Here is a 72,089-nt window from a genome sequence, read left to right as displayed (position 1 = left end):
TCACGTATCGAGCGTCATGTTAGAAAAGGAAGCGGATCCCTTGCGGCCAGCGTTAGAATGACTGGATGGACCGCGAGGAACGGGAGATATGGCGTGTCTAGACGGATAAACAGCTAAGTCTCTACCCTTCTCAAAGGTAGAGACCTCAGGTACCCTGACAGTACCCCCCCTCTCAGATACGCCCACCGGGCGGAAGGAACCGGGACGAGAAGGGAAGCGGGAGTGAAACGCCCTGCGGAGACGAGGAGCATGAACGTCCTCCTGAGGTACCCAACTCCTCTCCTCAGGACCATATCCCTTCCAGTTGACCAGATACTGTAATCTTCCCCGGGAGAATCGGGAATTGATAATGGAGTTGACCTCGTACTCCTCCTGACCGTCCACCTGAACCGAACGAGGTGAGGAAACCGTAGAGGAGAATCTGTTGCAAATCAGTGGTTTCAGCAAAGACACATGAAAGGAGTTGGGAATACGTAAGGCCGATGGCAGGGCTAGGCGATACGCAACCGGGTTGATACGAGACAAAACCCTGTAAGGACCTATGTACCGAGGCGCAAATTTCATAGAGGGAACTTTTAAACGAATGTTCTTAGTACTCAGCCATACTCTATCCCCAGGGACAAAAACTGGAGCCGCCCTTCTGTGTTTATCAGCGTGTTTTTTGAACAACATAGAATTATGCAGGAGAATTTGACGAGTCTGATCCCACAACTTCTTCAGATTGGCGACATGATCATCAACCGACGGTACTCCTTGGGAAGAAGAGACCGAAGGAAAAATGGAGGGATGAAAGCCATAGTTCATGAAGAAGGGGCTGGAACGAGTAGAATCACAAACGAGATTATTGTGTGCGAAGTCTGCCCAAGGAATCAAACCGACCCAATCATCCTGGTGTTCGGAAACAAAGCAGCGCAGATATTGTTCAATCTTTTGATTAGTACGCTCAGCGGCTCCGTTAGACTGAGGGTGATATGCAGAGGAAAAGTTCAATTTGATACCTAATTGAGAACAGAAGGATCTCCAGAATCGTGAGACAAATTGAGAGCCTCTATCAGAAACGATTTCAGAAGGTATCCCATGTAAGCGAAAAACTTCCCTCGCAAAAATCTCCGCCAATTCAGGAGACGTGGGGAGTTTAGGCAACGGCACAAAATGAGCCATCTTAGTGAATCTATCCACCACCGTGAGAATAACAGTCTGTCTCTTGGAAGCAGGTAAATCCACAATAAAGTCCATGGCCAAACAGGACCATGGTTTCTCAGGAATGTCCAAGGGGAGCAACAAACCACAAGGAGATGCGTGAGGCTGTTTAGTCCTGGTACAAGTCTCGCAAGCTCCGACGAACTCCTTAATATCCTTTCGTAAGGAAGGCCACCAGAAGTCCTTGGAGATCAGGGAATAAGTCTTGCGAATGCCAGGATGACCAGCCACCTTGCTTTCGTGGAAACACTGTAAGAGCTCCAGTTGGAGTTCAGGAGGGACAAATTTTCTTCCCTCAGGAGTCTGTCCAGGTGCCAGATGCTGTAAGTTCAAGATCTGGGCAAGCAACGGAGAATGGATTTTGAGACTCGTGTTAGCAATAATATTGCATTGGGGTACTATAGAGGACAGAACCGGTTCAGAAGAAGCCAAAGGTTCATATTGGCGAGATAGAGCATCGGCTTTAGAATTCTTTGAACCAGGCCTATAAGTAAGAACGTAATTGAAATGGGTGAGGAATAACGACCAACGAGCTTGCCTGGAAGACAATCGCTTGGCCTCTCCAATATAGGACAAGTTCTTGTGATCCGTTAAAATAGTAACAGGATGTAATGTCCCTTCCAATAAATGTCTCCATTCTTTTAAAGCCTTGATAACAGCTAGTAGTTCTCTGTCACCAATGTCATATCTGCTCTCAGCACCAGACAATTTTTTAGAAAAAAATCCACATGGATGTAATGGTTTATCCACACCTAACCTTTGGGATAGGATAGCACCTACGCCAGTCTCCGAGGCGTCTACCTCAAGTAGGAAAGGAAGAGTGGTATTAGGGTGAACTAAAATTGGGGCGGAAGCAAAAAGCTCCTTGAGAGTTTTGAAAGCAAGGAGAGCTTCCGTAGACCAATTCTTAGTATCAACCCCCTGTTTGGTCATATTGGTGATGGGCGCAATAATAGAAGAATAACCCTTAATAAAGCGCCTATAATAATTGGAGAACCCAATAAATCTCTGAACGGCCTTGAGACCCTTGGGTAGAGGCCAATCTAGAATGGACTGGAGTTTATCCGGGTCCATCTTAAATCCCTCCCCAGAGATCACATAACCGAGGAAATTTACTTGGGATTGATCGAAACTACATTTCTCCAATTTGCAGTACAGACCATGTTGAAGAAGTTTGTGCAAAACCCTTCTGACCTGTTCGTGGTGAGTCTCAATCTCTCTAGAATGTATGAGTATATCGTCCAGGTATACAATAACACACTCCTGCTGAAATTCCCTAAGAACCTCATTTATCAGATCCTGGAATACAGCCGGTGCATTACATAACCCAAAAGGCATAACTGTATATTCATAGTGACCGTAACGAGTATTGAACGCCGTCATCCACTCGTGTCCCTGCTGGACTCTCACCAAGTTGTATGCCCCTCTGAGATCTAACTTGGTGAAAATGTTAGAACCCTTTAAACGATCAAAGAGTTCGGTAATCAAAGGAATGGGATAAGCATTCCTAATGGTTATCTTGTTCAAACCTCGATAATCAATACAAGGCCTAAGTGAACCATCCTTCTTTTTAACAAAAAAAAATCCAGCCCCGGCAGGGGAGGAGGATCTCCTAATGAATCCCTTGTCTAAATTCTCGTGAATATACTCCTCTAGAACTGAATTCTCTTTAGTAGATAACGGGTATACATGACCCCTGGGAGGCATGGTACCAGGGAGTAGGTTAATCTTGCAATCAAAGGATCTGTGTGGAGGTAAGGTATCGGCTCTCTTTTTATCAAATACTGCCTTTAAATCCAGGTACTGAGGCGGTATTTGTGTCTCTGTAGGATTAGAGGAGTTAGCCGACGTGTTCGCCAGGCAAAGAGGCGAGACCTTCCGCAGACATTTCTCTTGACAATTCTGACCCCATGAAACTATCTCCCCTAACTCCCAATTAATGATAGGGTTATGTCTCTTTAACCAGGAGTACCCCAGGACTATATGAATAGAAGGAGAGGAAATGATCAACAGGGATAGGTCTTCCTCATGCAAGATACCAACAGTTAAATTAATAGGTATGGTCTCACGGAAAATAACAGGCTCAAGTAAAGGTCTACCATCTATGGCCTCAACGGCCAGAGGTGTCTCCCTTAACTGGGATGGGATAGTATGCTTGTTAACAAAAACTTAATCGATAAAGCTCTCAGCGGCTCCAGAATCAATCAAAGCCATGGTTTTTACTACTCCCTTCTCCCAAGTCAAAGAAACGGGTAGCAGAAGCCTGTGATCTTTATAATTGTGAACAGAGGACAAAATAGATACACCCAAGGCCTGTCCTCTAGAGAAACTTAGGTGCGAGCGTTTCCCGAACGATTGGGACAATTTAGGCGTAGATGACCTCTGTCTCCACAGTACATACATAAACCCTCCCTTCTCCTGTACTGTCTCTCCTCCTCTGTGAGGTGAGTATTACCTATCTGCATAGGCTCAGGGAAACGTGAGGTTTCGATCTCAGAATTTCGAAATGCAGGAGCTAGTTTAAAGGAGGGTCTACGAGTCCTATCTCGAGTGTTCTGCCTCTCTCTTAAGCGTTCATCAATGCGAGAGATAAAAGAAATTAAATCCTCCAAATTCTCAGGGAGCTCTCTAGTAGCGACCTCGTCAAGGATTACATCTGATAACCCATTTAAAAATACATCTATATAAGCCTGTTCGTTCCACTTAACTTCTGCCGCCAAGGATCTGAACTCTAGTGCATAATCCACAAGTGTTCGATTCTCCTGTCTAAGGCGCAACAGTAATCTAGCTGCATTGACCTTCCTACCAGGGGGGTCAAAAGTTCTTTTAAAAGCAGCTACAAAGGCATTATAGTTATAGACTAACGGGTTATCATTCTCCCATAAAGGATTAGCCCATCTCAGAGCCTTCTCAATGAGTAACGTAACAATAAATCCAACCTTCGCTCTATCTGTAGGATAGGAGCGGGGTTGTAATTCGAAATGGATGCTGATCTGGTTCAAAAAGCCACGACACTTCTCAGGAGAACCGCCATAACGTACTGGTGGAGTAATACGAGAAGAAGCACCAACAGTAGCTACTTCTAGACCTGAACTTACAGGAGAGATCGAAGGAGTACGTGTCTCCTCTGGTGGGTTACTAGCACGAGACAATAGCGCCTGTAGTGCTAGGGCCATCTGATCCATCCTGTGTTCCATGGCATCAAACCTGGGGTCGGAAGAACCAAGCTGACTGTTTGTACCTGCAGGATCCATTGGCCCTGTCGTAATGTCAGGATCGGGACAGGGATCCAACACGCAGAGTACAAACAGTAGAAAGGTACGTATACCGGGCCTTAGAATGGCCGGACTAACGTACAGAGAATAACAGAGAATGGTCAGAGACAAGCCGAGGTCGAGGGAACGAGAAGACAGGTAAGCGAGAGACAAGCCGGGTCAGAGGGATAACAGAGATAAGCAGAATAGTACAACAAGCCGGGTCAGAACCAAAGAGAATACTAGAAAACAAGAGCACTGAGTGACTAGACAAGCTAGAACCACGACAGGGCAATGAGCTGACGAGAGAAGCAAGCTTAAATACCCTGAGTCCGGAGAGTAGACACGCCTCAGCTGGGTGCTGATTGGATAAAGCCAATAGAGTGACAGGTCGCTCGGGATAGCGTCAAGACGTCACGTATCGAGCGTCATGTTAGAAAAGGAAGCGGATCCCTTGCGGCCAGCGTTAGAATGACTGGATGGACCGCGAGGAACGGGAGATATGGCGTGTCTAGACGGATAAACAGCTAAGTCTCTACCCTTCTCAAAGGTAGAGACCTCAGGTACCCTGACACCTTCAGCCAGTCATCCTGCAGGTAACTAATATAGCACCGCAAATATTGTTCTAAAGTCTGGTTGGTTCGCTCAGTCTGTCCATTACTTTGTGGATGAAAAGCTGACGACAGATTTACATTAATACCTAGAATAGAACAAAAATATTTCCAAAAATGAGATGTAAACTGCACTCCCCTGTCAGAAATTACTTCATCAGGCACTCCATGCAAGCGAAATATTTCCCGAATAACTAGGTCAGCAGTCTGTTTAGCTGAAGGGAGACCACGAGCTGGTATGAAATGACTCATCTTAGTTAACCGGTCCACAACAACAAGAATGGTAGTGTGTTCCTTAGAGGGAGGTAGTTCCACAATAAAGTCCATGGATATAGATCCCCAGGGACGATGAGGAATAGGTAGAGGCTGAAGCATGCCAACAGGGGATGAGCGAGGAGTCTTATGTCTGGCACATACATCACAAGAGGACACATACTTCTTAACATCCTCATAATATTTAGGCCACCAAAAGGATCGGATGAGTAGTTCTTGTGTCTTTCGGATTCCTGGATGACCTGCTGGTTTTGAGTCATGGTAGAGACGTAAAACGTCCAGTCGCACTGATTCAGGAACAAACAGACGCTGTTGAAAAATCCAAAACCCATTAAGCATGGTCATATGAAGATCACGAGGAGGATCACGAAAAACTGGGTCATCAGCGTAGCCCTTTTTAATGCGAGACATTAGATCAGAAGGAAAGGTAACTCCTAAAAATCTACTCTCAGGCAAGATGGTGGCTTTAGTTACTGTAGTATGGAGGGGGTCAGCTATCCTAGACAAGGCATCTGCCTTGCCATTTCTGGAGCCAGGGCGGTATGAAATCAAAAAATTAAACCTTGAGAAAAATAGGGACCAGCGTGCTTGTCTGGCTGACAGTCTCTTAGCTGATTGAATACATTCCAGATTTTTGTGATCTGTGAGGACAGTAATTGGATGGGTGGCTCCCTCCAAGAGATGTCTCCATTCGGCAAAGGCAGCTTTTATAGCCAAAAGTTCTTTATTCCCTGTGTCATAATTTCTTTCTGCTGGTAACATCTGGCGGGAATAGAAGGCACATGGATGTAACAACATCTTAGGTCCAGTCCTTTGAGACAGTATAGCCCCAACAGCTGAATCAGAAGCATCTACCTCTACAGTAAATGGCAATTCTGGCTGAGGATGTACCAGGATAGGGGCAGATGTAAACAGAGTCTTTAATCTGGAAAATGCAGTGTCAGCCTTATTGGACCACTGAAAAGGAGTCCCTTTATGTGTAAGTTCAGTGATCGGTGTAATAACGGCAGAGAAATTCTTAATGAAACGCCTGTAAAAATTGGCAAACCCCACAAATCTCTGAATATCTTTTTCATTCTTGGGGATGGGCCAGTCCAGCACAGCTTTAATTTTACTTGCGTCCATACTTAAACCTTTAGGAGTTATTACATATCCCAGGAATTGAATTTCTGTTTGTTCAAACTCACGTTTTTCCAGTTTAATGTATAGGTGGTGGGTACGAAGCCGCTCAAGAACAATGCAGACCTGTTTTCTGTGATTTTCAAGATTATCAGAAAATATCAGGATATCATCCAAATATGCAACAACAAACTGATCCAGGAGATCCCGTAGTACATCATTGATTAGATGCTGAAAAGTTGCAGGGGCATTACAAAGCCCAAATGGCATTACTAGATATTCGTAATGTCCGTACCTGGTTCTGAAAGCTGTTTTCCATTCATCATTTGGTCTTATGCGAACCAGATTATATGCCCCCCGTAGATCAAGCTTCGTAAATATTTTAGCTGAGCGAAGTCTCTCCAGAAGTTCAGGAATGAGAGGCAAGGAATAGCGGTTTTTAACAGTGATTTTATTAATGTCCCTGTAATCGACACATGGCCGTAGACTGCCATCTTTCTTTTCTACAAAGAATATAGGAGCTCCTGCTGGAGAAGTAGATGGTCGAATAAAGCCTTTGGAAAGATTTTCTTGTATGTATTCACAAAGTGCTTTCAATTCAGGCTCAGAAAGGGAGTATATACGGCCAAATGGGATAGCAGCTCCAGGTAGCAGCTCTATGGGGCAATCATAAGGCCTGTGAGGTGGAAGCTGATCAGCATTCTTCTTATCACAGACATCTGCAAAATCCCAATATTGTAGAGGAAGCTTAGTTAAGTTTGTATCAACCATTTCATTAATTGTTGTGGCAACAGGTGTTGCCTTAGAGGGTTGACAATTCATTAAGCAGTGTTCTGAAGGAAAGGACAAAGTTCTAGTCTTCCAATCAATCTGTGGGTTATGCAGAGCAAGCCAGGGTATACCCAAAATCACTGGAAACTGTGTTGAGGAAATTAGGTGGAAAGATATAGACTCATGGTGATTCACTTCCAGAATCAATTTTAAGGGCACAGTCTCATGTGTAACCGGGCCTGACGTAAGTGGAGAACCGTCTACTGTTTCCATTAACACAGGTGAAGATTTAGGGATAGACTGAATTTTATTTCCTGCTGCAAATTTAATATCCATAAAGTTTCCGCCTGCTCCAGAATCTATCATAGCTGTAGTTGAAATTTTATTAATCACCATATTGCAAAGTGATAGGCACCACCAAATGAGGATGTTGAGTCATCATACCCTCTTCACCCTGAGCCAGAGAAAACAAGGGTTGTGTGACAGAATCCAGTTGGTCTGAAATCTGGGATTGGTGTTGAATCTGTGCACCCTCAGCAGTCATAGCTATTGTTCTTTTAGACTTGCTAGGGCAATTGATGGCATAATGCCCTGCACTACCACAATACAGGCATAAATTGTGAGTGCGTCGCCACTGTTTTTCTTCATTGGATAATGACCCTCTTATTAGATCTACCTGCATAGCCTCAGGTTCAGAGTCTGTAGGTGTTTGTGGGGTCGGAGTAGAAATTCTTGAATAGAAAGTAGGAGTAGCACTTGGTTTAAAAGAGCCCTGTCTTTCCAATCTTCTTTCTGAAAGTCTCCGATCAATACGGATAGCCAACCGCACAAATGCATCAAACTCAACAGGAAGATCAACACAAGCTAGCTCATCTTTTATAGCTTCTGAGAGACCCCTTCTGAAGTGGAACCTCTGGGCTGATTGGTTCCAAGTAGTATGAGCAACCCACTGTCTGAATTCAGCAGCATATTCAGCCACAGAGCGCCTCCCTTGATGTAAATGAAGGAGAGTGGCTTCTGCTGTAGCACAGCGATTGGGGTCATCAAAAACTAGGCACATGGCCTCAAGAAAGTCTTTTAAATTTCCCAAGACTGGACTGTCCTGTTCCAGAAAAGGGGAGCCCCAAGCCAGGGCTTCATCTTTGAATAGGGAGAAAATAAATCCCACCTTCTCTCTTTCAGATGGAAAACGGTTAGGTAACATCATGTAATGCAAACGGCATTGATTTAGGAAACCCCTAAATTTTTTGCGGTCTCCTCCAAATTTTTCTGGTAGAGGCAAGTGGGCATCTTGTGCAGGTGTAACAGTAGTAGCAGCAGCAGCCGCAACATCATGTGCCCTGTAGCTGGTAAGCTCACTATGCATTGATCGAACTTCATTTTGCAGTTCAGCTACCTGATCTTGCAGCACTTGAATGGTCTGTGCCTGGGTCTGCATAGTTCTTGCATTAAAAGCAACCTGCTGGGCCAATGCAGAATCTGATCCGACGGTCTCCATGAATGGGCCAGATTATTCTGTAATGATATTGATGTTACAAAGTTTTGGAGTCCAGTAGCCAGATCAGCAATGTTTTCTGCCAGAGGTAGCCACTCCTTACCCAGGTGGTTGAGCCCCTGAGCCTTGAGTGGCCTTCTGGTCTTAAGCAGAGATGGGAGACTGGAACAGAGAGATGATAATCGTAGTGAGGCAAGCCGAGGTCAGTGGGAAGGAGAAGCAGCAAAGTCAAAACGGTCCAAAATCAGCAACAGGTAGGAGAAACAGGAACAAGCTTGATTAGAGAGTACAGGAACCACAATAATCTGGCAAAGGTACAGAGACAGGAAGTGGCTTTTATAGGCCAAGAACCAGACACATGACCAGACACAGCTGAAGAGACTTGTCACTGATACCAATGCTTGTAGAGTCAAGGTTACCAGATCTCAGGTACATTTGCAAAAGGCAGGCTGGTGTACTGGTAAGGAAGAGGTTTAGCAGCATGTAAACCAGGGTTTGAAACCCAGCAGAGTCAGTTCCTCACACCCAGGGTCTGCACCTGGCGCCCAGAAGGGATCGGATCAGCACAAGCAGTAAACAGCAGCCTGCCAAGCATTTCCCACTGTAGCCGATCCTCCACACCATGCCTTTGATCACATGAACTGCTGTCTGCACATTAACTAATCGTAAAGTAGCAAGCGTTTAAACATGTCATTATTTCACCTCCTAAAGAGTTTATTGTCGAAGTTCCTTACATATCTTAACCGTTCATGTTATTCACTAGTCTCATCTCATGGGGCGACTCACACTTGATTTATAACTAGTGGTGGAGCTGCTGATATAAATACACAGTTGATAACGTGCAAGCTACACCCTAAACATGACAGCCATTTTTTACAACAATGTACTGCTATATACTCATACCCTCAGTGCAACTAGCCATGATATACGCACGTTCAGCCTAGCATGCTCAAATATAACACATTTCTGTAAAAAAAAAAAAAAGAATGCAGCTTCCGAATGAATCTAAAATGGATGCTGTCCAGGAGGTGGGAGGGTCTGCTGCTGATTGGCTGGAATGTGTCTGCTGACTGTGAGGTACAGGGTCAAAGTTTACTCAATGATGACGAATAGGGGGCGGACCGAACATCGCATATGTTCGCCGTCCGTGGCGAACGCGAACAAGCTATGTTCGCCAGGAACTATTCGCCAGCAAACTATTCGCCAGCGAACTATTCGGGACATCTCTAGTCAGGATAGATGCCTCTGGAATGGGATGTACGGGTTGAGATGGTACAGGTTGAGATGGTACGCATACCAGTGTCTCAGGGGCCAAATAAGCATTTCTGGACAAAAGTGTCTGATGGGCCTGGGCAATCTGGTCCATACGGTGATCCTGTTCTTAAAATCGTGCCTCAATCGAGGCCATTTTCTGTCCTCAACCTGCATGGCCCATGGTCCTATCATAATGTCATGATGTAATACCCCAACACGCAGAGTTTAGGATAGCAAGGGACAAGACTAGGATATAACTTATTACCTGGACTTAGAATGGCCAGACTAAACGTCAGACAGAGATAAAGCGTAATCAGAAACGAGACAAGGTCATGGTAACAGAGAGACTACGAAAACGAGAACAAGCCAGAGTCAGGTAGATGGTAATCAGTTACATGGGCAAACAAGACAGGAAAGGGTTAAAGATAAATTCAGAGTCAAGAACAAAGCCATGGTCAATACCAAAATAAACAAAATAGATCAAGGGACGCATTAAAGGTTACTGACACAGAAACCACGATAGGACAAAGTGGATAGGGCTAGGGAAGTTTAAATATCCTTTAACATTTGATTGGCCCACGTCATGCCTACGCCCCCAAAACGTTCGTGTGTGGGGGTGCTGCAATGACGTGGGCCAATGGGAGCCTGAATTAACTTTTGTCTCCCACTGCCTTTAAGAGCGAGCTCGTGACTCGAGCCGTGCTCCTAGTGCCAGGCGGGCCACGTGACCGATCACTGCGGTCAGTGCACGCGGCTAAGTCAGAAGAAGAGATCAAGCCGCATGCAGCTCGTGTGGAGGCAGGAGTGATCCAGCCACGCGTGGCTCAAGCTTAGGAGCCAGGTTGGTCCCAGGATAAGGTAAATACAGCCACAACCACTTATCCCAATCAAACACCTTTCCTAACGTCCTATCCCATTAAAAGCATATTACCGCGTATTTAATAAAACAGATAGACCCCCTACTTCATCCAGGTTACCGATCGATGGTTCGATATTCTGAGCCCTCTCTGATTTACTGTACACGACTATTCGATATTCCCACAAATTTTATATAGCATTTTATGTTTGTTTGAGACCACCTTAAAAATATTGGATATCGCTAAAATCATGATCACTATATACTTTCTCTACAAACCTCTAAAACGAACCAAACTACTCTTCCATCCGCTATACCACTTTATCCCACCTAGAACTAGTGCCCAGTTAAAATACTTGACTCTTACTTACCCACACTCAGTCATGCCACACACATTTCACCACTACTCTCACTGAATCCCTCTGACTACGGCTAAATTCATCTTCTACATCAGAACACTACTCCTAAGATTGGGTTATATTCATGTCTCGGATCTTTCATTTAGAATAGGGGCAGCTTCGGTCTCCTTCAACACTGACACTCCAGTGCATATTATTAAAAGATTGGGCAGATGGAAATCCTCAGTCTACAACCAATATATTCCTCATCCTGAGAAAGAAATGAGGAAAGCTTTTAAAAGTTTGATTTTGTAAATTTGATGCAATAAGTGTGTTTTTCTTTAATACCTTTTCACCCTCTTTGCATGAGCCCGATTTACATATATTACTAATATGTTTCTGGACATATATATTATATTATTCACTCACTCACTCTCTGGGCCGGCCTAAGACATCATGCTGCCTAGGTCCAACGATAAATGACTATGGGGGATAATGTATAATAAACACAGGTTACTGGCTATGGGAAGGATAATGTATAATAAACACAGGTTACTGGCTATTGAAGGATAATGTATAATAAGCACAGGTTACTGGCTATGGGGGGAATAATGTATAATAATGTCATGGCCGTTACCGGTAATTCCTGTCTCTTCCGGGTTGACGGACTGTTGCCACTCCCCCTCTCTGACGCGGTCTCGCTGCGCTACCTAATGCGACCGCGCCAGACAACAGACGCTGGATTAATGAAAAGCGTACCGTGGACTTAAACCGGCTGCAACTCCTCTCTACAATTTTCCTGTGTACCGAACCGGACTCGTACTCGACTGACCTCCTTCTCCTTCCCTCGATCACGGCTAACACTTTGACTCCTCTCGACCTCTCTACAACAGAACCTCCCCGGAGGGGACTCTGGGACCAACTTAAAGCCTCTGGAAGCTAAGTTACCTCGCTTGTATATACGAACTTTTCCTCTGTCTTCTGAGCACTCAAGCTTTAGCCTGCTCGCACGTTCTCCTATCGTTATAGGAGTAATTCCTATTCATTAACCCCTCAGTCTCCAGCTGATATGTTTTCTACCAATTAATCTAAATCAATTCTCTGCAAGTTAATATCAACTACCTTCCTTCATTGAATTATTGCTGCAAATCAATTGTATAAGACAATCTAAGAATCACTCACCAATTCTGAAGTATTTAAAGATACAGCACCTATGTTCCTCCAATCAAAATATTAAAGACACAGTATAAGTGAATTCTCTGGTGAACTGTCATCTCTTTATTTCCTCAATAGATTACATTCACATCTATTCAGTCTGAAATCTGCAGTTGAGCTCCATCTGACTATATGTGAACGTGACAGATTAATCCAGCCTTTGTAATGGATCCAGCAGATTTCGATTCAAAACTCACTATGCCGAATCAAAGAGTTGATACACTTGCTCAAGGCATGCAAGATCTCCAGGTTACAAATGAACGGATTCTTACTTATGTCAGAGACTTACAAACCCACACTCCTCATACCGTTATGCACTCAGCCAGTGACCCTGCTGTCTGTAATCCCGAGAAATTTTCTGGAGATAGATCGAAATACAGGGAGTTCCTTAATTCCTGCAAACTATTGATTGCTCTAAAACCTCGATCTTATCCCACTGAAAGATCTAAGGTTTGTTCAGTTATCTCCTTCCTAAGAGGTGAACCTATGGCCTGGGCCCACTCTTTCTTGGAAAATGATGATCCCATCTTAGACTCATTGGACGAGTTCTTTGAAGCTATGTCTCTCCTTTACGAAGATCCTAATAAACAGTCTACAGCTGATCTAACCATCCGAACTTTCCAGCAAAAACAGAGACCTGTCGAAGATTACATAGCTGAGTTTAAGAGATGGGCAATAGAAACTCAATGGAACGATATAACCCTGCGCAACCAATTTCGAATTGGGTTATCCGAAGGAGTAAAGGATGAACTTTCTAGAACTGAACTTCCTACGACTCTAAACGCTCTTATTCAACTATCAATCAGTATTGACAGAAGGCTTAGGGAAAGAAAGGCCGAAAAAGCTCTCTCAAGTTCATCAATTAGGAAACCAGCTGCTCCTCCAAAACCGGCTGTAAAACCTTCATCACCTAACGAACTTATGGAAATTGGCACTATAAGAAGTCCTCTCTCACTAGAAGAAAAAACTAGAAGACGACTACTTAACCTTTGTATGTACTGTGCCTCCCAAGATCATTTAATCCCGGACTGCCCTCTATTGAAAAGACCACGGAGTGGTAAGCATGCTCATACCACTTCTATACTGAGTGCACTCCCTTCTAAATCAACCACTCAATTTTTCTCCATTTCTCTCATATTACAGTGGGACAAAGAAAGAATAACGACTGATGCCATCATTGACTCTGGGGCTAACGGGGTGTTCATCGATTCATCCTTTGTAACCAAAAATAAAATTCCTTGTGTCCGTAAAAGCACTTCTGTTTCTGTCAGAGTAATTGATGGCTCCCTCATAGCCTCGGTGTCAGGGCTCCGCGGGCAGCGGTGAGGGGAGGCTGCAATCTTCTCGCAGCACTCACCCTCGGTCCGTCGCCGTCCGCGGTCCAGTCTCCCCTTACCGATAAGCGAGCGGCGTCCTCTCCTGTTGACACGCCGCTCGCGTCCTCCTCTCCTCCTCCCAGCGGCAGCATGTCTAACGCTGCACGCTGGGAGCTGGCACTATTATCTAAGCGCCGGGGTCACTCACGTGACCCGGCGTTAAAGCTACAGTGCAACAAACACAGTGGGGGGTATAGATATCCCCCACGTGTGTTTGTTAATACTGATTGGTGGTTAGCCAATCAGGATTCAGGCTAGGATTTAAATACTTACCTTTCCTGTCTATCTGTGCCCTGTTGTGGTCTTTGCTTTATAGTATTGATTCTGAACGTGTGCTTTCTGGTTACGTACTCTCTGGCTTGTTATACTGACTTTGTGACTTTCTCCTACCCTTTGACCTCGGCTTGTTTCTCGTTATTCTGTTTTCTGGTTCCCCTTACTCGGCTTGTCTCCTGACTATTCTGTGTGTGCTTAGCCCGGCCACTCTAAGGACCGGTACTGCACACTTTCTGTGTGTGTGTCTGTGTGTGTGTTAGCGTGTTGGGTTCCCCGGAATCGTGACACTCGGGTCCTATCACAAAAGAAACTATTCCTGTACGAACAACCACCCATAACACTCATATCGAATATCTTATATTCGATGTTATCTCTTCTCCCCTTTATCCGGTCATCCTAGGAATCAATTGGCTAAGGGACCACAACCCTCAAATTACCTGGTCTCCCTTTTCTCTCGCTTTTAACTCCGAGTACTGTAAGGAAACATGCTTACAACATATTCCACTCCTCCAAACTATTGAAGAACCAACTATACCTTCCTGCTATTCTGAGTTCTCTGATGTATTCAGTAAAAAGGAAGCTGAAACACTCCCACCTCATCGTCCCTACGACTGCCCTATCGACCTCATACCTGGTGCCCCCCATACCTTTTGGGCACATCTATCCTCTCTCTGAATCTGAATTAAAATTCCTCAAGGAGTACTTGGATGAAAACCTCCGTAAAGGGTTCATTAGACCCTCCAGCTCACCTGCTGCCTCCAGTATGTTTTTTGTGAGGAATAAGGACCAGACCATCCATCCCATCATAGATTACAGAGCTTTAAATAAGATAACAGTGAAAAATCGCTATCCTCTTCCCCTGATAAACGAGCTGATTGAAAGGTTGAAAACTGCCACTATCTATACTAAACTTGACCTCCGTGGGGCATACAATCTCGTTAGAATCAAAGCTAACGATGAATGGAAAACTGCCTTCAGAACTAGATATGGTCTCTACGAGTATCTTGTGATGCCTTTTGGCCTCTGCAACGCCCCTGCCACCTTTCAACATTTCATAAATGACATCTTCAGGGATCTTCTGGACGTCTGTGTCATCATTTACTGAGATGACATTCTTATATATTCTAATACACCTGAGGAACACAAAAAACACGTGAGATGGGTGTTATCCCGACTTAGAACCCATAAATTATACGCTAAACAAGAAAAATGTCTCTTTAACGTCAATGAAATAACCTTCTTGGGTCACGTTATCACTCCTCATTCGATTGGAATGGATAGCTCAAAAATCAGTTGTATCCTCAACTGGCCCATTCCTTCTAACGTAAAAAAAGAATTACAACAGTTCCTGGGGTTTGCTAACTTCTACAGAAAATTTATTAAAAATTACTCTGATGTAGCTCATTCCCTTAATTCACTTAACAGCAAAAAACATGTTTTCAAATGGAATGAAAAGGCCCAAAAGGCCTTTGATGAGTTAAAAAGAAGATTTACAACTGCTCCTATCCTTCAACTCCCTGATCCCACATGTCTATATGTCCTTGAAACAGATGCTTCCGAAACTGCCATCGGAGCTGTTCTCTCCCAACACAAAACTCCTCAAGATCCTCTTCATCCTGTTGCTTTTTATTCCCGTTCCATGTCTCCGGCTGAAAAGAATTACCCTATAGGAGAAAAATAATTATTAAGCATAAAATCAGCCTTAGAAACCTGGCGACATCTTCTAGAAGGAACACAAACTCCTATAATAATTTATACTGACCATAAAAACCTTGAATATCTTCACTCCAATAAAACTATCTCTGCAAGGCAAGTAAGATGGAACCTCTTCTTCTCCAGGTTTAATTTTCAAATCATTTTTAGACCTGGGGCTAGGAACAAAAAGGCGGATGCCCTTTCCAGAATTCACCAAGAACCTGAATCAGAATCCCCACATGCAGTCATCGGAATTGCCACATCCCTTATAGATGACATAAAAGGCCTTCATCCAGATGCTCTTGAACTTCCTAAATCAACTAAATTATCGTTGAAGGACGGTCTCTATTATTTTCATGATAGAATTTACATTCGTCTTCCATTTAGAAATAAAATACTTGAATTCATTCGTGACTCTCCTCTGGCAGGTCATCCAGGTATAAAAAAGACCCTCGAATTATCCAAAAGATATTATTGGTGGCCGCGCCAGGACATCACCATCGAATCCTACGTGAAAAACTGTTCAACCTGCCAAAGATCCAAACCTGACCATCATCAACCCTTTGGTCAGTTGATGAATCTACCGGTTCCAGAAAGACCTTGGCAATCCATTTCCATGGACTTCCTGGTAGAACTTCCCCCTTCTCAACACCATTCTACCATTTTAGTAGTAGTGGACCGATTCACAAAGATGTCCCATTTCATTCCTTTGAAGAAATTACCTTCATCATCAGAACTTTCAAAAACATTTCTCGATAATATTGTGAAACTGCATGGACTCCCAGATAAAAACATATCAGACCGCGGAACCCAGTTTACCTCTAAATTCTGGAATGCATTATGTACTTCTCTTCGTATTCAACGTAAACTATCTTCCGCTTATCATCCTCAAACCAACGGGCAAACTGAAAGAGTTAACCAATGCCTAGAACAATACTTACGTTGCTATTGTTCCCACTTACAGGATGATTGGATGACGTGGTTACCCATGGCCGAATTTGCTTATAACAACTCAATTCATACAAGTAGCAAGATGACTCCCTTCTTCTCCAATTATGGATTTCATCCCTCCTCATTTCCTTCTCAAATAATTCCTTCATCTAACCCCGCTGTCTCGGATCAAATTTCTCATATGTCCTCTTTATTTCGACAGTTACATGAAAATCTCGAGGTGGCATCCTCTAACCAGAAGAAGTTTTTTGATGCTAAGAGACAACCTTCCCCCACTTATAAAGTTGGGGATTTTGTCTGGCTCTCCTCAAAAAACATCTCCACCAACCGTCCTTCAAAGAAACTGAGTTCCCTGTTTCTTGGTCCTTTTCAAATATTGTCTATCATAAACCCTAACGTTGTGAAATTGAAGCTTCCACCTACTTTTAAACTCCACCCGGTCTTTCATGTATCCTTGCTCAAGCCCCATCATCCTGTCACAACTTACCTTGCTGGGAGTCCAATATGCAGAGATATGCTCACCCTTGCAATTAGACACAGGCCAAGGTGGTCAAGCTAGAACTCACCTGGCCTGTGAATCTGTGCACGGGGGCTGTGCAGGTGAATGCTTGAAGTCGCAGTACAGAAAAGGAAATCCAGGAGAATAGTCGTAGGTAAGCCAATGGTCAGAGGATGCCAGAAATCAGGAGATACGAGTAGCAAGCCGAGGTCAAGGGATGCCAGAGGTCAGGGTACAAACGAGTAGCAATCCAAGGTCAGGACAATACTGGAACGTCGAATAGCAATACTCCAACCAGAGTCATTGAACTGACACTGCCCTTAGGGAGGGGCAGTGTCTTATACCTTGTTAATTAGGTATTAGATTCAGCTGGAGAGTAACTGACAGGTCTGAGTCCAGCCCCCTAGTGCTGCAGGCAATTCAGGTATAAACGGGAGTTATCCAAAGTCCTGAAATGGCTCAGAGGTAAGAGAGCAGGTTCAGAACTGCCGAGTACACAGGTTCAAATCCCTCTTCGGGCAATAAAGGGGCGACCCCGTCTGGCAGTCTGGAGGTCACGGTGTGAATCCTGACACATCCTGACCCTTTCCAAAGAGATGTAATCACTTCTCCTGATCCTATCTTGGTACATGGTAGTGAAGAATATGAGGTCCAAAAGATTCTTGATTCAAGGATCCATCGTGGCTCTTTACAGTACCTCATTAGATGGAAGGGTTATGGAGTTGATGAAGATTCATTGGAAGATTACTCTGAGATTCATGCCGACAAATTGCTTACAGCGTTCCACAAACGTTATCCATCCAAACCACATGGATAGCACCCGGTGGGTGCTCCTTACAGGGGGGGTACTGTCATGGCCGTTACCGGTAATTCTTAAACCGGCTGCAACTCCTCTCTACAATTTTCCTGTGTACCGAACCGGACTCGTACTTGACTGACCCTCGATCACGGCTAACACTTTGACTCCTCTCGACCTCTCTACAACAGAACCTCCCCGGAGGGGACTCTGGGACCAACTTAAAGCCTCTGGAAGCTAAGTTACCTCGCTTGTATATACGAACTTTTCCTCTGTCTTCTGAGCACTCAAGCTTTAGCCTGCTCGCACGTTCTCCTATCGTTATAGGAGTAATTCCTATTCATTAACCCCTCAGTCTCCAGCTGATATGTTTTCTACCAATTAATCTAAATCAATTCTCTGCAAGTTAATATCAACTACCTTCCTTCATTGAATTATTGCTGCAAATCAATTGTATAAGACAATCTAAGAATCACTCACCAATTCTGAAGTATTTAAAGATACAGCACCTATGTTCCTCCAATCAAAATATTAAAGACACAGTATAAGTGAATTCTCTGGTGAACTGTCATCTCTTTATTTCCTCAATAGATTACATTCACATCTATTCAGTCTGAAATCTGCAGTTGAGCTCCATCTGACTATATGTGAACGTGACAAATAAACACAGGTTACTGGCTATGAGGAGCATAATGTATAATAAACACAGGTTACTGGCTATGGGAGGATAATGTATAATAAACACAGGTTACTGGCTATGAGGAGCATAATGTATAATAAACACAGGTTACTGGCTATGGGAGGATAATGTATAATAAACACAGGTTACTGGCTATGGGGGATAATGTATAATAAACACAGGTTACTGGCTATGGGAAGATAATGTATAATAAACACAGGTTACTGGCTATGGGAGGGATAATATATAATAAACACAGGTTACTGGCTATGGGGGGATAATGTATAATAAACACAGGTTACTGGCTATGGGAGGATAATGTATAATAAACACAGGTTACTGGCTATGGGGGGATAATGTATAATAAACACAGGTTACTGGCTATGGGGAGGATAATGTATAATAAACACAGGTTACTGGCTATGGGAGGATAATGTATAATAAACACAGGTTACTGGCTATGGGAGGATAATGTATAATAAACACAGGTTACTGGCTATGGGGGATAATGTATAATAAACACAGGTTACTGGCTATGGAGGATGTATAATAAACACAACACAAAAAAAAAATTCAGCTTCAGAATTAATCTAAATTGTATGTGGTCTAGGAGGTGGGAGGGTCTGGGAGGGAGGGTCTGCTGCTGATTGGCTGGAATGTGTCTGCTGAGTGTGAGGTACAGGGTCAAAGTTTACTCAATGATGATGAATAGGGGCGGACCGAACATCGCATATGTTCACCGTCCGTGGCGAACGTGAACAAGCTATGTTCGCCAGGAGCTATTCGCCAGCGAACCGTTCGGGACATCACTACTCAAGACCTTTTATTTCAACTTTTCTGGCATGGTAATGTTTTAATACCAATTACTTTTAAAGTACTACTAGCCAGGGGTGATGGTGAGGGCCTAACCTAGGCTTGAGCTCAGAGTGGGCTCTTGAAAAGCAGTGGGTCTCCTTTTAGGTGATGTAAATTGTTAGCCCTGAATCCCTTGTCAGCCACATAACGGGTAACAGGATGTACTAGTACATGCTGCAATGGTTATTTTAATCGGCTTAAAAGTGCCTAGTGTTTCAAAGCTGAAATCACAAAACCAAAGAATTCTTGAAAGATATCATACTATATATCCTACTATCAGGGCCGCCATCAGGGGGTGACAACCGTTACGGTTGTCACAGGCCCGGCGGTCCTGGGGGGCCCGGACTGCTTTGGCAGTCCAGGGCCCCACAATTACACTGCACATATATATATAGCGATCATCGCTATATATATGTGCAGCCGCGGCCCCCCCCGGCTCCCTGTATTTGCAGAGGGGGCCCAGCGGACTGCAGGAGCACTTTCCAGCATTTCCCTGTCTCTAACTTCCGCGAGATGTGCGGTCGGTAGAGCGTTGCCATGGGTTACCATGGCAACGCTCCGCGCGACGCGCGCACCCCATCTCGCGGGAGTTAAAGACAGAGAAATGCTGGAAAGTGCTCCTGCAGTCCGCTGGGCCCCCTCTGCAAATACAGGGTGCCGGGGGGCCGCAATGCCACCGGACCACCAGGGATCAAAGAATCTTCCTCACTCCATGAAACAGGTAAGAAACAGGGAGGGGGGAATAACTTTCATTACATTACATACATACACTAGTAAACACACTAACACACACACTGCATTCATTACACTAACACACACACTGCATTCATTACACTAACACACACACTGCATTCACTACACTGACACACACACTGCATTCATTACACTAACACACACTCTGCATCCATCACACTAACACACACACTGCATCCACTACACTAACACACACACTGTATTAACTACACTAACACACACACTGTATTCACTACACTAACACACACACTGCATCCACTACACTAACACACACTGCATCTACTACACTAACACACACTGCATCCACTACACTAACACACACTGTATTCACTACACTAACACACACACTGTATTCACTACACTGACACACACTCTGCATCCACTATACTAACACACACACTGCATTCACTACACTAACACACACACTGCATCCACTAAACACACTGTATTCACTACACTAACACACTGTATTCACTACACTGACACACACACTGTATCCACTACACTGACACACACACTGTATCCACTACACTAACACACATACTGTATTCACTACACTAACACACACTGTATCCACTACACTAACACACACTGCATCCACTACACTAACACACACACTGTATTCACTACACTAACACACACTGTATTCACTACACTAACACACACTGTTTTCACTACACTGACACACACTCTGCATCCACTACACTGACACACACACTGCATCCATTACACTAACACACACACTGTATTCACTACACTGACACACACAATGCATCCACTACACTAACACACACACTGTATTCACTACACTAACACACACACACACTGCATCCACTACATTAACACACACACACACTACATTCACTTCACTAACACACACTGCATCCACTACACTAACACACTGTATTCACTACACTAACACACACTGCATCCACTACACTAACACACACACACACACACACACTGCATTCACTTCACTAACACACACACACACACTGCATTCACTTCACTAACACACACTCTGCATTCATTACACTAACACACTCTGCATCCACTACACTAACACACACATACTGTATTCACTACACTGACACACACATACTGTATTCACTACACTGACACACACTCTGCATTCACTACACTGACACACACTCTGCATCCACTACACTAACACACACACTGCATCCACTACACTAACACACACACTGCATCCACTACACTAACACACACACTCTGCATTCACTACACTGACACACACTCTGCATTAACTATACACACATCATCCACTACACAAACATCCTGCATTCACAGTACACACACTACATCCACCACACATTTAAACATTCTGCATTCACTATACAGAGACACTGCGTCTAAAACACACACTACATTCACTAAATACATTGCATCTAGTACACACAAAAACTACATCCACTACATCCGCTACACAAACACACACTCTGCATTCACTGCACAAACAGTCCGATCCCACACATCATGGTGGCAGACTACTGGCTCGCCTGGATCAGCTCTGTGCAGAATTTGGGAGGCGAGTACCATAGAGGTCAGTGGAAGGTGCTGGAGAGACAATAATGCCACAGCGGCATGCTGCCCAACAGCGACAACGGAGAGGAGGGCACTCCACGACACGCGTTGACAGGCGCAACCTTAAATGAGTTCCAGGAGCCGGCAAACGGAATGTGGCGGCTGACGCACAGCTTGGCAACACTCTGCTCTGGCCCTTTCTCGTCCTTAGCCCTGGACTGACCCATCAAGCCACAAGAGTGGCGTGGGGTAAAAAGCATGCACAGCCCCTGAAGAGTTTTATTTCCTTAACATTATGTTGCAGTCTCTTAGCCACTGATCCCCTTCGTTCTTACCACTAAGGGTGTCTTGCTGTGTGGAAGATCAACATCACAAACGCTGTAGTTTTACGCATATCTTGCGAATATTTTACCCACTTGGGCTGTTATAGCTTTATTAACCTCTCTCAGCATGTTTAGTTTGTGTCTAGCTATCTACCATCATTTACCTATGTTTTACAAGTATGAATATACATCTTGATATTATAACTTAAAAAAATGTGCAGTGAATTAGACATGTGATATGCTCTACTAGTTGATATTTTCAGAAGTTACCCTTTGCAATGTCTCTGTTCATGTGTGAAATTAACTAAGCACTACGAAAATAAAGACTTTAAAAAAAAAAAAAAAGCTGGAGAAAGAATTGACAAACTCCATAAAATTATACAACCACATCCAAGGTCAGAGGAAGTCGCTGATTATGATAAGAATTTAAATGCACAAATAACTGAATTAGAACAGGAAATAATAGAAAGAAAATAAATGTAAGAGGGATCAATATGAATATGTTAATAATTGCATTAGAAGTTATCAAAGAAAAAAAGAATAAGGCTGCTTATAAAAGTAAGACACAAAAGGGGCATAAGGCATTCGAGTTAGAGGATAAGAAACACAAAAGGGGGTAAGAAATTCAAAAGGGAGGTTAAGAGACATGTAGGTGAATATGCTTTTTTTGGTGGGCGGAAGGCAAAATGCATCTTTACCTGTGTGGCCAAAAGTCCTTTCACCGGCCCTATGACCCCTGCAGTAGTTTTTATACTTTTCCTCATAAAATAAGATTTTGTCCAAGTGATGACCTAATCAGTATACCTCATTAAGTGGAATGAGGCAGTGGCGCAGCTAGACATTTTTTCACCAGGGACAGAGACTCATTTGAATGCCCTCTCTTTTTCCCTTTCAAGTGCAGGAGCCGGTGTACACGCAGTGTGAGATCCCAGCATACATGTACCCACCGGATTTCCTGGTAGCCACCGCAGGTTCTAAATGGATTGTATGTAAGGGTAGCTACTTGTGGGCTTTGCGTGTTGTGTTTATGGTGAAGTTGTTAGGCGGTGAGTGTGACAGGGTGGGGGGTATATGTGAGAGTAGGGGGGTTGGTAAGTGTGACAGAGTTAGGGTGTGAGTGTGACAGGGTGAGGGAGGTAAGTGTGACAGGGTGTGTAACAGGGAAAGGGGTGGTGATTGACTTGGACAGGTTGTGAGTGTAACGAGGGGAGAGTGACAGTATGTGGCATGTCCTCCCACACTGACTAGTAATGCATTTTTAAATAAATATATTGCATTTGCCTCCCCCTCCTTTTAGCTCCTGGGAACGAGAGAAGAAATTATTCATCCCCTGGTGATCTAGTAGGGTCCCTTGTGCCCAGGTGGGCTCCTTGGTGGTCTAGTGGGCAGCTGGCGCAACTGCCATCCTCCTTTTTCGGCGTTTTAAAACCCAGCGATTGCGCTTTCAATCGTTCACAGAGCACCGGAACAACGAGGGAGTGTGGCTGTACCACGGACCACAAGGAAGTCCATTTACAAAGAGGGAGTGTGGCTGTACCACGGACCACAAGGAAGTCCATTTACAAAGAGCAGATCTCCTTGCCAGCTCGAGGAGGTGGGCTTGATCAGAGTCAGAGATTATGGGCATCTGGCTCTGGTGGCGCCCAGGGCACTTGCACCCACAGCCTCTCTAGTTTTCCCACAGGAATTAGGTATGTCTGTGTTGGAATTCAACAGAATTTGTTGAATAGAACAATGTTGATATATATAACAGGGCTTAATATTTAAAGTCCTACACTACCAGTAAGGCTTTAAAAGTTACTTAAATTTTCAGATTCACATAAAACATTTTTGCATCATTTTTTTTTTAATTTATGTTACTGTAAAATGGAATCAACTGCAACATTTGTTTGATTTTGCATTGTTATCTGCAAAGCCTATCACATCTACACTTTTACCACCTTTCTTTATTGTATTACAAAACAAAAATAGGATCTGATAAACCGATACTGACAAGACAGCTTATTATGCAGATATCAGTGTTAGCAGAGCTGCAGATTATGTTGCAGCTGTATAAAAAATAAAATAAAATGACAATATAATAATAAAGAATATTTTATAGAAAGGTAGCTAATGCAAGTAATGACTAATTGTCTATGACTAATTAATAAACATAAATGTGTATTTTACAACAAATATTCCTTATAAACTAAATGAACAATTAATTATTTAATTTAAATGCAGGGTATCCTTGAACTTCTGTTGGTGTTTTAGGCAGTAGAGGAGATTATATTCAATAAACACCAAATTGTAGTGAAAAAAAACTGAATTACAACATTTAAAGGGACACTATAGGCACCCAGAACACTTAATTGAAGTCCTCTTAACCCAGTAATGTAAAACATAGCAGTAACTTCAATGTTTTCATTGCGGGGTTAAGAATGTCTCTAGTGGCTAACTACCAGACAGCTACTAAAGGCACTTCCAGCAGATTCAAATATATAAAAAATTAGCAAAGTCCAAGCAAGGTGACCAGGGCCGGAGTGGGAAAAAAATTAGGCCTGGGCATTTTTCAATCAGAGTGGCCCCCTAAGAAGGGGGCGTGGCCAGAGAGGGTGTGTTTTGTCATCTCTAATGACAAGCACGCCCCCTCTCAAAGTGAGCATGTTGGTTCAATGCGCAGAGCCCGCTGAAGAGCTCTGGCATTAGAAAAAGGCCCTGAATTTGTTCTGCGCAGCGCAAGCAAATTTAATAACATGCTTGAGCTGTGTTTGCTTTTAAATTATCTCTGGTGTCTCCATAAGTGGGATACCAGAAGACAAAAGGGCCAGGAAAGTGTATGGTGCATGTGTTTGGAGCCTGCTTGAGGGATTGCGTGTGTGTAGAGTGTGGTGTGGTATTGTGTAAATAGGTCAATTTAATTCGGGTTTGTGGTGTAATATGTGTGGCTAGGGGCTGTTGAGAGTGTGTGTATAGGGGGCATAGTGTTAAAGGGGATGTAGCGAGTGTGTGTATAGGTGACGTAGTGTCTGTAGGGGTTGTAGAGAGGGTGTGTTTAGAGAATGTTGTATGTGTTTGCTTACAAGGAATGTAGTGTGTGCAGGTGGTGCAGTGTGTGTGTAGGAGATCTAGTGTGTAAAGGACCCAGAGTGTGTATAGGAGATTGTGTGTATGTGTGTGTGTGTGTGTATGGAGAGGATTAAGAGTGCACATAGGGTAAGGGATCTAGCGTGTATCTGGAGTGTAATGTGTTTAGTGGTGCAGTGTGAGGGGTGCTGTAGTGTGTATTTTATATATATACATATATATATTTGGACGTATTGTATGTGTGAGGGGCGCAGTGTGTGTGTGTGTGAGGGGTGTAGTGTGGGTGTGTAAGAAGGGTGCTGTGTGTAAGGGTGTTTTTATCTGCCGTCACATTCTAGGTTTCTAATTTTCTTTGTCTGTTAACTCACTGAGGGTTATTTTATATAACCCAGTTATTTTAAAGGTGACCAGGGCCGGAGTGGGAAAAAAATTAGGCCCGGGCATTTTTCAATCAGAGTGGCCCCCTAAGAAGGGGGCGTGGCCAGAGAGGGTGTGTTTTGTCATCACTAATGACAAGCACGCCCCCTCTCAAAGTGAGCATGTTGGTTCAATGCGCAGAGCCCGCTGAAGAGCTCTGGCATTAGAAAAAGGCCCTGAATTTGTTCTGCGCAGCGCAAGCAAATTTAATAACATGCTTGAGCTGTGTTTGCTTTTAAATTATCTCTGGTGTCTCCATAAGTGGGATACCAGAAGACAAAAGGGCCAGGAAAGTGTATGGTGCATGTGTTTGGAGCCTGCTTGAGGGATTGCGTGTGTGTAGAGTGTGGTGTGGTATTGTGTAAATAGGTAAATTTCATTCGGGTTTGTGGTGTAATATGTGTGGCTAGGGGCTGTTGAGAGTGTGTGTATAGGGGGCATAGTGTTAAACGGGATGTAGCGAGTGTGTGTATAGGTGACGTAGTGTCTGTAGGGGTTGTAGAGAGGGTGTGTTTAGAGAATGTTGTATGTGTTTGCTTACAAGGAATGTAGTGTGTGCAGGTGGTGCAGTGTGTGTGTAGGAGATCTAGTGTGTAAAGGACCCAGAGTGTGTATAGGAGATTGTGTGTATGTGTGTGTGTGTGTGTGTATGGAGAGGATTAAGAGTGCACATAAGGTAAGGGATCTAGCGTGTATCTGGAGCGTAATGTGTTTAGTGGTGCAGTGTGAGGGGTGCTGTAGTGTGTATTTTATATATATACATATATATATTTGGACGTATTGTATGTGTGAGGGGCGCAGTGTGTGTGTGTGTGAGGGGTGTAGTGTGGGTGTGTAAGAAGGGTGCTGTGTGTAAGGGTGTTTTTATCTGCCGTCAGATTCTAGGTTTCTAATTTTCTTTGTCTGTTAACTCACTGAGGGTTATTTTATATATTATAAATATATATTTTTTTTTTAAATTCTTTATTTTTCGTGCAGTGATATAGATAACATGTAGTCTAGTAATGCCACAACAGCGATTACTATATTTTTCAGATACATAGAAATACAATTGCATGGCATGAAAAACTGTGCACATTTTTAAAGTTAAAGATGAGTAACAGAAGTGAATGGCAGATTTAACAGCACATTTTTAGGAGAGGATGAAACATGGGTGAATCTGGCTGTATAGCATCATTAGATTGTTTTAAACTCTCTAAGCTGGACACGCTTGTGATTAGTTTCGTGACGTTTAAAGATTATGGTAAATACATGGCATAGCCTTTCGGAGAGGGTCGAACATGCATACTTATGCCGAGATTATAACAGCGTAAATTCTTGTAGTAAGTGGGGACGATTTAAACAATTTAAAGTGAGACAGGTTAAACAGCGCAGTTATGTAGTAAAAACATTAAAACTTCTGGCTTTACAACCTCAGTAGATTATTTCTAGCTTGTTAAGCAAAACAGGCTTACGATTAATTCAAGTGTGTTGAGGGTTATATCAAATACATGGCATTGCGGTTCGGAGAGGGTCATTCCGTTGTACCTATGCTATTATTATAGTTGCTGGTATGCTTTCTTTTGTTATGAGGCAGGATATGTCTCCGTCTGCTGTAAATGTCAGTCTTTGCTTCATAGGCAGGGTTGGCGGCCGTAGGCCGTGTGGTGCTTGATAGTCTACTGTGTCACCCGATGCCCGTTTTAGCAGCCTCGCTTGTGCCGTTGGGTAAGAGTCCCTTCTGGATTTCCACCCCGGTATGTCGTGAGCAGGTTTGCTGCCTGTTGCGTCTCCTGGGGTCCAGCTTCGTTGCTGTCCGGTCGTCGGCGCGCCATGCTTTATGGGCCGCTGTGTGCAGGTTTATGCTCTGCTGCCCGTTGTTGTTGTCTGTGGTTGCTGAGCGAGAGGTATGTCGGATCTGCTTCTGCTGTGTGGGGTCGTGAGAATTGGCGTCCAGAAGGCCCTGCGTTGTTTCCCGCCAGTTTGAGCCTGGGCTCCAGCCCCGCGTGGAGGCCGCTCTGGAGCCGCAGGGGGGGCCCCATTGTAGGGTACGCCGGATGGTCGGGCGAATCCACGCAGCCACCGCTCTCATCACCCTCTGGTAGGGTTTGATCCGCGCTTTCAGCCTTGCCCAGTGGTGAGATCTTACCAAGTCCACAAAGTCCTTTGTGTGCTCGGGCGGTGTGATGCACGGTTGCTTGACCCGCGGCCGCGCCGCCATCTTGGCTGGGCCCTGCGGGTTTCTTTTGCTGGGCGAGTACACTGCTTGTTCAGGTATGCTTGTGGGGGTAATCGTCCCCAGCGAGGACCGGGATGTCCCCCACCGGTCCAAAGGGGGGGGCAGCAGGGCTGTTTTGGGCTGTTGCTTAGGAGCTCGTACTGTGCAGGGAGGTCGGCTGTCCTCCCCGGGCCTCATGCTCTGCATTAGGTTAGGCCGCATGGCCTGTTGCAGCTTTTCCGCGGCAGATCGGTGCCGGGTTTGTATCTTCGTGTGCTGGGTGCTGTTCTGCTTCTGCTCCCAGTCACCGTTTGTCGCTTATGCTGTCCTGCCTGTCGGTATCGTCGCTTGTGGGTCCGTTATTGCAGGAGCTCCCGAAAAGTGCGTCCGGCCATGTCTGTTGTCAGGCCCCGCCCCCATTATAAATATATATATATATATATATATATATACATATGTGTGTGTGTGTGTGTGTGTGTGTGCTGTATATGTGTGGGAGTGTGTTGTGTGTGTGTGAGGGTGCTGTCTGTCTGAGGGTGCTGTGTGTGTCTGGGGGTGATGTGTGTGTCTGGGGGTGCTGTGTGTGTCTGAGGGTGCTGTGTGTGTCTGGGTGCTGTGTGTGTCTGAGGGTGCTGTTAATGTGATTTTTTTTTAAAATCTACATTAATCATTTTTTTTTAATAATTAATTTTTTTAAAAAAAAAGTTATTTCCATGGACAGGTTTCCATGGAGTGGGAAGCCATGCTGCCTTCTCTGGTGGTCCTGTGGTGAGAGTGAACTCTAGCCTGCAGGCTAGAGTTCACTCTCGCGAGATCTGAGCGTTGCTGTGGTAACCGCGGCAACGCTTGCCAGCAACGCTCAGATCTCGTGAGAGGAACCCGGCGGAGCTAGAACTCCCCGGGTCCTCTTCTGCCCCCCTCACTCCCCAGCCGGCGGCCGCATGTCAGTGCCTGTGGGCCGGTGAGGGAGATCTTTGATCTCCCCACTGGCCCATGGAGGCACACAGCAGGGCCGGCGCTCGGATAGCGCCGGCTTTGCATGGGCCGGCCGGAGAGACCCTGTGATCTCCCCTGCCGGCCTCGGCCCACGGCCATCACGGCGCACCAGGCATTAGCCCGGTATGCCCGATTGCCAGTCCGGGCCTGCCTGGAAGCATGGACAGCCCAAGCATTGCATGGAGGACTCTGAGGGCGGACCTGATGATGAAGAGCAGGTAAAGGACTTCCCCCTGTGTCCTTGTGACACTCCCCCTGCCACACACATGCACATACTACTAAAATTGGCAGAGCTGTGCTCAGTTCAAACACATCTGTGGATCTTATAACAGCTAGCTATCAATCAAAGGAAATTCTATGAAAGGAACACTTTAGCTTTAGGAAGACAAACATGTTTCATTAACGCTAGAGTGTTAGCAAAGCTTCTTAGATTACTGCCCCCCCCCCCCCCAGAAGAATGTAGTTTAAGAGTTTGACTTACCTTTCTCTCTTTCTTCACCCCTCACCTCTTCCCATGCCAGTGCAGTGGTCACATCTCCTCCACTTTCTGAGATCATCAATATTGCTGATCTCAGCCAATCCAATGCTTCCTAGAGCATGGGGATGGGGTGATGTGCATGTGCAACCAATCAGCATCTCCTCAAAGAGATGCATGTCTATGTGGAGAGATCAGTGTCTCTATGCTCTGCAATCTTCGGCCTGGTAGTCCCTCTGTGGTTGTCAGAGTGACAGCCACTAGTGGTGACAGCCATCATTGGTGGCTTTTGGCAACAATGTAAACTGCTTTTTCTCAGAAAGGGAAGCGTTTACACTGCTGACCCTGCAAAGACAGTTTATTTGCTAATGATCTCATTATTTCTAAGTGATTTTACCTTTGTTCCTGAAAGAGGTTCACTCGTTTAAACAATGACTCTCGTTTCTGTTCAGATTTATATTTCCCATATTTTCCTTCACTACTTTTACAGGCATCCAGTTAAGTCATGTATTTTTCTAGAGAAGTTCGTTTTCACACTCATCCAAGACTGAAATGTTGAATTATTTTATGATTTAATAATCTGTGCATGTTTTTGAAACCACAGGATATTACATATAAAAAAAATGACATCTGAAAAATATACTCACATAAAGATTTCTCTGTTCTTCTTTGTTAGAATTGATCCTTTGGTACAGATGTGATCACAGATGTGATAGCAGCTTTATGATGTTTAACTCTTGATAGGAGAGTCAAACATGACCCCCTTCTCACTGCTACAACGCATCAGCCAAAGTAAAGTCTGTTGTTTGTTTTGTAAATAATGGCATATAAATATTTTTTACAGCTTTTAGTTTTTATGGATTGTTATGTTTAGGGATTGATTGTATGTTTAATATATAAGTAATCTTTGGCAAAGTGCAATATCTAATCAATCAGTTCTTCCCAATTCATTGTTTATACATTTCAAGAAATTTACTGTAGCAAGGGGAGAGATTTGTGTCCATTCTATTCATTGTGTTTTCTGAAAAGGCAGTGTTTACATTGAAAACAGCGGGTGTGCTATGTCGTCCCTAGGGAGGTGTCCCTAAACGTGCTGCATGTCCCCGTGGTACTTTCAGCTTACCTGATTGTCTGCGTTACCACTCTGGCAATCTCAATCGAAGGGGTTGCCTGACATCCCAGGCCCCCTCCGGCAAGATTTGCCCTCCCGGTCTTTTCTAATTTTGCTATAGTTAGAACATGGATGTTTTTTGCTTCAATTTTACTATTTGGATTTATTTTGCAAACATTCCACATTTAGTGAATTACCCAGAGTTTGGTATCTTCCTTTGTCATATACTGTGTGCTGGCTGTATGTATGTAATGTGTGCTGCCTGTATGTATGCAATGTGTGTGCTGCCTGTATATAATGTGTGTGTGTGTGTGTGTGTGCTGCCTGTATGTATGTAATGTGTGAGTGTGCTGCTTGTATGTATGTAATGTGAGATGTGTGCTGCCTGTACGGTGTGTGGCGGGCATGGGGGGGGGGGAGGGGGGGCTTTATTTTTAATGTAATGCGATTCAAACTTTTTTCTCTCTGCAATTTGAGCATTTTATGCATATATAAACGTAATTATAATATATGCACATGGAATTCTTAATATAATGCACATATATTAATATACATATATAGTATATATGCATAATAGTCTCAAAAAGTAAAGTATAAATTGTTTAATTTAATCAAACCTTATCCCCACTAACCTACACACAGACTTTCTTTGGCCCACACAGTCATTGACCCCACACAGTGTCAACGACTGTTACATATATCCACAAACACACACTCTGACCCATCCACACACTCCATACTCACACACAGACAAACTAACAAACTTTGGCCCGCATTCTGTACAGCCCCATTACATGTCACATGACCATCATCCTTAATCCTGCCGTCGTACTGCAGCTTGTCCCCTTCTCTCCATGCACAGAGTTCCAGCCACTGGGATATGACGTCATGCTCCCAGCAGCCATACATTTTGTGCACTGTGAGGAGTGGCTGCCGCTCCTTGCACATTCTCGTGCCTACCTGGCGGAGTACTGCCGACCCAGCCAGCTGTAGGCAAATGCAGACAGTCCTTCCACCGCACCAACACTTTTCCGTAGTAGCCCTGCTGCTTGCCGCAGGGCTAAAAGAATAAAATAACTATTCACCTGGTGCCCGAAACGACATCTCCTGTCCTGGGTGTCGGGCGATGTAAATTTCGCATTTGAGTGAAGTTATGAATGCATGTAAGTGAAGTGATGTATGCATTTGAGTGAAGTGAATATGTGTGTGAATGGAGAAATGTAATTTTGCAGTTAAATCCCTGTACATCCTACTGAAACAAAAAGGTTTGTTCTAACCATGTCACTAGATTTTACAGGCCAGCTACTGCTTGCCTGTAACTAATGGACACACAGGGTGAACTGTGCATGTTCAAGTGTGTTTCTGTGCTTTATCAGCAAGCCGCTAATATGTGAGTAATTGGTATCTGTAGCGGCAGCCATTATTAGTGTTAGGCTACAAAGATTGAGCAACAAAGTTGGAAACCTGGTGATAATTTGTAGCCAAAACAAGCTACCAGCTGCTGTTAACAGTGACAGCGTACAGCTGCTATGTAGTGAGGTTATAAGTAAGCCCTACGTTAGTAAACAAACCCAGGTACAGGGTTGGTGAGTTCCCTTAGTAATAGGCATTCTGAGCCAGCATCATTCGCTTATTGCAGTGTTGCACCCAGTAACAATGTATTTGATAACGGTGCCATATTGTGGCGCATAGACCATTGTTCTCACACTGTTTACAATCATTCAGTTTGTACAGCTGAATTTATTCTATACATTTGTAGCACCATTTGTATTCAGCCCCGTTTATGAAATAGTTTAATAACTATTATAATTTCCTTTAGTTTGCTCTGTCTTGTTACTGGTATTTGTATAATTGTTGTTTGTTTATTATGCCCTCCTGATTCGTTTCCTGTGTTCACAGCTTGCTGTCTGTGCCAACCACTTTGTGTGTTTGTGTTTATTCTCGTCTGTGACCTGCACTGACCCAGCTGTCTTCCTAGTTAATTTACCTGTACTGAGATGTTATATTTATGACCAGCCTTAACAGAGATCATATGCTGTGAATCACACAAAGCTGGAAGTTGTATAAAGGATGGTGTTTGCAAGTTGCTAATATACAAGGTCAATGTACAAAAATAAATCATCTGTGTAAGGAGCATAAAGAAAGAAAGGTGCATTGACTGAAGAACGACTGTACACTTGTCTTCAAGGACCCACAACAATTATGTTAAATCTAATACTTTATTTCACAGGTGCAAGGAAAGGATGGGGGCTCATAAGGATACAATGCCTTAAGTGTTTCAAGTTCACTTCAAACCACAATTATCAGCCTGAGTAAAAGGACACTGTAGTCACCAGAACAACTACAGTGTATTGTAGATGTTCTGGTGAGTATAATCATCCATTTAGGCTTTTTGCAGTAAACACTGTCTTTTCAGAGAAAATGCAGTGTTGACACTACAGTCAAGTCTAGTGATACATCCACTGGTCACTCCTCAGATGGCTGTCAGAGGTGCTTCCTGGGGCAGTGCTGTACACTGTGCAGTACTGCCATTCAGTATCTCTTCCCTCTGCATGGAGACACTGAACTTTCCTCATAGAGATGCATCGATTCAATGGATCTCTATAGGTAGATGCTGATTGGCCAGGGTTGTGTTTGACTTGTGCTGGCTCTGTCCCTGATCTGCCTGCTTGACAGTCTCAGACAATCCTATGGGAAAGCATTGTGATTGTCTCACATAATCACTTCTGATGATGTCAGACATGTAGGCAGTTCAGCTGCAGACTTGAATACAAGTAAGATTTTACTATATTTAGCAAGGGAAGGGGGCTCAGGGGCATGTGGGCCCATGCGTCTGTGTTCCTAACCCTCTAGTGTTCCATTAAGGACTGCACATAGCCTGATACATGTGAGACATTCTGTCCTAAAAAATGATCTATTAAAGGGGAATTTTCACTTTCTGGAGATTACAGCATTCTATTACGCACTGAAAATCACTTGTGTGATTTTTTTTCTCATGTTAGCAATTAAAGGGACACTATAACCACCCAGACCACTTCATCTCTTTGAAGTGGTCTGGGTGCAGTGTTCCTGTCCCACTTAGTCCTGCAATGTAAATAAATTGCAGTTTTGGAGACAGCATGAGCAGCAGAACTAAACCATGAAGTAATGGAAGAAGGTTGCCTGGTCTGATGAATCATGTTTTCTTTTAGATCGGGTAGGTAACCTGGTACATGTGCATTGTTTATCTGAGGAAGAGATGGCAGCAGGGTGCACTATGGGAAGAAAGCAGGCTCGTGGAGGCATTCATGTGGATGTTACTTTGACACATACCACCTACATCGAAATGTTGCAAATCACGTACCCTGTGGGATGTGCTGGAACAACAAATCCTATCCATGGAGGCCTCACTTCACAAATTGCAGGACTTAAAGGTTCTTCTGGTAATGTCCTGCTGTCAGACACCACAGGACACATTCAAAGGTCTTGTGGAGGCCATGCTTTGACACATCAGAGCTGTTTTGGCAGCACAAGGGGGGCCTATGTGAGAATAGGCTGGTGGTGTTAATGTTGTAGCTGATCAGTGTATGACAGACTTTATTCCAATGATTGACAGGGAGCTGAGATTGGATGCTCAGTTCAAGGATAGAGGTAACAGAGATCATGATTTCTACACTAAATGTTAATTTTCCAGAAATCACAAATACTAGACATGTGCAATTCGCTTTGTTCCGAATGCAAATGCAGACGAATTTCAGACATTCGGATTCTTGCGAATAGCCGAAGTGACAAATTTCCGAAGTGAGAAATTTCGGAATGCCGAACCAAATTGCCGAAGTGCTTCAGATTTCTGAAAAGTGGCAAATAGGAGAGGGTTGGGGTTAGGGTAGGGTTAGTGGTTGGGGTAGAGGTAGGGTTAGTGGTTGGAGTAGGGTTAGGGTTAAGGATTGGGGTAGGGTTAGTGGTTGGAGTAGGATTAGGGGTAGGGTTAGGGTAGGTTAACCCTAACCCTACCCCACCCCAAACCCTAACCCTACAGCTAACCCTACCCCTAACCTAACCCTACTCCTAACCCTAGCCCTACACTTACCCGAAGTTCTGAAGTTCCAAAGTGCCGAACCGCTGAAGTCCCGAATTTTGGAATGCCGAACCGAATATTTTTCCCATGCACATCCCTAACAAATAAATATTTTATAAATGTACGGAATAAGTGAACATAATACCATAACATCTGGGAAGTTAGTTTTGCTAAGGAGAAAAAACAGATTTTATCAGAATTATTGTGGATCTTTCAATACCTTGTCTCTTTCCATTCCTTGCTCATACTTTTCTAGCTGTCTTGGAATTCGTAGCCCTCTCTTGAGCTACGATACAGCTTCCTTTATATCAGCTGTGTACAGTGTAGGATTTACCGAGGTGCTTGTACACAAAAGACTCCTGGGCAGGCTCTTTCACCCAAACAAATAACGAATACAGAATCAGGATTATTACATTTTTTTAGGAAAGAAAATAGTTTTTTTTTGTCAATACATGTGATTTTTGTTTGTTTGAATGCATCTCTGTAGTCTCTCCCATATGTACACTGTAATGTGTAAATATACGTTGATGCATATTTGTATTTGTTTGTGAATAGTTGTGTTTCTCTGTGTTCAGTGTGTGGACCATGGCAAAGTTGTTGGCAGAGTATGAATGCAGTATGCAGGGTGTGAATGCAGTGTTAAGATAATGGTTAAGCTGTGAATTTAGAAGCACTGTGTGAATATTAGTGATGTGTGTATGCTATTGGTGATCTGTGAATGTTTGTGCCGTCTAACAGTCCTAGATGCAGAGGAACTGTCCCGGCTTTGATCTTCTGTCTCACCATCTGGGGTCAGATCTCGGATGTCTGCATCTTGGAACACCAGAGAACTGTCCTTGGCAAACACATTAGATGCACTTGCTATGCTGAACGGTGTCAGGGCACAAGAACCATAACTAGAGCACTTTAATGCCACTCTGACATGCCCCTTCTTTGGTTGACCCTGCTCCTTTTCCAGGTGGGACCACCCATTAGAGCATCGGCATTGATGACACTTGCATAAGAACATGTTTTTGTTATTCTCATAATGGTCTCGATTAAATATTTTTGGATAAACTTTTTAAATTATTTAATAATTTTTGGATATTTTTTTTAATTACAAATATTAAATCATTGAAAATATTAAATCTATCATATATATAAAAAAAATATGAAAAATATTTTTAAAAAAATTCAAGATATTAAATGACTTTGAAAGTTTATCCAAATATATGAAATCATTTGAAAACGTATCCAAAAAGTTAATGGAAACCAATGTGTGCTATGGAAATTATACCATGATGTATTTCCAGACACCGTAAATTAAGATTAAAATAAATAAAGGTTCTCAAGTTTATGAAGATTCTATAATCTAGAAGATGCACAAGATCTAAGTGCATGCATCTGTTAGCATTCTGGAATTCTTGGTAACAAATCACACCAGACACTTGTCTCATCAATTGCAATAAACATCCATAAGCAAGAGTTCCTTTATTGTCCAAACCACAATATTTTTTTTAATTTCAGCTTGCATTCACATGGATCACAATAAAAGAACTACACTGATAAGAGATCTCAAATCTCTTAACAAGCAGAGCCATCTCTGCCATTTCTGATAAAGTTCTTAGGCATTTCTCCTCTCCTATTTCTTATTCCAAAATTATCAGGGACTGGATCAATACTAAATCTAAATGGAGTTAGCTAGGCCTTTATGTCAGATAATTCTGGATGGAGTCACTCTGCTTCTTCACTCTGGTGTAACCAGTAAGAGCACATCACATATTTCTTCTTTGCATTAAAGGGGAGACAATACTTTGGTTGCCACATCCTTACCAGTTTTGTCGACTATATAGAGTTTGCATTGGTTGTTAAATTGAGTAGTTGTTTTTTTTTCATGACAAATGAGTTGTAGAAAATCTCCACAATGGTCCAAATTTATTAACACATTTTTATTATAACTCCAACATCCAATAATCTATGTACTAGCTGACTTATCTTTGACTATGCCTTTAACACATCACTTTTAAGACAAAGAAATTTGAATGCATTTTTTGGTATATCCCCGACACAACTTAATCTCAAGTGTGTGTGGCGGGGGGGAAGGGGTATGGGCTGTCATGTCTAAATAGCATAGGTCAACAGCAATTTCCTCCATATGTGATTCTCACTGGGCAATATACAGTTTGTTTAATGGGATGAATCTACTCCAAAAATCCATCTCGAACATTTCCCTATCCCGGGGTAGCTTTGTGAATGGGTCTGTGCTATAGAACATCTTCAGCATGAAACATTCTGCAAATGAAAGAGAGAAAAAAAAATGTAACCTAATAAAAAATACCATTGACACTGGCCCAGCCTGTGTGTTTGATATGCAAGGTTTAAAATGTACAGGTTACTCATTGTGTTTATATATCAAATAATTGCTTCATTAGTTATGCATATGAAATATGACATGATATCGCAAGTGGATTTGAAATAAAAACATATCTCCAGGCCAGATGTGTGCATCATCTTAAAGAAATGCAAAGCTATTAAAAGTAATTATTTCATTTTTTCGATTTTTTTTTATTTTTTATTTGTACATGCTGGCTTATCTATAATGTAATGCTAACGTCAGCCCATTAACTCTGCAGTCAGTCCGCTGACCCATTTTGTACGATTATCCTTTTAGTGGAATCCTTTAAGCCAAGTCTCCTTCTCAGTTCTGCAACTGCTTTTTATATAATACAGCTTCTTTTTACAACCATGATACAGGCTCAGCATTCCTCATATAATCATCTAGAACACCTTGTACTAGAAACATGTTTTGGTGTAAAAAATAGAAGAAAAATTCACTAAAGGGAGCACCGATTCAGCCTGTTCCTAGCTAAAAAAAATGTGTTATTTATTAATTCAAGAGCAACCTTAGACATCCTGCCAGGGCACTTTTTCTTGTCCTTTTTGCATTTACCCATAATCTTAAAGGACCACTCTAGTGCCAGGAAAACATACTCGTTTTCCTGGCACTAGAGTGCCCTGAGGGTGCCCCCACCCTCAGGGACCCACTCCCGCCCGGCTCTGGAAAGGGGTAAGTGTTTAAAACTTACCTTTTTCCAGCGGTGGGCGGAGAGCTCTCCTCCTCCGATCCTCCTCTTCTCCTCCCCGTCGGCTGAATGCGCACGCGCGGCAAGAGCTGCGCGCGCATTCAGCTGGTCACATAGGAAAGCATTCATAATGCTTTCCTATGGACGCTTGCGTGCTCTCACTGTGATTTTCACAGTGAGAATCACGCAAGCGCCTCTAGCGGCTGTCAATGAGACAGCCACTAGAGGAAATAGGGGAAGGCTTAACCCATTCACAAACATAGCAGTTTCTCTGAAACTGCTATGTTTATGAAAAAATGGGTTAACCCTAGAAGGACCTGGCACCCAGACCACTTCATTAAGCTGAAGTGGTCTGGGTGCCTAGAGTAGTCCTTTAACCTTAGTAGCATCTTATATCCATTACTTGGACATTAGGCTGTTATCTGGCTAGCATTCAGCAGGAGCCAATTTTAAATAAATGCTACTACTGCCATGAGGTTCAAGGATCAAGCAGAACAAACTGGACATCCTTTTGGCTCAAGCTGTGATTTAAAAAAACAAAGCCAATTACAGCAGAGTATGCTAAGAGTGGAAAATTGATCATATCCCCAGCTGAAATAAGTGAGATCTTTCAGGAATATTTTAATTTAAAAAAATAATAATTTAAATCTATATAATAGCTTTCCTAAACTTTGTTATCTTGACCTTGACTCATGGGCTCTCCCCCTGCATGGCCTGTCAAAGACTATTTAGTAATAGTATCAAACTCCAATAAATGTATACAAGTGGCCCACAGAGCATTGGCTGCCGGGAAGCTTCAGGACACAGTCCATACCATAGACACTGCAAAATGAAAGATTTTAAACTCCTAGACAAGCTGATAACCATGGTCTATTTTACCGTGACATGCTATTCTAAAGTGTAGTCCTCTTGGGTCGAATACAAGGTTACTTTGGTTTACGTTGAGTGCAAGCTGCCTCTTTTAGCTTTCTTACCTCGCAGAGGATTCCCCCTCCACCCATCTCATACTCTATTTTTTATTGAACTCATTTTGCTCCTATTTACAGGGTTGCTGCTTATATTCAAAAATTCAGATTCATACAGAATTGTTAATTTTATGGCATCATTGTATTGCATTCATCAGCTCAACTTTAAAAGAATACATTTAAATAAAAACAAGACAATAGATAGGATCCATTTAGCTCAACGAGGTTTCAAAATACAGTAAATTCAGCTGAATTAAAATTACTTTTTCAATTACTTTTTTATTAAATGAAAATTGATGCATTTGCTAAAAGACAGGCCCCACAGATTAAATTCATATTTCATTTTTTTTTTTAAAAGGGACACTACAGTATAGGCACCTAGACCACCTTTATGTTTCTATATCATTGAAGTAGTCTGGATGCAGTAATTATGACAGTTATTGAGAAACTGCATTAATTACATTGAAGGGCTAACTCCAACTCTTCCAGACAGCCACTAGAGGTGCTTCTAGGTCGCTACGCAAGAGGACATCAAGTGTCAGCTAAAGCACCATAGGAAAGCATTAAGTCAATGCTCTGCTATGAGGTTGTCCTAATGCTCACCGCGCATGTGCATTATGTCGCTGACATCGGGGGAGGAGTGGAGTTGGAGCCTGACACAGCACCGAGGGACATTTTTAACCCTTTCTGTGCTGCGGGGTGAAGGGGTTGGGCAAGTGACAGGAGCACTATAGGGCAATATTGTGCTAGGAATACAATTTTGTATTCCTAGCCTATATTTTCTCTTCAACGTCCATTACCAATATACTATTATTTTATTGTCACATTATTATTATTTTTTTAAATTCTGTATTTTTGCTCACCACAACGTCGTGGAGGAGCAGCAGTTTGTCAGAGTAATACGAAGAATAAAAATACAAATAATAACGTTTGGTTCAAGTACAACACTACAGAGACTCTGTGTTAATGTTGTCTGATACATTGAGGTGAGGTTTTTTTGGGGGGTTATGAAGAAGATTGGGCCTGCTCATCAAGGGCAGGCTATTGGGTGGCCTTAAAAATGTGCAGTGTTATATCATGTGAGTGACTTGGGCTAGGGGTCGGGTGTGCGGAGGCCCTTAATAGGAAAACAAAATAAAATAGTGAACAGGATTGAGGCTAAGGGAAAATCAAAGCGATTAGTGTGATGTCAGCATGTGATCTTCGCCTGGGCTGGGCTACTATCCATGGTTTAACCTGGTGGGTTTTGTGCACCTCTTGGGCTGTTGGGTAGTAGTTTGGTAGCGTTGGAAGTTGGGCCGCATTGACCCTCAATGGTGGTGAAAGGACTTTGTGTAAGGGTGTCTAATAGCATAGAAAACCTTTGCAGGCATTAACTAATAAAACAAGCAACATTAACTTAAAACAATATGATTGTTCAGGTTGTGGCTGTAGTATATGGAAACATAGAATGTGACGGCAGATAAGAACCATTCGGCCCATCTAGTCTGCCCAATTTTCTAAATACTTTCATTAGTCCCTGGCCTTATCTTAAGTCTAGGATAGCCTTATGCCTATTCCACGCATGCTTAAACTCTCTCACTGTGTTAACCTCTACCACTTCAGCTGGAAGGCTATTCCATGCATCCACTACCCTCTCAGTAAAGTAATACTTCCTGATATTATTTTTAAACCTTTGTCCCTCTAATTTAAGACTATGTCCTCTTGTTGTGGTAGCTTTTCTTCTTTTAAATATAGTCTCCTCCTTTACTGTTTTGATTCCCTTTATGTATTTAAATGTTTCTATCATATCCCCCCGTCTCGTCTTTCCTCCAAGCTATACATGTTAAGATCCTTTAACCTATCCTTGTAAGTTTTATCCTGCAATCCATGAAGCAGCTTAGTAGCCCTTCTCTGAACGCTTTCTAAAGTATCAATATCATTCTGAAGATACGGTCTTCAGAAGTATGGATATTTGCTGGAACAAAAAGGGTAACTTTCACTATGTCCCTTATACTGGGACACCTGGGGCGCTGCCTGGCCATAGAGTCCAGCGGGAGGCCCCGTGTCTCAAGTAGGGCGGTAGCCTCGGTCAAATCACGAACCTCGTGGGTAAAATTGTCCTGCAGGACCTGCAACTTCCTCGGTGAGCGCCATCTGTAACAAATGTCTCTGCTTCGGAGTGCTGACGTAAAGGGTTGTAGGAATCTTCTCCATTTTAGTGTTTACCCTGAGAGGTCGGTGTAAAATGTCAGCATCATATTCTCGAACGCGTAAGTTGATGTGGCCATCAGCGCCTCCAGTACTGCCGCTTTATCCCTGTTGCAGGTAAATCGTACCACTATGTCTTTAGTGGCGGACTCCGATGCTCTCTGGGGTTTTGGGACTGGGAAGGTCCCATCTATATGGATGCTTTTGGCCTGTTTGGGAGTTAGCAAGGCCCCAATCAGTCTTTGCGCCATGTGTGGGAGTTCTGCCATGGGTAATTCTTTGGGGACTCCTCGAACCTTGATATTGTTGCGGCGCCGTGCGTCTACCAGTAGGGCAAAAACGCTGCTCGAAGGTAAGTTGTTGCTTTTTAACTAAGTACTTCCTCTTCTAGAGAGGCGAGCTGTTTAGACTGCTGTGTGGATATCAGTTCCATGGTCTCTATGCGACACACAAGACCTGAGTGGTCAGAGTGTAGGGAGGCCACATCAGCCTGAATGGGTTTCTGAAGGTTGGCTAGCAGTTCCTTCAGGGTGGCCGTGGTCACAGGCTGGGAGTCAGCACTCTGAGGGGCGGTCGGGGTGTGATGTGGAGGTGGCATGATAGTTGTCCCCCTGTCCAGCATCAGTTCTTCCGAGGAATCTGAGAAGTCGTCGTTGTAGTCGGCGGCCATCTTGGGTCCACTCGCGCCATGCGCTTGGCTCAGTAGATCCCTGATATTCATACCCATCCTGGGCTGGTCGGGCTTTTGTTTCTTACTCTTGCGGCCCATTGTGAGTGTGGGTGTCAGTGTCTACGTTTTCGGGTCACTGTGGGGTCTTGATCTCTGTTATTATCGCGGTGAAGTACGGCATCTCTCTTGCTTGGCTCCACCCCCACCCCCCCCCCGTAACATTATTTTTGTATTACTATTTGTATTATACTTTAGGCAAATACAGAAAAATCCTGTATTTCACTACCACAGGCCCCAAAATGCTCTACTAAACAGCAACTAAGGAAAAAAAAAAAATTTAAAGAAAAAATATTTTAATGCTGAATTACTCATACACTGTATGCAGAGGGTGGCTTATTCACATGAATTTATTTAAGGCACACTGTAGGCACCCAGACCCCTTAAGCCAATTGAAGTGGTCTGGGTGCTGTGACCCTTTTGCACTTATTGCTGCACTGTAAAACATTACAATTCCAGAGAACTACAATGTTTACATTGCAGCTCTAAGTCTGTCCTCTGTGGCTGTCTACCAGACAGCCACTGGGTGTGCTTTCGGAACCCAAATGGACTTTTGGTCCATTATCGGATGCTGGACGTCCTCAAGGACCCCTAGAGTCAGATTTTCCCCATAGGAAAGCATTGAATAATGCTTTTCTATGAGGAGGTCTAATGCGCGCGCGGCCATTTAAGTGTGGGTGGAGCCTGACCCAGTGCAGAGGGACATCGGCACTGGATTCAGGTAAGTGACTGAAGGGGTTTTAACCCCTTCAGCCCTGCGGGAGAGGGGCCCAGAGGAGGGGGCGGGGGGTGGAACCTAATAACCCTCTAGTGCCAGGAGAACAGCTTTGTTTATTACATGACACTAACAAATGCAGAGTCTCTAACAACATAGAATAATTTGTATAATATGTCCAAGGTTATTAATACAGTATAACAAGACAAACTTGGCAACACCAATAATTCATAGACATTGTATCAAATATAGCGGTCCCAAACAGAAAGAGGGTTTATTACAGCAGGAATCTTATAGCTATTTTCAGTAGAACACATCTAGTCATTTTTCATTATCTTGATCTTGTTTAATTGGATTAAACAAGTCCAGTTGTTAGCTGTGTGGGCCGCTGTAATGATATAAACACAGAAAGAGTGCACCTTGTAACAAACCGTATAACAAACATTTCAAGGACAATCATTGTCTGGGAACATGATCAGGTGGGTTGAACTTACAGAACATTAACGCGTGAAGTTTACAATGTGCGATTGAACATCACAGGAACCGGTACCGATTCCTTTCCGACTATGAATCCACAACGTCAAAACCTTGTCAATCCACTTGCCAAGGATTTTGTAACTCGTAGATTTTGTTTTAGCAGGTATCTATTGTTTTATTCACCAACTGGTTCTTTTTAAATGTTTTCAGAAGTGAATTTCAAATTTTAGGTGTAAAAAGAGATTATTGCTGAATAGAAATGTTTTCCATTTTTTTTGCCTGAAATTTAACATTTACTTTGAATTTCAAACATTACATACATAATCCTGAAAACAACAACAGAAAAATCTTAAGTTTGCCTCAAAACGTTTGCCTCAAAAAGATGGGTCTGCTTTAAAAACATCCTTGTGCCCGCATGTGAAAAATATAATAATATTTATGGATAGGCATGTTCGTGTTGACAAAATGTTTGTTCCTGCTGCAGATGAGTGAACAGAAGTTAAGAGATTTCCTGGTTTGTTTGCGCAGTGTTGGAGGTGTCTGTGGTTTGTTGCTGTTCTTGCTCTTTTTTAGCACGTTCACGCAGTTCCTTCTCAGACCACGGACGTAGGACACAAACTGCTGCTCTGCCATCTTTGACCAGTTTCGGTTTAAACATACACGTTGCATGTTGTGCCATCGATTCAACTATTTGATTTAACAAATCCTTTTAAAAAAAAGAAAGTAAAAAAAAGAAGAGTTACAGAACTTTTTTTTTTAACATTGAATATTGCAAAAAAAAAAAAAAAAAAAGTAAAGCTTTTAAATAACTAATTTTTATATCACAAACTATTCCGTCTATACCAGAATATGCACTTTTTAGAATTTTACGCCCACCTTTCATATCCAACTAATATATATATATATATATATATATATATATATATATATATATTAGTTGGATATGAAAGGTGGGCGTAAAATGCTAATCAGTACCACTATTTAATGAAAAACTTCAAAATTCCCGTTTAGAATGAATTGCTCTTAAAAGCTTTTCCACATTTGAAAACATTATATCCATACCCTTGTTCTAAAAACAAAACAACAAGGTTCAATCCATTTTAGAACTATCCATAAAATATTCTTCCCAAGCTCCCATTCCCTCTGGGTCAATATAGATGTACTGCCCCCATCCCACTACCACTGCTGCATAATGTTTTACCATTTCGACATACTATTCCTTATCTCTTGTTTTCCCATTCTCTTTGTTAACAGTATATACAGCTGTTGTTTTCAATTGTATTTAAACTTTAAAAGATCCATGAACAAATGTCCTTATCTGTCACTTTTGATGATGTTCCTTCTTGTACAATGATCTGAATAACTATTATATCTTGTATTGTACTCCTTTATTGCTCAATAAAATGGTAGTAAAAAAAAAAAAGAAACACCCAAACATCGAGAATAAATGCCACATTGCATAGCAAATACGTGTTTCCAGAAGTACTTACTACGCAAATTGGAATTCCCCAAGATGTAGATGTACTTACCCGGGCCCGTACAGTCATAAGAAAGCTGTTCGACTCCCATTGGCCCATGTCATTCCGGCACCCCCATTCATGCACATTTTGGGGCACAGGCATGACGTGGACCAATCAAATGAAACCCTGGGTTATTTAAACTTATCTGGCCCTACATACTGTGCCCTGTTGTGACCTCTCAGTCATCACACTGGGAACTACATTTGACTACACCTAGCGGATGGCTAATTAAGCCGTGCATGTGACGCGCGTCATGTGCTCTTGCTTCAAACAGCCAAAACTGGTCCACAAACCTATACATATCGTAATTTAACACTGCTTATCGTATTTCTTAAGTATATAATGACGATGTATGCTGATTGGATGCAAGTCTATGACGCAATTGTGGCACAAATTTTAAACTAATCTCTTCCCTATATAAACTCCTACTAGCCAGGTTGTATGTTTTTTTATACCATTTGAGAAAGCCTATATTGGTGAAATGCGTAATGGTTTTTCTATATTGTGTATTTTAGATCAATTAAAGGTTTTTTGTTACTTTACTGTGCCAATTCTCTTTTTATTGTATTGTTATGCAATTTTACTATTTTAACTTTCCTGGCTTTTTACTGTTGTTCCTGCACTTAAAGAAATCCCAGGTGGGGATTATACCACCAACGCCTTATTAATAGAGCAGTGTTTCTGCTCTATGCCTGTGACTATTATTTTATTTACTCTTATCCAATTGAGAGCACTATTGTCACCTCTTTTTATTGCCTTTTGGAGCCTTGGATGACCAGACGGTGTTGATAGAAGCACTCTCTTCACATCCCATAAGCGGGGATTATACCGCTGCACACCCTTCACACCAGAGCTGGCCATAGCTCTTTTGAATGTGAGTTCTCTACCACCTACTACTATTTTACTCTTTGGATTTTAGACGTATTGCACTACTGGCTGCCCCTGTCTCTTTGTCTTTCATACATACGAATACCCTGAGACATTAGGACGCACCCACCTCTACAGAAAAGTCTACTCATCTACACTCCATCAAGCATTGTTGCTCTAGTGAGACTCTTTTAGACTATTTTATGTTATTTTATTTCTCTACTGGTGCAGCCCTACCACATGTCTTTGTATTTTTTCATCTATCTACTGAAAGATTTCAGGGGGCTCCTTCGTTTCAGTTGCTGCCTATTTTCAGATTGTCTGTTGATTAGCGCTGATTTCCTTTTGTATTTTATGTAGTTCTCCTAACATCTGCCCGTTCCCGCATTGCCAACTCTCATCTGCAGGATTTTTCAAGGGCTGCCCCATTTCTTTGGAATTTGTTACCTGGTAACACTCTCCCCTAGCCTCCAGTCCTTTAAGAAGTCACCGCTTTAAGAAAGTTTACCATCTTCCTGGGTGACCATTCTCTCATTTCATTGCCCTCATCAGTTCACTCATCTTCATAGCCCAGCTCACTCGCTCACCTACCACTGTTCGGTTCTTTCACAAACCACCTTAACTAGCGAATTTTGACAGGCACATTATCCATCAATCCTTCCTCCCTTCTGACACGCTGTTATTTCTCTTTTGTGTCTTTACCCCTTCCTCATAGACTGTGAGCTCCTTTTGAGTAGGGCCTTCTCACCTCCTGTCTCTGTTATATTCTGTATGTAAACTACTTAAAATATATCCCTGTTTTATCATTGTAAAGCTCTGCGGGATATGGTGGCGCTACATAAATGATAAATAATAATAATACTAATGTTGACTTCACAGTGAAGTTCACTCTAACCCCTATAACGACAAATGCTCAGTGCATATACAATTGTGTTGCAGTGAGTTTTGTTTCCTGCAGCCCTGCACAGAGTGGCTTATAAATAAATCTATTTACTAAAATATCTGTATCTATAATCTGTGCTGACTTGAACATCAGAAGAAGTAGTTTTATTTCTTCCTTGCATGTGTTTACAACATGTGCATACAAGACCAGCGCATGCTACACAAATCCCAAACTCCCTCCAGTGCCTCCTTGGTCACAAAACTGAATATAGGGCTGTGAGAAGGCTGATTAGCAATGTGGGCAGAGACATGGAACTGCGGCTGGTAACTTAACCACATACCACACAAGTCTCTGCTAGCCATAGTTTCATGAGATTTTAAAGTGATTTTTTTTTTTTTTTGCATTTACACACACACATTTTTATCTATTTACACACACACACAAAAATGAAAAAGGAAAATCCATTTTATTTATTTTGTCCTAGCTCTTTCACCCCACCTGGAAATCATGTCCACAGCCCTGTCACTTGCTGGCATTAGTGATCACTAATAGTTTGAGGATTTATTTATTCCTGAAAGGCACTGTAGAAGAGATGAGGATAGAGCAACATGGCAGAGTTTGGTGGGCAGGGCAGCCATATAAAAGTCCATGTGGATAGGCAGCGAGCTGTTCGTAAATGGACATGCTTCGCCATTGAGAACACAATATTTCTCCATGAGAAGCAATGGATTGGCAGTTTGTTCAGGTAGCCATGAATAGGCAGTTTGTCCTTAAAGTTGCAAAAAAAACAGGTCTGCAGCTAAGGAAAGTTAAGGTTTTAGCGTGTTGTAGTAGTTATGGTGCTCTAAGACTGCCTTTAAATCATATGCTATAAAAAAGGAGCTTTTTAATGATAGTATGAACCATTTTTCAGTGTGCAACAATTGGGTGGCTCCACAAAATGTGCAGGGACCACTCAAAATCTTCCTTCACTGGCAATTGATTATAATAAATGTAATTATTTTAAAAATAATATACATGTTTGACAGTTGTCCTTTAAGTTAAGCTCTGATTACCTTTAAGTTAAACTCTGATTACCTGTCTACTGTTTCCTGCAAATACACTAAAATCCAGATATTTTAATATAATTCATGCATCCCCTACTTTTGTCTACACAAGTGCCCGCTCAGGGCCAGATTTATCCTCCTTCCTGCTCCAAGGCCAGTTTGCTCAATGCACTCCCTATATTACACATACATATATGCAAATGTTCATGATTGAGTGCGTTAATGCAAGGTTTGTCAAAATGCTGCCTGTGCTGTGGCCGCTTGTTATGTTGTGTTGTGTGGGCATGTAAATAGGGGCTGTAGTGTGTTTATTTGTAAGAATAGGACCTTTTTGTATGTTTGTTGTTGGTGGGAGTTATTAAGCCCAGGGCGCATGCCACCTACACTATACTGCGTGGAGCTAATGGAAGAGGAAGGACTGGAGATGGTGCACCGAGGATTTATATCTAGAGCTGATTTCTATTGAAATCACAGTTTTGTGGGGGGCAGGGCCTGACCACCAAGCCGATCGGACTCATCCTGATTGAGCTCCGAGGGCTTTGGAGTAAACCGGGGAATTAAGCTACCTAACCTACTACTGCGAGCCGCCACGACTGGCTGGGACCCGGTACTCCTGTGGGCTCCAGACCAGCCACCATTGAAGTCCGAACCGGGTGGTCCTCACACGCGGCGGAACTGCAGCCTACCTGAAGTGGTGTGGGGGAAGCGGCCGACCCCCCCGTCACCAAATCTTCCTGAACCGCAGCGCCTGCTTGGGGCTACTCTACCTCCCCTCCGCTTCGCTGCCCCCCCCCCCCCCCCCCCCGGCGGGGGTTATCCCGGGAATTACCCTCGACATCAAGCTGCAAATTCTGAAAAACAGGCGGCAAAAGAAGCACCCCGTGTGTAATAGCGGACGGCAGCTACTTACCAGACACTGGATACCAAGCGTCCTCCACCTTGGAGAAACTGGACCAACTGTTTGCCGACTTTTGGGCTAAGCTCCAGAGGAGGCAACTTCATCCGACACCTAACGGGCTGACTCCCGCTCTGGCTACACTCCAGACCCTGGAGACCCCCTCCAGGGTCCCAGGTGGGAGAACCGACGCAAGGCCCAAGGTCTATGCACCTCCAAGGAGGATGAGGCGAACCCGAAGAGGGAACACAACTAGGACAAGGCAAGCCCCTGTTTCCAACCCACGCAACATCCTGCAAGGATCACAGCAGATCTACCTGACGACCATCAAGAGACATGGGGGCAGCTGGGCGCAATCTCTGAGAGAGACACACGGCGCAGAAATGAGGCCAAGGCACCTGGATTTTCTGACCTGGAGGTACCCTATTCGAATCACCGACACATCCCGAGGTGGGCAGTTGGCATTGTGGCTTCAGGTTCCACCAGGGGGCTATGGACCGACCAGAACAGGGGTGGGCTGATCGGGACACTCAGCACAGGCCTGCAGCCACAGTATTTTTGACATGGCATTCGATTTTATATTTGATATATTGCCTGTGACTTTTTTTTTTGTTGCCCTATCTACTAAATCGAATAATGGAGGCACTTTGGTGATAGTCTTTAGCAATAGCAATATACCTAGCCTACCTAAGCAAATCTCTGCTGGACTTCCTAGCCTGTGAAACCCAGATACTGGCATGTGAAGCTTATATTGTACTATACTACATGTTTAGCCAGACAATTCCAGTCATTGGCATATCTATTACACTGATAGCTTGCAGTATTACAAGTATGTAGCTTAGCATCAACACAATGGTTTAAGCTTGTTAATAAAATATAAAATGAGGCTGATAATCCTAGGAGATTTCTGTACTCCGTTATGATGACCATAACCTGTATAACGCTTGAAAGTCTCTTTTTTTTTTTTCTGTACCACCATAATCTCATGCCTCAATAAAACAAAGAATTTAAAAAAAAAAAAGAGGGGCGGAGCCTGACTAGCGAACAGGGCAGACGTGCTCTGAAGCAGCTCCTGTGCACCGAGCACAACAACGGTGAATATCGCAAGCTACACTGCACTCACCCTCCTACAAGTGGGCCCACTAGACTCGGGAAACCGATCCGAACCCAGGGACACCTCAATCGATGTCCGGGGTAAACGGACACCGCATCGGCAGACTGGGGCCTACAGAGGGAGGTGGCGGAGAAAGGCGGCCGCTTTCCCGCCAGGCGCACACGGCTAAGAGTAAGCTGGTAGCACAACCTCCCCCCCCCCCCCCTATGGACCGGTGGGGGTCATCCCGGTCCCCCCTGGATAACAGGGACAACACAGCACAGACTCACAGGAATAAGCCTGCAAAGCAACAGAGAAACTCGGCGTAAGAAGCTCCCAAAATGGCGGAGGCAACGTGCTTCTTCAGCATCCTAAGCGAGAAGCCAGGGGGGAGAGCCGCATAGACAGGGCCTTCCAAACATTCTGGGAGAAACTGGAAGCTCTACTGTCCCCAGCGATGGCGCCCTACACCCGAAAGCATACTCACTCAAGTCGATCCACACGGAAGACGGCACAGTCACCACAGGCACTGAATCGCCCAGCGGGACAGAGGCTGCGAGAAACTAAAAAACACAAGGCAACCGGAGACCCGAAAAGCGATAAAACAAGCAAGGCGGCAGGCTTCTGGAGCCAGCAAGTAAGGATGCAAAAGCATGCTGGTCGGACAGTCCACTTACCCGATGGTGGTGCATCGACACCGAGAGGAATACACGGAAGACATACAAGCGCCGCACCAGGCCTGACTAGAGGTACACGAGACAGCACGGCCTTACCCGCTACAGCCCACGCTGCACCTCGAGTAGCTGAGAGGCTGCACACAGTGTGGGTCACAACTGGAGCGGACCCCCGACAAAGTCCGGTAAGGAGCAGTGGAGCCCCACTAACCCCTCTACCGAACAGTGGTGCTGGTGCCTTGCTGGGTCAGGACTGTGGAGTTGGCTGACGGCTCCTAAGCAATAACACACTCTCAGTGCACCCGGTTATGTTTCTCTGACTAATCCCCTCTACAACCTTACACGCTGAGAAGGACAATCTACACGGGACTCTCACATTAAGTAGTGCTCTAACGTTTTGCTTGACGCTCCTACTCCTAATCTCTGCTTGATATCGATATGCCTTCTCATACCGACACAACTATTCCTAATCTCTACATAATATCGTTGACTTTTCATACCCACTGGTTGTGTCCCTAGACAGCCTGCTACTGGCCATTCCCATGCCACCTAGCCTGCGTGTCTGGCAACCTACCATTACCACATGCTTCTCTATGAAGATAAAAACAGTGCAACTATTTTATAATTTGCTTGTTTAGTCTAACATGCTCACCACTAACCACAAGCATATCAATGCCACGTTTTAATATCTACTGAAATCCATAATCTGCTGTAAACACCGCCTTTGCGATAACTTTAGTATTGTGTGATAGCTTTAGTATTATTTAATAGTGCAAATGTTCCATAAGTAGCACGGACCATTATTTAAGCCTGTCTGTAAAATGACATTGTTAAATGACATGAAACAAAAATGAGGCATCAATACCACCAAAAGGTGGATCAACAATGTTAGTGCTGTATTAATCTTATATCGTATATATTGCTCTCATGCCTCCCTCTCTTCCTCCTGTTCCCTATCGCGATTGCCTCCAATACAACAGTTACAGTTAAAAAAAAATAAAAAATCACCGTTTTGTAATAACAGTAAAAAAACATGAGAGATTCCACACACACAAAGCATGTAAGCAAGTTGAAGTGCTTTATATGCATGGAGTGTTTTTTTTTTTTTTTTAATGCTGTGGTTCTACATGAACTTGTTTATTTAACGGGTGAAAGAAGAATGAGTACCAGTTATTATTACTCCGGTCTAGTCAGTTACTCCCATCAAAATGCACATCACTCTACACTGGTAAATTGTACAGCTCTTTTGGGGGGGGGGGGAGGGGGGGCAGAAATTAACTGTTAAATGTCCCTTTGAATTTGGTAACATATAATAATTATAAAATACATAATGGAAAAATTCCCAGGATCTAAGCGAATGCTGGCTGTTCAAACGAAGATCCATATTAGGTATAAAGATCACGGTTGTGACCAACCCCCAAATTCCTGTGGGTACATAAATCTCTGGAGACCTTACGAAAATCTTCAATTTTGGCATGAGGAGTTAGGAGACAGGTTAGCCCCAAAGTTCAAGCTTTTCATTTCCCTTCTATGTTTCTTTTTCCATTACTCAAACTGTAGTTTAGACTACAGCCTCATCTAAAATCAAATTACAAAATGTAAAAAAACAAGCCAATTCCAAGAAAACAAAACAAAACCTATTTTGCTTACCAGCTTGACATTTTCCCCTCCAACGCCCCCTTTTTGGACAGTAATTCGAACATGATGTTTCTTTTCAATCCAGTGCGAAATCTGCTTGAGCTTTACGTCTAGGTCATGCTTTGCAATTGTGGCAGAGAAGGACAATTCTTTAATCTGTACTGGACCTGCATTGAAAGAAAAACATGCCATTCTGCATTTATATCTGTCCTAAATGTTGGCACCTAATTGCTTTGCCCTTGAACTCGATGATGAAGTGAGCTCCCCAATGAAAAAAGAGAGAGTGAAAAAAAAAAACCACATACCTACTTGAAGACTTTGGAGATAAACTGGTCGTTAAAGGTTAAACCCCTTTATGGCGCCCAGTAACTCCTTGCACCATAAAAACTTAATTTCAATGAAGTTGGTATGGTTCCCAGAGTGGTCAATTAAAGAAGCCTTCAATATTTGATAGTAATGTTGCTAGGTTTTAATTATCTGCTAGACTGAAACTTCAACCTACCAAAACATTCCCATCACCACTTTACAAACAAAATCTATAGTACTCTAAAAAAAACATACAGCATAAGGACGAAGTGCTAAAGTGTAATACTAGTTAGACACCAACAATACTTATAATCTTAAAAATGTGTGGTCCCCGTTGCCTAATTCACTAATCTACGTTAAATACCAACAATACGTTTTAACAAGGTGCATACCATGATTGGAGGAGAGTTTTTGTTTTTCTCGAAGCTTGAGCTGTTCTTCGTGGATCTGTTTTCCCGTTAGCAATCTATATATTGGGGGATCTGCATTTTCATTAACAGGAACCAATTTAAGACCTCGTTCATCCATGATACGTATAACATCTGCTCTGTGCATGTTGCCCAAGTCCTCGCCATGATCATCGAAGACATGTATGAAGCGATGGTGAATTTTCCGACCTACACTTCCAAAGAACTTGGCAGCATTTGGGTTTTCCTTCTTTTTTGAACTTCCCTTTAGCTCTTTGTCCTCACTTTGCTCCACAGAGGAATATGGTTTGGCATGGATAGAGGGGGCTCCATTTCTGGTCCAAGTCACAGAATTTAAGGGCAGAAAGTTGGTCACTTTAAACCACTGAGAAGGAAGCCCAAGGTGCTTTCCAAAATGGCAGCTTCTATTAGTTGCTGCCTGACAAATAATTTTTCGTAGATGAAGACCAGACATTCTGCAAAACAAAAACCATAGAGAATTAAAAAAAAGTCTCAAAAGCAAAATATTAAAAATAGATTTTCAAATACTGCTGAGATTTGATTATGTTTAAATAACTTTAATTGGATGTTTTTTTTTTAAGAATTATAATTTTTTTTATTAAGCATTTTTTATACACAATCATGCATGACATGTACATTGAATAAGACAGTTGGGGTGCGTCAATTGATAACAATTATCTGTTGTAACTCTGTGTTTAGGGCGCAAGCCCATTGCCCTTTTCATTTGTTCATTACATGTTGTGGCTTTTCCAAACTAAACCTTGGGGTGGGAAACTTGGGTAGGTCAGGGGGTAGGGGTGGGTGGGGGGGAGGGGAATGGTCCCCTGGGCTGTGAGCCTCTCCGGGGGTTAGGTTTGCTTTGTACCATTTTTACCTTTTCTTCGTCTGATCTGTTGTTTTATTGGCCCTGCTGCGGGCTATGGAGGCCAGTTCTGTGTGTGATTCTATTTAGGGAAAGGCCAATCTGAGGCTCAATGGTGGCCTAAGCCATCCCGTCACTTATATGCTTTGTCTAAGAAAATAATTTTTTATTAAATCAATCAACTTAAACGGCCTAAAGGAAAGGGTACAATTGATGAAATTAACTTTCAAACCTAAAACCAATGGGGAAAACACTGTCAAAGTTAAAATCACTAAACGCCAAATGTTTGGGAATTAATACTTAATAGCAAAAGGGTAAATAGGTAAAAATAGCTAATCTAGAATATTATTTAGCTACAGTCACAGTTTGGCTTTTTTTTTGTCTCAGTTTTGCCATTCTGATTTAATTTGTGAAAATTCTGACGGTTAAGCTCTCCGCCTTTGTGCCCCAATCAGATCCATAGACTTTTTTTTATTGTTTATTTTTTTTTTTTCATTCATTATTTATGATATATTTTTTGGATCTTCTGGTGCTCTCAACTATAGACCCCCAGGGTGTCTTTTTTGCCCCTGTGGTCCATGGTTCAGAAGTGACTTGGGTCATTATATTTAATTCATGTCTATTTTCTTTATGTACGTGTGTGCATTTACTTCTATTTTCTTTTTTATATCTCATTGTTGTTATTTTTGTGGTATATATGGGGCCCCACATATTTTTTTATCTATTATATTGTTACCTACCCTTCTTACTGTTGATCTCTAGTGCATATATTTATCTTGTGCTTTTTATATGTTAATCATGTACTGATATTTGTACACGACTGTCTTTTTTGCCGTGTGCATGTTAGGAGAAGTCAAGTTTTATATGGAGCTGGTTATCAAGTCCCGCTAACGCTATTTTTTCAAATTTGTATTTTATTGGTTTTTGTTGGTAAAGGGGATTAGGGGTACAGGAAAAAAAAGGTGGGAGAGTTATTCAAGCATAAGATACATTCAGCTTGACAACAATGGTGATGTAGCAGTATACAACCAATAAAGATAGACATATGTGTGGTTCAATTTCTTCCTTATACATTTGTTATTTTATGGTATATTGCTAGTATGCGAGAACCTTATATAACATCCTTGCTTTTGACTTTGCAATACTAACACTCGGGTAAATTTGTAAGTGTCGTCTTGCCTGCCTCTTTAGAGGTCTGGATGTCATGAGCCTGTGGTTGAGGTCAAGAACTAAGTAAGGGGGTTGTAGTGGGAGAGTAGAACTGGTGGGCTGGGAAGGTATTCAGAGGGATATGGGGGGTGTGTGAGTATCACCGTTGGTCGGTAGCCGATGACATTTTCTGTGACTAGGGTACTGCGAAAGGGGATCATGGGGGGGGTCGGGACTAGTTCTCATCGTCCTTTCTGTCTTTTCCTGTCTGCATCTGCACTCTTTCATTTATGCCTCCAAATTTTTCTACCCATTTCTCCCAGGAAGCCACAAACTGTTGCGTTTTAGTCGGGGATGAAATTGACATCCTCTCGTATAAGTAGAACTGCTGTACTTTGTCTGTCAACTGTGGCAGAAGTGGGCATTCGTTTGATTTCCAGTTAAGTGTGATGAGATTTCTTGAAGCTAGTAGCACTAGCGCCATTATTTGTTTTTGACCTGGATTTAGGTCTTTTGGAAGTAGTAGTAATAAGCAGATCGATGCCGTCAGTTCAAATTGTGGGATGTCTAATGCGTCTAGGAGTGACCTTGTTGTGGCCCATAGGGGTCGGATATTTTCACAGGACCACCACATATGAAGTAATGTGCCTGAAGCTGAGTTGCATCTCCAGCACTTCGGGTCTGACTTGGGGTATATCTGGTGGAGTCTGTGTGGTGTCATGTACCACCTGTACAACAGTTTTCTGTGTCTTCTATGTGTGTGAAGCACTTTGTCCATTTGGACAGCCCGTTTAGTGCGGAGAGCCATTCTTTGTCTGATAAAGTCAAGTTGCAATTCCTTTCCCAGTGTGTTTTATGTGGGTGTGGTTTGGATGGCATAAGTTCTTGCCACGTATTGTAACATAGTGAGAGTGCTTTGGGTTTGGTAGGTGCGGACCAACATCTTTCAATGAGTAAGCAGGGGGCGACTTGTAGTGAAGGTGTTGGGCTGTGCGGAGTTACAGCATGTGCTTGTAGGACACTTTTCACCTGTAGGTATGAAAAGGTGGCTCTGCTACGGAGTTGCCACTTTAATTGCAGTGCCGGGAAGGGTGTCACTTTCTTGTCAGTCATCAGTTGGGATATAGTTTTGATCCCCACTTTGTGCCAGTCTTGTAGTGGTATGTCTGGTACTATTGCCTTGAGGGTCGATATGGGTGATTTGGGGTGGAAGGAGGCGCTGTGACCCAAGGCTCACATGAATTCGTCCCACATTGCAACCGTGAGTTGGGTGGTAGGGAAGAGATCATTGCGTGGTGTCCTTAACTGTTTGGGTGTCCATAAGTAGTCAGTGAGTGAATAGCTGCCAAATTGTGCTCTCTCCATGTCTACCCATTGGATCGTGTCAGGCGGTGTGTGCAGTAGTACACTGGAGGTCAAGATTGCTGCCCTATAGTATTGTCTAATGTTGGGGAGGCCTACACCTCCGGAGTGGGTGGCCGTTTGCAGTAGTGCCATGGACACTCTAGGTTTTTTGCCCCCCCAGATGAATGCGCTGCATAGTTTTTGGAGTGTTTTGCAGTATTGGTTGGGGATTTTGAGAGGAAGCATCCTGAAGACATAGAGGATGCGGGGTAGAATCATCATCTTGTATGCGTTAATTTTCCCTAACCAGGATATCATGGTGTGTTTCCACTTGTTCATTTCTGTTTTGCAGAGTGTCAACAGTGGTGTGTAGTTTAGTGTTACTGTGGCTGAGATAGAGGGTGCGATTTTTATCCCTAGATATGTGATGGATGTAGTTCTCCAGTCAAAGTTGTAGGTGGTGCGGAGGATGTCTGTTTGGGTTTTTGGCAGGTTGACGGGTAGGGCTTGGGTTTTATCTTGATTTAGTTTATAGTAGGATACCTTTCCAAATTGTTGTATGAGAGTTAGCATATGGGGCAATGACTGGGAGGGGTCCGTTAGTGCTACAAAGATGTCGTCCGCGAATAGGGCCAATTTGTACCGTGTGCTGCGTATGGGAATTCCTTGTATTTCAGGGTGTAATCTAATTTTACATGCCAGTGGTTCGAGGGCTAATATGTACAGCAGGGGGGAGAAGGGGCTAGATAGGAAGCCACCATGTGAGACCCTGGCCGCTGGATTGTGGTATAGTGCCATTATACTCTTAATGGTGGGTTCGGGGAAGTTGTACTTGCTGAGGGTTTTAGCCATGTAAGTTCAATTCAAGCGGTCGAAAGCTTTCTCTGCATCTAGTGCAAGAAAGAGGCCCTCCGTACCGCCCGTATCAAGTGTTGCTAACATGTTTAAGATTTTCCTGGTGTTGTCTGATCCTTGCCGACCTTTTATAAACCCTGACTGGTCATTGTGTACAAGTTTGTGGAGGAGAGGGGCTATGCGGTTGCTGATAAGTTTGGCATATATTTTGGCGTCTTCATTAAGTAGGGAGATAGGCCTGAAGTTTTTACATATGGTGGGGGGTTTGCCAGGTTTGAGGAGAGTGGAAATGTGGGGGGGGGCGGAGCCAAGCAGCCAAGCTAAACAGTCGCATGACTATAGAGCTCCCGCTTTTTCGGGCCAAAATCGCTACCACCAAGCAATTACACCCGTTCTGGGATCCCCTCGAGGCTCAGGAGAGTCACCACAACACGATGGGACGCAAGAGCAAGAAAATAAAACCCGAAAAACCAAGGCAGGGACCTAATATCGCAGACCTGCTGCAACAGACACGCGAGGCCTCTAGGCCCAAGATGGCTGCCTACCCGGACCATTACTCCGACTTATCCGATGACTTCTCCTCAGGAGATGATACAGCAGACCTAACACCCATGCCGAGACCTGCCCCAGCTGTCCAAAAGGCAGATACCTCACCTGTGACAACTGAAGTACTGAAGGCACTTCTTGCGAACCTCCAGGAGAACATCCATGCGGACGTTGCCTCACTCCGCAACGACATACATGGTCTGACGGGCCGCATGGGTGCATTGGAGACCGCCTCCGCTGTCTGTTCGGACCAACTTACCTCACTACAACAGGAGGTTCTAGGTCTGCAGAGAAAGAACGCAGAATACGAACAACGATTCTCTGCATTAGAGGATGCACGCCGGGCTAATAATATTAAAATACGGGGCATCCCGGAGAATACCCCACAGGCTGAACTGCCGCACCTCCTGAGGCGCCTGCTAGTGGCCCTACTGTCCCAACGTCAGGCGAAAGCACTCACCGTGGAAGGCTACTTTCGAGCACCAAAGCCGGCTTCGGCTCCAGCGGCAGCGCCACGGGACCTAATTGTACGATTTCAGCAATGTTCAGCCAAATTTGCGGTCCTGGCAGCAGCTAGAAATCACTCTCCCTACAAATTCGAAAATATGGAACTATCTTTTTATGCAGACCTTACAGGGGGCACCTTGGCATGGAGAAGGCTGCTCAGACCACTCACGACACTTCTGCAGAATCGTGGATTAAATTATAAATGGCACCAGACCCGCAAATTGATAATACTGCACGGAGATACCACACACGAAGTGCGTGACCTCCGGGAAGCCGCAGCGCTGCTCCCCACATTGGGACTCCCTCAGGACGCTCTGACTAATGCTATAGCTCAAGCTAAATCAAAACCGGCACACAGATGGAACCCTGACAGCGTGACACCCTTCGTCCCTCGAGCTCCCACGACTGACCAGAGCGGGACTGTAACCACCTGAACAGTGAAAAGCTGGACTTAACTGTTCTTCATTGTTACATTTATATTCATGGTTTACAGCCGCGACCACGTTAGCGGGCTGCTACAGACGATGGCATGTTAGCCACACTCCTTCTCATTAGAAGATCTAACGACCACTTTGTTTCCCCCCCCCCCGTCCGTCCATAGCCTAGCATCCCCATAGACCAAATATCTGTCACAGACGGACGTAAATCCCACAAGCGACAGGCATAACGGCCCGTAAGAGAAATCGCTGGTAACATTTCGACGACAAATATACACCAGTAGCACCCATAGAGATAAATAACCTAACCAGGATGGAGAATTAGAAGGTGTACCTATCCCCAGTAGGGCCTGGGATCCTCATTGTTTTATTATGTTTTATTATACCTTGTTGTTTTAGCCTATGTTTTTCTACATTTACCAGGGAACGATATAGGAACTCAAAATATTGGCATATATAAACACTTATATCTTAGCGCACTACTGCACAGCTCATAGCCTTAAAAGTTCCCTATGTGCATTCTAGCAAGTCAATTTTTTTCTGTTTTGTCAAATATAAGAGAAACTGCATGTCTAGACCAGACTACACTTATGAGTCTTCTTCATATAAAAACTAAATGTGCCTAGCCTTCTATACCACATGTTTATAAGCCTTTGTTTTATGTTGTGTACGACAACTGTTGTGGTTGCGCACACAAGTCTGTTTTACTCATGCACGACTTAAATAAAGAATTAAAAAAAAAAAAAAAAAAAAGAGTGGAAATGTGGGCTAGCAGTGTCTCATCTGGTAGTGCACCTTTGGTAGCGCAGTGGTTCATAAAGTTTAGTAGGTGTGGTGAAAGGATGGTGGAGAATTGTTGGTAGTAGGCATTTGTGAAACCATCAGGGCCTGGGGATTTGTGTGCTGGAAGTTGAGAGATAACTTCCGTGAGCTCACTTGGGGAGAAGGGTCTTTGTAACAGGTCCCAGTCTCCGTGTTGTAGTTTCGGTAGGTCGAGGCCTGTCAGGAATTTGTCAATGTCGTCGTGTGATGGTATGAACATGTTGGGGTCATTTTTTAAATTGTATAATTCACCGTAGTATTGTGCGAACAGGTCTACAACATCTTGTGGATTCAAAACCTTCCTTCCCTTATCATTGATTAGGAAGGCAATCCTGGAGGCGACTTTTTTCTCCTTTAATTGAGAGGCCAGTTTGGCACCCGCCCTGTTCCCATTGGCAAAGAAGTTGTGATTAGCTTTGCGCAAGAGATGATTTGTCTTATTTAGTTCTATATTTCTTAATTGGTTTTGGAGAGCCAGTAGGGTTTTTTGGGTGTTCTTGCATGGGTCTCGTTTGTTAGAGTGTGTCAGTGTGGCAATCTGCGAAACCAGTGCGTTGTATTCTGCTAGTCTTAACTTTTTGGCTCTACTGGCGTGTTTTATGAAACTGCCTCGAATGACTGCTTTGTGTGCTAACCAAAGCTGTTCTACAGAGGAGTCGTGTGTCATGTTTTCCGCAAAGTAATTCTGGAGGTCTGTGGTGATTTGTGCAACTATGGAGGGGTCTGCCAGAAGTGTCTCATTTAGTCTCCACGAGCCTCTCCCTTTATTAGGGAATGTTTCATTGATGCTAAGGGTGATAGGCGCGTGATCGGACCATGACATCGTTCCGATAGCAGCCTCTACTACTTTTGGCATTAATGTGGCAGGAATGAGAAAGCGGTCGATGCGTGAGTAGCTATTGTGCACTGTAGAATGACATGTATAATCCACTTCTGTGGGGTGGAGAATACGCCAGGGGTCCACTAAGTGGTGGGAGGTTAACGTAGTGCATGCCTTAGTTGCTAGGGCCGTTCTTTGTCGCATAGTACCTCGTGAAAGACCTATGGCAGTGGATGAGTCAGACTTGGCATCCAATAAGAAGTTAGTGTCGCCTCCAATGATTACCTCCCCATATCTATACATATCAATTACTGCCAGGGTTGAAGTTAGAAAGTCATGTTGATTATCATTCGGGCCATAGATATTAACAAGTGTGTATGGTGTGTTATTAAGTAGGCATTGTAGTATTAAGTATCGCCCTTTCTTATCTGTGATCTTGCGGACCAAGGAGAAGATCGCTTCTTTACTTATTAAAATGGAAACACCCCTCTTTTTGGCTGTTTAACATGTATGGAAATCGTGGGGGAACCATCTGGATGTAAATTTGGGTCTATCTTTCCATCTGAAGTGTGTCTCCTGGAAGAATGCTACTAGCGCACCACATTTCTTCGCTTCTTGTATGGCCAGTCTACGTTTGTTTGGGGAATTAAGCCCTTTTGCGTTTAAAGACATAATCTTAATCACCATACTGAATTTATAGGATGTGCTGTCCCCTTAGGCAGCAGGGTCCCTGGGGGCTCGATGTAGGGTGGGTGTTTTGGGTGTACTCACAAGGGAAGGGGGGAGGGGTAACGGGGAGAAACTATGTACAATACTCCGTGTGTCACCTCTCGGTGACGAGGGATGCTCTAGGCAACGGAGAAATATGGCTACTGGAGCCTTGGGGGTATACCTCTCGGGGTTAGAGTATCGAGATCCTGATGGGAATGGGATCTGCGATAGTCTGAGTCCGAGCACGCAGCGACCGGGTGTGATCCACCCTCCGTGGCATACGTTTTCAACCTTCTAGTAACATGCAATATATATAAAGTCAAACATTAGTTGTGCATTAAATCAAAACGCAAAATAAGTATAAACCTGTATGATAAGTCCACATGGATTTTGGTGGTGTGGAAACAGTCTATGAACTTTTCAAGTCGGTGAAGACTCCACTTCTGCCGGTATGTGAGAGGATCTGGGCACTCGGGACCATTCGCTGGTAGATATCTTTGAAGCTTGGGCCTTCAGTTGTGTTTTCTGCGGGCTTTTGGATGGGATCGGCACTCCCCACTCTTGGAGCAGTCTTTTGCCTTCTTGGGGATGTGTGATGACTTGGATAGTGCCGTTCTTTTTGACCAGCAGCTTTGCGGGAAAGCCCCACTTGTAGGGGATGTTCGTGCTTCGTAGCGCCTCTGTCACAGGCGCAAAGGTACGGCGTTTGGTCATGGTAGCCGAGGAGAGGTCTGTGAAGAGCTTGATGTTAGTGTATGGTTCTGGCCATGGGTTGGTGGTTCTGGCTTTTTGCATAATTCTGTCTTTGACCGTAAAGTGGTGAACCCTGGTTATGGTGTCTCTGGCTGTGTCCGGGGGAAGGTGTTTGGGCTTGGGGAGCCGGTGTGTTCTGTCCAGGATGAGGTCAAACTCCGACAGGGAGGGGATTAAGGCCTTGAATAGGTCTTTGACATACCTGGGGAGATCTTGTGGTGTGATATTTTCGGGTATGCCCCTTATTCGGATGTTATTCCGCCTGCTCCTGTCTTCTTGATCTGCCACTTTTTCTTCTAGTTCTCTGACTTTATTTTTCAGAGAGGAGTATGCATCTGCCATTGAGTTGTGCGCCTCCACTAGTTCTTCTGTTCTATCCTCCAGGCGGGTAGTGCGTTCCCCCATGCTATGTATATCTGCTTTGATATCAGCAGTCATCTGCAGGAGGTCTGCTTTGAAGGAGGTTTGTAGTTCCTTCATAATCTGCCTGATAGAGGCATCTGTAGCAGGGTTGCTATGTGCTTGCTGGCTGTCTCCTGTGTCTGGGCTTGGGCCTGGTGATTGCTGCCCGTCGGCGCCATTTTGTTTTTGCGGCTCCAAGGTTTGCGGCCTCTCTAGGAGAGAATTGAGCGTTTTTTGCTTTAGTTTTTTGTTAGCCATGAGGTGCTGGGGTATGTGCCCTGCAGGTTGTGGCGTTTTAGGCGGTGTTCGGAAGGTTTACACGCTGTTTGAAGCCGTTTTCGTGCCGCGGTCCGGGAGAGCTCCGGTAAGCACGTCCGATCACATGCGCGGCTAGGACACGCCCTCCGCTAACGCTATTTTTTATTAGACGACTCTTTCTGGCTACTCGGAGCCACTGTAGGTATGAATCACCGATTCTTTGCACGTAACTACGTCTAATGTCGCGCCAAAGGGATGACATCAGAAGAACACGGAAGTAACTCCATTCTGATCTATCTTATTTACTGGCATTATTCCTCCACCACCTACAGGCTTTTGTCTTTAATCAGGCAATTATTTCACTGATATTATCCAGGGTATATATATAGGAACAGAGACCATTGGGTTAGATATTCTCCCCGAGGAAGGCTAAGACGCTAAAACGTTGGGGTTGTATTATCTCCTGGTCTTAGGCCAGTATGTCTGCAATGTTATGGGTTTATGGGTTCCAACTTTGAGCACTTACTAATGTATCTATAGTGGTTATGGGTATGCTATCTACTATTTATATGCCTGTACTATTTTCTGCACTTTCTTTCTACAATCTATATTTATCCACTATATGAATAAAAATATTTTTATGTGCGAATATACTGCCTTCTCTTGCCTTTGTTTCAATGCGGAAACCTTATTCTTGATGACAGTAATAAGTTATCAGCGACGCTATAAACTGCGCATGCTTGGTCTGCATTTCAATTGATTACTGGACAGGGAATTATGGGATAAGATAAGTCCCTAAAGAAAACAATAAGATGTTCCTCCTGGAGTGTTTTGTCTGTAGCTGCAGGCAGACTTCCTAATCAGTGATTTAACAGCTAGTTGAAAAAATAGCAGAAGTTTAGTTACAAGAACTTTTTTTTTTTTTTTTTTAATATTTTGCTATAATTTTAATGCTTTTTCTATATAATGCATTGAAAAAATACTGGGTCAAAATTTACTTAGACACTCCGTGGAAGAGAGTGTAGATTAGTTACCTGTTTAATTGATTTTTAACTGACGCTGTAGGTCCTCTTCAAAGAAAACTTGGTTTACATTCTTCATGGACGGAGATCATTCTGGGGATAGAGAAATAAACTGTTTGTGCAGTCTCAAATGCTAGCATGAACAGAACACCAATTAGTTTGATACACACACAATATCAGATCAAAGCTGGGATTAACATTTGGGAAATCTCCCAGGCAGAGCATGTCTATTAGTTTCCTTTTATGTGACTGTACTGAAGGAATATAATTACTTGCTTTATAAAAAGTGTCAGGTTGTAAAATTAGATATGTTATCTGGCTATATGGATAGGGAAAAGAACAAAATGAGCTTTGTTTTCTTTTTTAACTTTATATCAAGTAAGCATAAATAATCTAATCAGAACATAACATCTGCTAAACAAGAATTGCCAGGGCCAGACGAGCCGTCATCAGGGACACTTGCCCCCCTCCAAAGTAAGCCTCAGGAAAGGGGAGGGGAAATAAACTACAGTTTATTTTTTTTTATTAAAATGTCTGTCTTCCAATATAAAATGCCTAAGCCTGTATCCTCTACTATTGCCCCTCTACCTCACTACAGCCTCTACCCGCACTTCTAACCCTATCCCACCCATAATACCCATTATCCTCCCACTACAGCCTTTATCCCCCCCTATAGCCACTATCCCCTATCTAATGTAGCCGCTATTCACCACCCTGTGCAGCATTTATGTCCCTACTATGGCCCCAATTTCTACTACAGCCCCTATCCCCCAATACAGCCACTACAGTTCTTTTTGCTGCTACTATAGCCCATTATCCCCACACTATAATCCCAAACCCTACTACAGCCCCTATTCCCCACAATACAGCACCTGTCTACACCTCAACATACACACAACAGCCCCTGTCGCTCCCAAATTAACTTTACAGACCCTATCCCCTGCACATATACACTACAACCCTTTCCTTTCTCTGCCCTCCTTACACATACACTACAGCCCTTACCCTCCCCCCTTACACATACACTACAGCCCTTACCCTCCCCCTTACACATACACTACAGCCCTTACCCTCACCCCTTACACATACACTACAGCCCTTACCCTCTCCCCCTTACACATACACTACAGCCCTTACCCTCTCCCCCTTACACATACACTACAGCCCTTACCCTCTCCCCCTTACACATACACTACAGCCCTTACCCTCCCCCCTTACACATACACTACAGCCCTTACCCTCTCCCCCTTACACATACACTACAGCCCTTACCCTCTCCCCCTTACACATACACTACAGCCCTTACCCTCTCCCCCTTACACATACACTACAGCCCTTACCCTCTCCCCCTTACACATACACTACAGCCCTTACCCTCTCCCCCTTACACATACACTACAGCCCTTACCCTCTCCCCCTTACACATACACTACAGCCCTTACCCTCTCCCCCTTACACATACACTACAGCCCTTACCCTCTCCCCCTTACACATACACTACAGCCCTTACCCTCTCCCCCTTACACATACACTACAGCCCTTACCCTCTCCCCCTTACACATACACTACAGCCCTTACCCTCTCCCCCTTACACATACACTACAGCCCTTACCCTCTCCCCCTTACACATACACTACAGCCCTTACCCTCTCCCCCTTACACATACACTACAGCCCTTACCCTCTCCCCCTTACACATACACTACAGCCCTTACCCTCTCCCCCTTACACATACACTACAGCCCTTACCCTCTCCCCCTTACACATACACTACAGCCCTTACCCTCTCCCCCTTACACATACACTACAGCCCTTACCCTCTCCCCCTTACACATACACTACAGCCCTTACCCTCTCCCCCTTACACATACACTACAGCCCTTACCCTCTCCCCCTTACACATACACTACAGCCCTTACCCTCTCCCCCTTACACATACACTACAGCCCTTACCCTCTCCCCCTTACACATACACTACAGCCCTTACCCTCTCCCCCTTACACATACACTACAGCCCTTACCCTCTCCCCCTTACACATACACTACAGCCCTTACCCTCTCCCCCTTACACATACACTACAGCCCTTACCCTCTCCCCCTTACACATACACTACAGCCCTTACCCTCTCCCCCTTACACATACACTACAGCCCTTACCCTCTCCCCCTTACACATACACTACAGCCCTTACACTCTCCCCCTTACACATACACTACAGCCCTTACCCTCACACTACAGCCCTTACCTTTCCCTCCCCCTTACACATACACTACAGCCCTTACCTTTCCCTCCCCCTTACACATACACTACAGCCCTTACCTTTCCCTCCCCCTTACACATACACTACAGCCCTTACCTTTCCCTCCCCCTTACACATACACTACAGCCCTTACCTTTCCCTCCCCCTTACACATACACTACAGCCCTTACCTTTCCCTCCCCCTTACACATACACTACAGCCCTTACCTTTCCCTCCCCCTTACACATACACTACAGCCCTTACCTTTCCCTCCCCCTTACACATACACTACAGCCCTTACCTTTCCCTCCCCCTTACACATACACCACAGCCCTTATCTTTCCCTCCCCCTTACACATACACTACAGCCCTTACCTTTTCCTCCCCCTTACACATACACTACAGCCCTTACCCTCCCCCTTACACATACACTACAGCCCTTACCCTCCCCCCTTACACATACACTACAGCCCTTACCCTCCCCCTTTACACATACACTACAGCCCTTACCCTCCCCCCCTTACACATACACTACAGCCCTTACCCTCCCCCCTTACACATACACTACAGCCCTTACCCTACCCCTTTACACATACACTACAGCCCTTTCCCTCCCCCCTTACACATACACTACAGCCCTTCCCTTTCCCTCCCCCCTTACACATACACTACAGCCCTTACCCTACCCCTTTACACATACACTACAGCCCTTACCCTCCCCCTAACACATACACTACACCCCTTACCCTCCCCCTAACACATACACTACACCCCTTACCCTCCCCCCTTACACATACTCTACAGCCCTTTCCCTCCCCCCTTACACATACACTACAGCCCTTACACTCCCCCCCTTACACATATACTACAGCCCTTACACTCCCCCCCTTACACATACACTACAGCCCCAATGTCCCAACATACACTATGCAGCCTCCATGTACTTATACGCACACATTTAAATTGCGTTAGAATAACTTTATGATCCCATGGGTCTTTGAGGAACTTTAACAGTGATGTCCAGTGTGAATCCTGGAAGTCAGACAGTGATGTTGCCTCACTGTAACTGAGCTGTAAATGAAATGGTGAGATTTGTGGTAATTCCTATTGATATGACCTCCTTTCACTACATTAACAAAACTGAGAAACACACATTAAATAGGCATTCACCCGGAAATTACTCAAATGCAGCAAATTGTTACCTGCAAGAAATGCCAGTGATTCATACTTCATTCTAACCAACATTTAAATTTATACACCATCTTTTTGAAATAAATATATTTACACCTTTTAGAAAACACCGCCCTGCCTTTAATAAATTTTATATCTACCATTTTAACACAATAGACACAGGATTCATGTTATTTAGCCTAACATTGTTTAAAATGCCGTTTGTCTTTGAAGTGCCTCACTCAAGAATACAGGTGAGTCACAGACATTGTATAAGAACTAACAATTAGCACTTTGATATGTAATTTCCAAAGCAACATGAGGCAACAGATCAAGAGACCAAACAGTAAGTGCCCACATAAGTAACAAAAACTTAGAGAATAATTAATATCTCAAGGCAACAGTCTGAAAAATAATAGCCACTCAAGTCATACAGAGATAAACAGCATTCGCACAGAGAAACATTGTTAGCAACATTGCTAGCATTTCAGTGCCCATCTTTCATTATTTAAAGGAACACTATAGTCACCTAAATTACTTTAGCTAAATAAAGCAGTTTTAGTGTATAGAATATATAGATCATTCCCCTGCAATTTCACTGCTCAATTTACTGTAATTTAGGAGTTAAATTACTTTGTTTCTGTTTATGCAGCCCTAGCCACACCTCCCCTGGCTATGATTGACAGAGCCTGCATGAAAAAAAAACTGGATTCACTTTCAAACAGATGTAATTTACCTTAAATAATTGTATCTCAATCTCTAAATTGAACTTCAATCACATACAGGAGGCTCTTGCAGGGTCTAGTAAGCTATTAACATAGCAGGGGATAAGAAAATCTTAATTAAACAGAACTTGCAATAAAGAAAGCCTAAATAAAGCTCTCTTTACAGGAAGTGTTTATGGAAGGCTGTGCAAGTCACATGCAGGGAGGTGTGACTAGGGTTCATAAACAAAGGGATTTAACTCCTAAATGGCAGAGGATTGAGCAGTGAGGCTGCATGGGCATGTTCTATACACCAAAACTGCTTCATTAAGCTAAAGTTGTTCAGGTGACTATAGTGTCCCTTTAAATTTAGCTTCCACCCGATGGATTAGGGTGGGGGCACAGGGTAGGAAGAGGCCTTTTTAGCTGCTCAGTCGATAATTTTTTTTAACCACAGAAAAGCTAGGATAGCATGCAGCTGCACACCGTTTAGTAGATATGCCCACATCCACAGCATTGTCCCCCCTCCACCACAAAAAGTTTTAAAAAGCTAAAACGTCTGTGTTCCAGCGCTGAGGACAAGTTCTAACTGTAGTCCCATCTTCCTTTGCTGGTGTCACTCCCTTCTTTTGGGGGGGGGGGGGGGGTAGAATGAACGTCAGGGAGGACAAGCTGATTGGTGGACAGGGGTAGTTGTGATGAAGTGTGTGCTGGCGTCAAGACGACAAATTTGCAGAAAAATCACATTAGGCAGCCCATAGAACTCTTGTTCTGAGTTGGCTAATGACGCCCCAATGACACAGCTGGACGTTGAGTTACAGCTCTGACAGCAGAGGGGATAAAGGCCGTATGTGCAACGTTTCATAGGAAAATACAAACTCCAGGCACCATGACTACTTTAACTGACTTAAGTGGACATGGTCTTGATGTAACCCTATAATTCTGAATCTCACTGCACTATTTAGTGAATAACTTGTGCCATCTCACATGATTTTAACATGTGACACATAACATGTAAACCTTCTTCCTAATCACCCAACAAAGACTCTTTAACATGGAGGACTGCGGACAAATTACTGCACAAGCGTATGTTTACATGCAACCAAGTCACACATGCAGCGAATATGAACGCATACACAAGCACTTGTATAATGCTACTCAGTGTATAGGCCGTCTGTCATCAAGGTGTGCTAGAATGGCCCACTTCTTTAAAAGTCTAATGGCCAATTTCCTTCTGAAATGCATTCACAAAGGTTGTTATTGATGATTAAAGTACACCGTGAGCAGCATTTCATTTTCCTACATCAATGTGGTTAAATTGACACCCCCGATGCTTAAAGGACCGCTATAGTGCAAGGAAAACAAACTTGTTTTCCTGGCAGTATATAGTCCTTAGGTCCCTCCTACCCTCAGGGCTCCCCTCAATGCTTCCCTATGGACGTTCTGCGTGCTCAATGCAATTTTGTTTTCGCATTGAGCGCCATGGAAGCGCCCCAAGCTGCTGTCAGTGAGACAGCCACTAGAGGCTGGATTAACCCTCAATGTAAACATAGCAGTTTCTCTGAAATTGCTATGTTTACAGCTGCAGGGTTAAAACCTGGGGGACCTGACACCCAGACCACTTCATTGAGCTGAAGTGGTCTGAGTGACTATAGTGGTCCTTTAATATTATTATTTAGAAAGTGCTAACATATTCTGAAGCATTGTACAACTGCGGTCCGACAAACAAATATTTGCAACAAGACAAGAACAGAAGGTGGTGAGGGCCCTGGCCAAACCAGCTGCCAGCCTAAAGACTGTCCTAAATTTCACATTACACTCAGCCAGCCCTAGTTCAGAGACATTTGAGGTGCCATGGTCACCCTCCTCGTACTTTGTGGACTAGCATTGTGGACTAGATTGGTGTATCACAGAAAGCTGGGAGGCTATAGTCCCCAGTTTAGCTATTGGAGCAGTAAGCAGCAATCCCTAGGTCACCCTATGGTCTGCCATTGCAGAGCTCACATGGAACGTTCATATACATTGTATCACAGATTGTATCACACTGAGCACTGGCTATCAGACCTTCATACTGCTGTGTTCTACCCACTTACGGCCGAATTCCACACCGCACTGCGTGCTCCTACGGCAATCACAGGGTTAATCGTGCAAGCTCCTGTTACTACTTCCTAGATGGCTCCAAAGTCCGTGACGTCACTCCCTCCCTGGGTCACGTGACTGTAGTGATCACATGGTGCAAAGCCCTTTTAGAGAGTGTACTGGAGAGTGTAGTTGGAGCTGGGGATTTTGCAAAGAGTGCGATAACTGTTTTGTCTGTACATTGATTCGTATTCATTATAATTAATACACATTAACTTCCAGCACAGTGGGGTTCTGGTATTTGTCAGTGAAGCAAACAATTATTTTATTCACATTTGCAATACACTAGTAGATTGATCTAGAGATCGGAATGAAAAACATTGCCATGCATTGATTGCATTCATGGTGTATAGCAGATCGGCCTCATGTCAGTTTGTTTTACAATAACATTATTTTCTATAAAATTCAGAATGTGTAAGCTGCTTTGGGCAAGGCCCTTTTCACTTACTGTCCATTGAAATCAAACTTGTTTTGTTAGAATTGTTTGTCTTGTTTACCTATTGTGCAGTGCTGAGGAATACAGCGGTGCTAAATAATTAAAGGGACACTATAGGCACCCAGCCTACTTCATCTCAGTGTCCCAGGTCCCTTAACCCTGCAAAGGTAATTATTGCTGTTTTTAATAAACTGCAATAATTACCTTTTGAGGGTTAACTCCATCTCTAGTGGCTGTCTACCAGACAGCCACTAGAGGGACTTCCAGGTCGTGTCAGTATGGAGTATGCATAAATGCTTCCTGTAACACTGATTAAAGGACCACTATAGTGCCAGGAAAACATACTCGTTTTCCTGGCACTAGAGTGCCCCGAGGTTGCCACCACCCTCAGGGTCCCACTCCCGTGGTGCTGAAGGGGGAGGAAGGGGTTAATCCCTTTCCTTTTATCCAGCGCCGGGCTCCCTCGGCGCTGGGTCTCTCCTCCCTCTTCTGACTTCATCGGCTGAATGCGTATGCGCGGCAAGAACTGCGCACGCATTTGCTTTCCTATGGACGCTGGCGTCTTCTCACTGTGAAAATCACAGTGAGAAGCGCGGAACAAGTTCTGTTTAATTAAGATTTTCTTATCCCCTGCTATGCTAATAGCTTGCTAGACCCTGCAAGAGCCTCCTGTATGTGATCCTGTATGTGTATGTGATGAGTATTGTGTATGTGTGTGATGCAGTGTATCGGGGGGGGTTGTGTGTGTATGTGAGGGGTGCAGTATGTGGTGTGTGTGTTGTGTGTGTGAGGGTGCAGTGTGTGTGAGGGTGCTGTGTGTGATTGATTTGTGTGAGGGTGCTGTGTGTGATTGATTTGTGTGAGGGTGCTGTGTGTGAGAGTGCTGTGTGTGATGTGTGTGTGGGTGCTGTGTATGATGTGTGTGAGAGTGTTGTGTGTGAGAGTGTTTTGTGTGATGTGTGTGATGTGTGTGAGAGTGTTGTGTGTGATGTGTGTGAGTGCTGAGTGTGATAGTGCTGTGTATGATGTGTGTGAGAGTGCTGAGTGTGATGTGTGTGAGTGCTGAGTGTGATAGTGTTGTGAGTGCTGAGTGTGATAGTGTTGTGTGTGAGAGTGTGAGAGTGCTGAGTGTGAGAGTGCTGAGTTGTGTGGGTAAATAAACAAATAAAAAACGAAGGGGGGTAAATACACAAATAATAAAACCGGGGGGAGCGGGGGTAAATAAACAAATAATAAAACTAAGGGGGGTAAATAAACAAATAAAAAACTAGGTGGGGGTAAATAAACAAATAAAAAAACTAAGGGGGGTAAATAAACAAATAAAAAAACTAGGGGGGTAAATAAACAAATAATAAAACTAAGGGGGGTAAATAAAATAAAAAAAAACTAGGGGGGTAAATAAACAAATAAAAAACTAGGGGGGTAAATAAATAAATAAAAAAACTAGGGGGGTATATAAACAAATAAAAAAACTAGGGGGGTATATAAACAAATAAAAAAAACTAAGAATGCATTAAATCCCCCCCCCCTTCTTACCTTTAGCCTGGGAGGGGGGGGACAGGCATGGTGGTACCTGGGAGGGGGGACCGGCAGTCACACACGATCCCTGGTGATCCAGTGGTGAGTGACGCGAGATCGGGGGCGTTGCCATAGCAACGCTCCCGATCTCGCGAGAGGAACCCGGCGGAGCTGCAAGAAAGAGCTCCGTCGGGTCCTCTCTCTCCCTCCCCAGCCGCAGGTCTATTTAAGTGGGCCGGTGAGGGAGATCTCTGATCTCCTCACTGGCCCGCCATGGCACACAGCGGGGCCGGCGCTCGGATAGTGCCGGCCCTGCATAGACCGGCAGGGGAGATCATGGGACCTTCCCCTGCCGGCCTCGGCCCCTGGCCCACTCACTCACATCAATACTCACTTCTCTTTTTTTTTTTTATTTAACCCCCCCAGCCTCTTTACCTTTGGGAATGCTAGGCGGGTGGGGGGGAGGTTCTCCCATTCCCTGGTGGTCCAGTGGCTGCTGGGCGGGCGGGCGGCTGGCGAGGGAGCAATCCCCTGAGCTCTCTGCTCAGCTCCCTCGCGCGCCGCCCGCAGAGTGAGGCTGGGAGGCGGAGCCGGAATATGACGTCATATTCCGGCTCCCAGCCTCACTATGCGAGTGGCGCGCGAGGGAGCTGAGCAGAGAGCTCAGGGGAAGTGCTCCCTCGCCAGCCGCCCGCCCGTGCCGCTTGCCCAGCAGCCCGACCGGCATGTCGGTTAGCCACAAGGCTAACAAGGCATTTGCCCTGGGCATTTGGGGGCGGCTTTTTTTGCCGTCCCCTGGAAAATGTCGCCCAAGGCAAATGCCTTGTTTGCCTCGCGGCTAATACATCCCTGATGGCAGTGATACATGTATGTCACTCTGCTGCCTTTCCTATTGTGTTTTTGTAACATACATTTTCTAGACTGTAAGCTCATTGAGCAAGGTCCTCATCATCCTATTTTTCCTGCAATATTTTGTAATTGTCTCACTTAGTGTTAAATATCCCCCTTGATAATATTGTAACGTGCTGCGGAATATGTTGGCGTTATATAAACACCAATAATAATAATAATGCAGAAATAAGATTTCCATGTTATCAGTATTAAATCTGTCCATTCAGAAATAAACTGGGAGCACTCCCAGCACTCTCAGCCTTTCACTGCCATCCATATTGGAAGAAATTGACAAAGATAATGCGGATGTGTCAACTACACATTATTAATGCGACCGACCAAAAATGGGCAAACTGTGTGTGCCAGGAATGTAGTGGATATGGTGTATACAGTGCTATATTAATATTTCATCTGATAATACCATATAAAGAATGCAGTTTTTTCTTTGTGTTATAACAAATACTTTCATATATTTTAGATCTGTCTGTTTACCCATAAATCACTTAAGAAAGCTGAAGCGCTTTAGAGGTCTGGAGTGTTCCTTTAAGAAAATATTGCTAGAAGA

At 43.7% G+C, this 72,089-nt stretch overlaps 1 protein-coding gene across 1 annotated transcript; it reads right to left on the bottom strand.

The window, feature by feature from the left end:
* Window positions 1-42,172: 42,172 nt before the first annotated feature.
* MTIF3 (mitochondrial translational initiation factor 3) lies at window positions 42,173-68,726 on the bottom strand. Its single transcript, XM_063429555.1, has 5 exons — window positions 68,634-68,726; window positions 62,440-62,520; window positions 51,904-52,394; window positions 51,218-51,372; window positions 42,173-43,295 (listed from the first exon to the last, which is right to left on the bottom strand). The coding sequence occupies exons 3-5, from the start codon at window positions 52,391-52,393 to the stop codon at window positions 43,089-43,091; spliced, it is 852 nt and encodes a 283-aa protein (XP_063285625.1). The 5' UTR covers window position 52,394; window positions 62,440-62,520; window positions 68,634-68,726; the 3' UTR covers window positions 42,173-43,088.
* Between the last annotated feature and the right edge of the window lie 3,363 nt (window positions 68,727-72,089).

This window comes from Pelobates fuscus, chromosome 1 (genome assembly GCF_036172605.1).
Source record: "Pelobates fuscus isolate aPelFus1 chromosome 1, aPelFus1.pri, whole genome shotgun sequence".
Taxonomy (NCBI): domain Eukaryota; kingdom Metazoa; phylum Chordata; class Amphibia; order Anura; family Pelobatidae; genus Pelobates; species Pelobates fuscus.
Note: the sequence above shows the minus strand (reverse complement) of the source record. Positions and strands in the feature narration are given on the sequence as shown.

Excerpts from the sequence above, each read along its gene's own strand:
- MTIF3 (XM_063429555.1), bottom strand. The coding sequence starts at position 52,393 with ATGTCTGGTCTTCATCTACGAAAAATTATTTGTCAGGCAGCAACTAAT. Across the intron at positions 51,373-51,903 it reads AAAACTCTCCTCCAATCATG|GTCCAGTACAGATTAAAGAA; the intron begins GTATGCACCTTG and ends CTTTCAATGCAG. Across the intron at positions 43,296-51,217 it reads GAGGGGAAAATGTCAAGCTG|GATTTGTTAAATCAAATAGT; the intron begins GTAAGCAAAATA and ends TTTTTTTAAAAG.